The 68256-nt window shown below is 50.6% G+C and overlaps 4 protein-coding genes, 1 long non-coding RNA gene and 1 other non-coding gene across 11 annotated transcripts; 3 read left to right on the top strand and 3 right to left on the bottom strand.

Moving 5' to 3' along the window:
• The first annotated feature begins 3480 nt into the window (after positions 1 to 3480).
• Abhd11 (abhydrolase domain containing 11) lies at positions 3481 to 6254 on the top strand. The gene is made up of 6 exons (XM_075977112.1): positions 3481 to 3949; positions 4108 to 4243; positions 4997 to 5170; positions 5301 to 5471; positions 5568 to 5749; positions 5965 to 6254. The coding sequence occupies exons 1-6, from the start codon at positions 3825 to 3827 to the stop codon at positions 6095 to 6097; spliced, it is 921 nt and encodes a 306-aa protein (XP_075833227.1). The 5' UTR covers positions 3481 to 3824; the 3' UTR covers positions 6098 to 6254.
• Positions 6209 to 7280, bottom strand: LOC142852385 (uncharacterized). Its single transcript, XR_012910960.1, has 4 exons — positions 7197 to 7280; positions 6752 to 6846; positions 6507 to 6627; positions 6209 to 6417 (listed from the first exon to the last, which is right to left on the bottom strand). It is a non-coding gene; the product is annotated as an uncharacterized LOC142852385 (long non-coding RNA).
• A 14237-nt stretch (positions 7281 to 21517) lies between these two features.
• Positions 21518 to 50054, top strand: Stx1a (syntaxin 1A). Of its 3 annotated transcripts, none has more exons than XR_012910953.1 (10): positions 21518 to 21661; positions 36764 to 36841; positions 37127 to 37226; positions 40059 to 40133; positions 40865 to 40938; positions 41031 to 41139; positions 41553 to 41626; positions 44391 to 44528; positions 48174 to 48367; positions 48765 to 50054. XR_012910953.1 is itself a non-coding variant. In XM_075977068.1 (10 exons), exons 1-10 carry the CDS (start codon positions 21632 to 21634, stop codon positions 48840 to 48842), a joined length of 867 nt encoding a protein of 288 aa, XP_075833183.1. In that variant the 5' UTR covers positions 21518 to 21631; the 3' UTR covers positions 48843 to 50054. The 3 variants fall into 3 exon arrangements, 1 of the variants encoding a protein (XP_075833183.1); XR_012910954.1 differs by having other exon boundaries at positions 44391 to 44646; XM_075977068.1 differs by having other exon boundaries at positions 48257 to 48367.
• A 1437-nt stretch (positions 50055 to 51491) lies between these two features.
• Bud23 (BUD23 rRNA methyltransferase and ribosome maturation factor) lies at positions 51492 to 61507 on the bottom strand. Of its 3 annotated transcripts, XM_075977094.1 has the most exons (13): positions 61392 to 61507; positions 61263 to 61300; positions 58789 to 58884; positions 58614 to 58696; positions 58303 to 58399; positions 56828 to 56924; positions 55999 to 56049; positions 55221 to 55306; positions 54769 to 54814; positions 54478 to 54536; positions 52241 to 52330; positions 52036 to 52119; positions 51492 to 51997 (listed from the first exon to the last, which is right to left on the bottom strand). In XM_075977094.1, exons 1-12 carry the CDS (start codon positions 61437 to 61439, stop codon positions 52065 to 52067), a joined length of 846 nt encoding a protein of 281 aa, XP_075833209.1. In that variant the 5' UTR covers positions 61440 to 61507; the 3' UTR covers positions 51492 to 51997; positions 52036 to 52064. The 3 variants fall into 3 exon arrangements, with proteins under 3 accessions (XP_075833209.1, XP_075833202.1, XP_075833218.1); XM_075977087.1 differs by having other exon boundaries at positions 51492 to 52119; XM_075977103.1 differs by having other exon boundaries at positions 51492 to 52119; positions 61125 to 61300; positions 61392 to 61485.
• On the bottom strand, positions 52732 to 52863 carry LOC142842848 (small Cajal body-specific RNA 20). The gene has a single exon (XR_012909505.1).
• A 119-nt stretch (positions 61508 to 61626) lies between the features above and the next one.
• Dnajc30 (DnaJ heat shock protein family (Hsp40) member C30) lies at positions 61627 to 66224 on the top strand. Of its 2 annotated transcripts, none has more exons than XM_075977056.1 (2): positions 61627 to 62543; positions 65891 to 66224. In XM_075977056.1, exon 1 carries the CDS (start codon positions 61649 to 61651, stop codon positions 62309 to 62311), a length of 663 nt encoding a protein of 220 aa, XP_075833171.1. In that variant the 5' UTR covers positions 61627 to 61648; the 3' UTR covers positions 62312 to 62543; positions 65891 to 66224. The 2 variants fall into 2 exon arrangements, with proteins under 2 accessions (XP_075833171.1, XP_075833164.1); XM_075977049.1 differs by having other exon boundaries at positions 64391 to 66224.
• The last annotated feature ends 2032 nt before the right edge of the window (positions 66225 to 68256 follow it).

The following is a 68256-nucleotide window of genomic DNA, read 5'->3' as shown; positions in this document are numbered from 1 at the left end:
TGATGAGTATTTGGGACGGTTGGAGACAGAGACAGTAGTTAACCTTGAGTCCTAAAAGATGTGTAAGACAGGGCATAGGTTTGTTGACACAGATCTATAATTCCAGCTACTGATGGAGCTGGGTGAGAGGACACATGTTCAATGCCAGTATGGGCTGCTGAGTAAGAATCCATCCCAGTAGGGCAGTGGTGGCGCACGCCTTTAATCCCAGCACTTGAGGGGCAGAGGCAGGTGAATCTCTGTGAGTTTGAAGCCAGCCTGGTTTACAGAGCGAGCTCTCCAGGACATCCAGGGTTACACAGAGAACCCCCTCCCTCTCCGCTGTCAAAAAAAGATCTTGTTTCAAAATAAAAAGTAAAAAAAGGGCTATGAGGCCCTAAATTCAATCCCCAGTACCACTCAGAATAAGAAGCAAGGGCTTGTTTGAGAGCAGTGGCTGCTCTTGTAGAGGACCCAGGTTTGAATCCCAGCACCCGCATGGTGGCTCACAATCATAATTCCAGTCCCATTTTGGTACAAATGCCCTATTTTGGTACATTCAGGTAAACACATATAACATAAAACAAAGCAAAAAGAGATTAAAGGTCATACAATCTCAAGGGAAAAAGTCACATGTTCTCTATCCATGATATATGTACATATGCAGACACATGTACATGTGTGAGCAGGATAACACAAAAGAACAAGAAAGGCTCAACATAAGAGCATGAGAAAGGACTGAATACCGATAAAAGACTCGGGTTTTGAAAGAAGATATAAAAATAATCGTTTTTCTAGTACTGAGTCTGTCATGGATTTTTTTTGTTTTGGTGGTGAAGAAATGCATAAAATACATTTGATCCTGAAAGTATAAAATTGAATGTGAGGCTCCACAGCTCCTGTTTCAAATGCCTATTCTAGCCTAGAGACATTCGAGTTGCATAGACTTTGGGTCTTGCTAATTTTGGTATGTGATGCTTTTATTTATTTGCAAGATTTTTTTAATAATAAAGTTTATAAACAATTTAAAAATTGGGGCTAGAGAGATGATTCAGTGGTTAAGAGCACCGACTGCTTTTCCAAAGGACCCAAGGTTCAGTTCCCAGCATCCACATGGGAGCTCACAACTGTCTGTAATTCCAAGATCTGACATCCTCACACAGACACATACATGCAGGCAAAGCATCAATGTACATAAAATAAATAAATTTAAAAATAATAATTTAAAAATTTGAAATAGCTGGGCGGTGGTGGATTATGTCTTTAATCCCAGCATTTGGGAGGCAGAGGCAGACAGCTCTCTTTGAGTTTGAGGTCAGGCTGATCTGCAGAGTGAGTTCCAGGACAAGCTCCAAATACAGAGAAACCCTGTCTCAAAAAACAAAACCAAACAAACGAAAGTTTGAGGCTAGCCTGGGCTTTAAAAAAAAATGAACAAAACTAAAAACCAGTTGTTAGGTATAGTGGCACACACCTTTAATCCCAGCACCGAGGGGACAGAAGCAGGTAGATCTCTGTGAGTTTGAGGCCAGCTTGGTCGACATAGCAAGTTCCAGGGCAGTCAGATTATATATATATATATGAGACCCTGTCTCAAAAACAAACAAAAGGGCTGGAGAGCTGTTGCAGCAGCTAAGAGCATGTGCTGCTCTTGCAGAGGACTGGAGGATGGCTCCCAACACCCACATAGCGACTCACAACCATCTCTCACCCCAGCTCCAGGGGAGCTTATGCCCTCTTCTGAACTCTGAGGATACAAGGTACAAACGCGCTACATAGAACATAACGGCAAGCAAGAACACTCATACACATAAAGTAAAATAAATAAATAAATAAATAAATAAATCTCAGTGTGTGTGTGTGTGTGTGTGTGTGTGTGTGTGTCTGTGTGTGTGTGTGTGTGTGTGTGTGTGTAAACGACTAGGCAACCAGCAGGGCGGAAGGCAGACAGCACCAAAGAAGAACAAAAGAAAATTAAAATCCAACCGCTTGGTGTTTGGCTGGGAACTCTGGGAAGGAATCGATTGGAGCGCTTGAAGCGCTCTGGGAAATTTAACTTGAATAACAAGGAGTCTCGAGATTCTCCAGCAGATGTGTTTGCTATGACGAAAAGAGCTCCGAACTGCTAAAACGGTGTAGCAGAAGGGTCTGAAATTTAAAAACTCACTTTCCCTAGACGACAAGGGGCAAAAGACAGGGACCCTGTTGGAAGTGATTTCAGCGCGGAATAGGGTGCGCTCTGGGGGTGGGAGGATTGCCACTCTCTGCTGGTAAATGGTAAATTGATAGTCCCGGCCCTTTCTTGCTTTCTGTTTTTTTTTGGGGGGGGGGGTGTTTGTTTGTTTGTTTTAAACAGAGTTTCTCTGTGTAGTTATGGCTGCCCTGGCTGTTTCTATATACACCAGGCTGGCTTTGGACTCTCACAGAAAAACGCTTGCCTGTTTCTCAGGGCTGAGTTTAAAGGTGTGAGCTACCTCAACCAGTCCTGAGCCATTTCTATTCAGTGCATCAACTACAGTACAAATCCCTGGCCAAGGGTTTGATCCTGGTCTTCCAAATTGACCTGCATCAGAAACGGAAGCCCGGACCAAGACTCTGGTTCTGCCTACTGGACCAATATTTTGTCCTTTCTGTACTTCTACCAATTCAAGAAAAAGTGATCTCGAGAGCTTCTTCTAGCTTTTTCTTGAGGGGACTTCGGAAAACAAAGCATTCACGGTCTGGGGAGCCTGGCAGGAGTTGTGGAGCACGGCGCCACCAAGCTGGCGGGAGCTGGGACAAGAGCCACTCCTGGCGCCTACTGCTATTGCCGGAGGCATAGAGGGCATGGCATCTGCCCAGGGCGGTGCCTGAGGACGGAGGAGCATGCTTGGTGGGGTCTGCTCGAGAGCCGAGAAAGGAGGCCCTCAGTTTGCATGGGACACGACCTACACTTGTTCCCTGAACCTCTGGTTAAAATGAGAGAACGCTAGCTGACTACGCCCCATTTAAAGGTTGAGGCGTGGTCTACGACGTAGCCTATGAGCTCCGGGAGGTGCGCACAGACCAGCCAGAATTACGTAATGGTGTAAGGTTCCGCCGCCCAGGGCGGGGTCCAGGAGCCAAGTTACTGGAAGCATTTTAAGGGTTTGAAAGAAAAAAAAAATCAAGCAAGGGACAGCCCAGGTTTTCTTGTGACTCCGCCCACAGTGGGGCGTGACCAAGGAAACAGCTCACGGAGGTAGGGAAGGTGGAAATTACGTAATGATGCAAGGGGTGAGTCCAGAGTCTCCGGTGGCTCCGCCCCGAGCGTGGTCAAGGAGCGTCTCTCCAGACGCCGGACTGTGTCTACGACGATCGAGTACAAAGAAGAGGCCAATGGGATGATCGCTCCAGGGCGTGGCAGGGGCTCACAGGTTTTAAGAGTAATGCCCAAGAGGCGGGCCAATCCCATGTGACACCGCCCTGGTCCTGGCAAGGATCTCGTCTCTAAGCGCCTCATAGTGTCTGCAGGAATTGAGTAATTGTACAAGCGGGGCGGGCTTAGTGTTGGATGGCGACGCCCAGCACGTAACCAAGGCAGCTAGTCCTCCAGACCAGATTTAGAGAGAATTGCGTAACACGCAAGGGCCAGCTCTTCTTGAGGCTCCTCCCAGGGCGTGGCCAGGAAACGCCTGCTTCTGGCAGTTATGCTTCGAGAGGGCTGAACTGAACTGCAGGGTTAAGTCACGTGATCTAGAGTGGCGCTTTGACTGGGGCTGGAAGATAGGCCGAGCCGTAGTTGGAAAAGGGCAGGGTTTTCTGGGAGGAGGAGCGTGCGCAGGACAATCCCTAGGCAGCACACGCTATAGGCCGTAAGTGTGGGCATGCTCCGCTGGGCGCGAGCGTGGAGGGTCCCCCGTGGGAAGCTTGGTGCCTCTTCTCCCAGATGCTCGGCGGTGCCTGTCGCCTTCAGTAGCAGCCGCGGTAGTGGACTAGGAGCCGAACCGAGGTCAGTCAAGGACACCCGGAGGGTGGGACTCCGCTGGTCCTCTTCACACGCGGCCCGGCTGGCCCCGCCCCTCCCTTGGCCTCGCCCGCCCCTCCCCTGGCCTCGCCCCTTCTCTCCTTTACCCTCCCCCTTTCTCCATGGTGGCCTCCACTTTCCAGGCCGCTGCCGCTCTCCTATAACCTTCTTGATGGAGAGGCGACACTTCCAGCCATCGTCTTTTTGCATGGACTCTTCGGCAGCAAAACCAACTTCAACTCCATCGCCAAGGCGATGGTCCAAAGAACCGGCAGGAGGGTGAGCTTCCGGATGGGGTGGGGCATGGGTGGGCGGGGCCTAAGGGGGAAGTCTGAAGATTGTGGCTCTAGCTTCAATCTCCCGAGTCTGGGCTCCTTCTGATAAGTGGAAAGTTTCAGTGCACAGTCACCCGGAAAACACCTTCGAAGAGGCCGGGTCTGCAAGGTGCCTTCTAGTTCGTCCATTTATGTTACAGAGCTCCACCTGTCCCTGTGTCAGGTCCCAAAGAAACTCAGGTCACGTGGCTATTTGTGGTGCCTATTACCGTACCAAAGAGCATGCTGGCTGCCAAGCTCACTCAGTACCAGTGACTCCTCCACCCCAACCTCTACCATAAATTTGCCCAGCCCAGGGGTTTCCCTTCCCCCAGCTTCTCTTTTCTATATAACCCAGTAATTTCACGTGCTCTCTTGGTTCTCCTGGTCTGAGGCTCTTCTCTTTCCCTGAATACCCACTCCCCTCCATACCTAAAATTGGGATTTGACCAATACATGCACACCATGGCATACGCGCATGCACACACTTTATATGTATATAGTAAAAATCAAGGAATAAGTCGGATAACAACTAAAGAAGCCATTCAAGAGTGACTTCTGGCCTCTGCGTGCACATGAAAATGTACACACATGCTCATACACAAACAATTGTGTCCCCAGGCTCATCTCCCTGACTGCTTCATCGTTTCCCAGGCTTTTCACTGTCTATAATCAGCGTACCACCATTCCTGTATTCCTATTTCACCCCACACTCCAGGTGTTGACAGTGGATGCTCGGAACCATGGTGACAGTCCCCACAATCGAGATGCAAGCTACGAGGCCATGAGTCAGGACCTTCAGGGCCTCCTGCCACAGCTGGGCCTGGTGCCCTGCGTCCTTGTTGGCCACAGCATGGGAGGAAAGACAGCCATGCTGTTGGCGCTGCAGAGGGTGAGCTGCGTCCGTCTGCGTCCTCTTCATGTACCGGAAGTGCCCAATGGATGATCTGGGACACGTCCGTGCTTTGGGTGGCCAGGCTCCAGCGACCCAGCTGGAGACTCAGTGAGATTCTATCTCATAGCCAGATGTTGTGGAGCGATTGGTTGCTGTAGACATAAGCCCAGTAGGAACCACACCTGGATCATATCTAGGAAGCTACATAGCAGCCATGAAGGCCGCTGATATCCCGGAGAAGGTGCCGCACTCCCAGGCCCGAAAACTGGTAGATGCACAACTTAGCGCCACTGTCAAGGTGATACACGCTAACCCCTTCTCCTCACCCCCATGGTGTAGACTAAGACATGTGGGTCTCACAGAGAGCCCCTTACAACTGCTTGACCCACCGCAGGACCCAGCCATTCGGAGGTTCCTGCTCACTAACCTGGTGGAGGTAGACGGGCGCTTCTCTTGGAGAGTGAACTTGGAGACTTTAGCTCAGCACTTGGACAAGATTCTGACCTTCCCACAGCAGCTTGAATCCTACTCAGGGCCAACTCTCTTTCTGATTGGTGGAAATTCTAGATATGTACAGTAAGTCGTTGTAGGGCCAGAGGAAGGGGTGTGCCTTACCACCAGCTGTGGGAGTCCGCTTGGGTCAGGGAGGGCTTGGATGTGGGCATGGGGTGTCTGGGAACCTGGCAATACCACTGGGCACGGAGGCTCCTGCAACTCTCATTCTCTCCTGTTCTCTCTCTCCCCCACCCTCCCCCTCTCTCGTCCTGGTTTGACCTCACTATGGTGGCCAGACCCAGTCACCACTCAGAGATTAGGCGTCTCTTTCCTCAAGCCCAGATTCAGACCGTGCCTAATGCTGGCCACTGGGTCCACAGTGACAAACCCCAAGACTTCATGGATGCCATCAGCAGCTTCTTGGCCTAAGAAATGGCTCCTTGAAAGAGCAGACAGGAAACTCTGGGCTGGCATCTTTGCAACCGGCCGCCTGCTTCTGCATAGACCAATTCAGGTGGGCACTGAGAGGGCCCAGAGGTACAGAGGTCGTCCAACTCTTTAATAAATAAAGGCAGTTCTCTTAAAAGTTCTGGGATCCATTTTCACCACCATCGTCCCCACTGGCTCCGTGAGAGGTGCATCCGGGAGTTCCTGCCGGCGCTTGTGTTCGCTTGGGTCCCCAGCGTGCCCCTGGACTCGCCCTGCAACTGACTCTGTACTCTCTCTCGAACCACCTGCTGCATGTCTTCCTGGGGACAGGAGAGAGAGCTGGTTCAAGGCAGTCCCTGCGGACTAAGGGGCGGCTTCCAAACCTCCCAAGTCAGAGGCTCCACCCTACCTCCCAGGCCTCCACTTCCTGCTTCAGCCTCAGTTTCTCCTGCAGGGCTTCCAGCAGCTGAGCCTCCACAGTGCGCAGTCTCTCTTTGCAGGAATCCAGCTCAGCTTCCACTGCGCGTTTCCTGCAGGCGGCAGGGACAGCAGCAGGGGATTTCTAGTGGCTTTCTTTCGGGGATGTCTGGAGTCCCTTTCCTCTCCTGTAGCAGGAGTGAGTCCCCCCACAACCCCATCTGCGGTTTCTCTCACTTAGCAATGGCTTCATCCCGCTCCAACAGGGCTTGCTCCAGGGAAGGCTCTGCCCGGGTGTCCCCCAGTGCTCCAGCCGCTCGGGATTCTGGGTTCTGTTGGTGGGTAATAGGTGTGGAGGCAGTGATCTGGGGCTGGTCTGAAAGAGAAGCCCCACAGCCTTGACCCTGGCCCTAACCTACCTACCCTGTTACGTCAACCTAGTTTTACCACCCATTGCCTCCAGGGGGCGCTTCATCCTCATCTTGTAAAGCCCTAGAAGAACCTTTGGCTGGCTAGCCGGGAAGTAGGCCAGGGAACTTTGGGCTTTACTCAGGAGCGGCAAGCGAGATAGATCACTTCCCTGGGTTTAGCAAAATGGACAGTGTTTGAAACTCCCAGAAAGAAAGGGTTTCTTACACTGGCCACGAGAAATAATAATAATGAGTAGGCTGGGACCACTTACCTTTCAGTGTCCCTACAGACGTGGCCTGGTGACTGAGACTCTTGTCAGCTGGTCGTGACTAAGAGAAGACAGAGCCCTTTGCCCTTCCAGGCAAGGCACTCCCTAGCAGACTCCACCTACTGAAGGACAGTCTGGGTCAAGGAGCAAGTGCACACCTCCCTCTCACACCTTGGAACGCCCCAGGCCTTTCCCAAGTCTTGCCTTCCTTCGCCCCTAGGGGGCGCTCTACCCTGTCTTGCTATAGCCAAGGAGGGGCAACCTTGGCTTGGTCCAAGACCAGACTCTGCAAGGCTGAGCATGAGGCTTGATTCTTTGCTAGCCCTTCAGGCATGATCTGTTCCCAGAATTCTAAACCTACCTCAGAAGGAAGAAAAAATCCCAAGGCATCCTTACCAATATCTTTAATAACCACCTTCCACTATGCTATTTCTAGTATACTCCAAACATGCAGGACCAGATGAGGGAATTTTGCTTGTTTGTTTGATTTGAGACAGGGCTTCTCTGTGTAGCCCTGGCTGCCCTGGAACTCTTTCTGTAGATCAAGCCTGTCTCAAGATTAGAGATCTCCCTGCCTCTGCCTCCCAAGTGCTGAGATGGTGCCCATCCTCAGTATTCGGGAGGCAGAGGCAGGCGGATCTCTGTGAGTTCGAGGCCAGCCTGGTCTACAAGAGCTAGTTCCAGGACAGGAACCAAAAAGCTACGGAGAAACCCTGTCTCGAAAATTTAAAAAAGAAAGAAAGAAAGAAAGAAAAGCCAAAAAGGAACAGATAATATGCTATCAAACATCATACCCAGTTGCCTTAGCTCTCTGCTCTCAACTTGAAATAATTTGTAGCCTGTGACTTTTCATGGCCTTGGCAGGTACACTGTCCTTTCCTTTGGGTTAGTCCGGCTTTCCTCTTGATTATACCATCCCTTTGCACTTCCCCCGTAACAGCCCAGAGATGAGGCTGTTTGCTGGTGCTGCCCAGTGTAATTGAATCAGTGGCATAAGTGTCGGTCACCTGACAGAGGTGTTCGGTCCATTTTGGGGGAGGGAAGAATTTTTGAGATGTTGAGCATCTTTTTCTTTCTTTCTTTTTAAAATCTCATTGTGCAGTGCTAGGTAAGGAATGAGCATAGGCACTTGCACATGCTAGGCAAGTGTTCTGCTGCCCAGCCATGTTCCATATCCTCACTGGGGGATTCTACGTAGGGGCTCTACCACTGAGCCACACCCCAGCTCCTCACTGGGGGATTCTAGGCAGGGGCTCTACCACTGAGCCACACCCCAGCCCCTCACTGGGGGATTCTAGACAGGGGCTCTACCACTGAGCCATACCCCAGTCCCTCACTGGGGGATTCTAGACAGGGGCACTACCACTGAGCCACACCCCCGAGCCCATAGAATACCCTTTTGTACAAGGGGTTGAACATCCTAGTATCCTCTGATTGGATAGTGCTAGAGATTCTTGAGCCAGTATCTCCAAGGACAACTGTACCTAGAGACCATGATGAGGTGGCTGTTAGATGGGCTTGGTGCTGTTTGCTCTGTGTATTTCCACAGCCAAATGTCCACTTTCACATCTGTACAGTTGTTTGTCTTCATAGATTACACATTTGTTTGCATCTTTCAGTGGTGTCCAGAGTGACATGTCACCCTAACCTTTCCCCGTTCTGTTTCTTTTGTTTTCTTTCCGTTTCTGTTTTTTTTTGTTTGTTTTTTGTTGTTGTTGTTGTTTGGGTTTATTTTTTTGTTTTTCAAGAAACAGTTTCTCTGTGTAACTTTGGAGCCTGTGCTGGCACTTGCTCTGTAGTCCAGGCTGGCCTCCAACTCACAGAGATCCACCTGCCTCTGCCTCCCAAGTGCTGGGATTAAAGACATGTGCCACCAGACCTGGCTCCTTTTCTGTATTTTTATTTTCCTTCTTCAAAAAGCAAGAAACAGAGCCAGCAAGGGGGCTGAGTAGGTAAGTGTACCCTCTGCCAGTCCTAAAGACCTGAGTCTCATCCCCGGGATCCACAGGCACTAGGGGATGACACACGATTATGACAGTGACTATGCAGAGCAGAAATGCCAGTGCAGGGTCTGAAGAAACTTTCACAAGCCAGGGAAATGGAGCGGCACAGTCCTTTAGTGTCCACACGGTGTGGCTCATGTGTGATGGTGCACGCGCACAAACACTGCACACACACACACACAATAAAATTAAAAGTTACCAAAAATGAAAAACAAACTAGCTTTGCCAGGCAGTGGTGGCGCACACCTTTAATCCCAACACTCGGGAGGCAGAGACAGGAGGATCTCTGTGAGTTCAAAACCAGCCTGGTCTACAAGAGCTAGTTCCAGGACAGGCTCCAAAACCACAGAGAAACCCTGTCTCGAAAATAAAAAGAGAAGGCAAGCTAGCTTTCCTGGTCATCGGTATCTCATAATTTGCTCATTTTGTCTAGTATGTTCTGATCTTTCCATGGGACTCCCCTCAGCTTTTATTTGTTTATTTATTTTTAAGTCAGGTTGATCTTGAACTCACAGAGATCTGCCTGCCTTTGGATGCTGGGATTAAAAGTGTGAGCCACCAAACCCAGACCAACTTTTATTTGTTGACTTCATTTTTAGATTTTTATTTTATTTTTAATTTTGTCTCCATAGTAAGTTCTAGGATAGCCAGGACTATGTAGACAAAACAAGTAATAAATCAATTTTTTTGTTGCATTCATTTATGTATTCTGTATGTGTATGATCATGCATGTGTGTAGGTCAGTTCCTCAGGCTTTGTGGCTTTACTCTGAGCTGTTTCACCTGTTCTTGTTATGTAGCCAAACATGCAGGGACACTACTGCTGAGCCATGTGCCCGGCCCTCACTGGCAGATGTTAAACAAGCCCACTCCACCAGGTTACAGGCCTGGGCCACCATGGTTAGCTTCTTTTCAGGCAGGGTGTTAAGTAGGCCAGGCTAGCTTGGACTTTTTTTTTTGTTAAAGTATTTATTTAATAATGCTCTTAACCTCTGAGCCATCTCTCCAACCTTTTTTTTTCTTTTTGGTTTTTCTTTTTCTTTTCTTTTTTTTTTTTTTTTTTTTTTTTTTTTTTTGGTTTTTCGAGACAGGGTTTCTCTGTGGTTTTGGAGCCTGTCCTGGAACTAGCTCTTGTAGACCAGGCTGGCCTTGAACTCACAGAGATCCCCCTGCCTCTGCCTCCCAAGTGCTGGAATTAAAGGTGTGTGCCACCACCACCCAGCCAGCTTGGACTTTTCTGTGTCACAGAGGGTGACCTGATTCTCTTGCCTCTACCTCCCAAGTGGTGGGATGACAAGCATCGTCATTCATTCTGCAAATATTTGGGGTGTATGTGTGGTGTGTGTGCACTAACACCTGTGTATGTGCTTATTTTAAATTACTTATTTTTTTAAAAAAAAGATTTATTTTATGTATATGAGTGCTCTAGCTGCAAGTATGCCTTCATCCCAGAAGAAGGCATCAGATCCCACTAGAAAATGGTTGTGAGCCACCCTGTGGTTGCTGGGAATTGAACCCAGGACCTCTGGAAGAGCAGCCAGTGCTCTTAACTACCAGCTCTTTTTTTAATTTATTTATTTATTTATTATGTATACAATATTCTGTCTGTGTGTATGTCTGCAGGCCAGAAGAGGGCACCAGACCTCATTCCAGATGGTTGTGAGCCACCATGTGGTTGCCGGGAATTGAACTCAGGACCTTTGGAAGAGCAGGCAATGCTCTTAATCACTGAGCCATCTCTCCAGCCCCCTTAACTACCAGCTCTTACTATGGTTTTTTGAGATAGGGTTTCTCTGTGTAGCCCTGGCTGTCCTGGAACTCTCTGTGTAAACCAGGCTGCCTCAGAAATCTGTCTGTCTCTGTTTCCTGAGTGCTGAGATTAAAGATATTCACCGCCGCCACCGTGTGTGTGTGTGTGTGTGTGTGTGTGTGTGTGTGTGTGTGTGTGTGTGTGTATTCGTGTCTCCTACAAATTTGCTCTGATCAAGCCATGTATCCTGGTGATGGGAGGAAAAATAGGGACACTCGCATTCTAGAGAATGGAGATAGTCATTAAAGTCATAAATAGCCAGATGCTGTCAGGCATGCCTGTCATCCCGGCACTCAGGAGGCTGAGTCACAAAGTTTAGGAGCCAGAGATGCAGCTCAGCAATTAAGAGCACACACTGCTCTTGCGGAGGATCCGAGTTCAGGTCCCAGTACCTAAGACAGACAGCTCACAACTGCCTGTAGCTCCAGCTCCAAGGAATCTGACACCCTCTCTGGCCTCCACGGGTGGGGTCGAGGGGTGGCGCTAAGGGTTCTGACCATCACTATGCAAACTGAAATGCTAGCAAAGGGTGAGGATAAACTCACAAGCTAAACGCCAGTCCAACATTCAACATAAGGTTCTCCTTGAGGGGCTGAGAGCTATCTCAGTGGTTAAACTGGGGGTCTCTGCAAACACTCGGGCCGAGAGAAATGGTTTGAACAAAGCACAGGGAGATCCAATGCAAGCGGACTCGGTAGCCAGTGGAGGTTCAAATTTCCTACTGTTGTGACCCCTTAATGTAGGTCCTCACGGGGTGATGCCCTCCAGCCATAAAGTTATCTTTGCTATTACATCATAACTAACTTTGCTACCGTTGTGATTTATAATGTAAATCTCTAATATGTTGATATCTTAGGGGCCCCCTGTGAAAAGGTCATCCGAACCCCAAAGGGGCTGCAACCCCCATGCTGAGGACCACTGCTCTAGAGTCCAACATCAGGCAGTTTATTTTAGGCAAATTTAAGTACAGCACAATTTGGAGAAAAAAAAAATCCCGGTGACAATCCCATGTCCATAAGGAGGCATAATCACATCACAACTTTTCTCAAAATACATGTCACTTCTTCCATGACGGTGGGTGCTAGGCTGGGTGTGTTATCTTAAGGGCCTAGGGAGGATCGGGTGTGGTCCCCCTCATTTGGATAGTGTAGAGGTCATACGGGCTATTACCCACCTCTGGTCCTGGTTGTGGGGAAGCCCCTGGCCCTACAGGTAGCACAAGGGTCACCTAGACTCCTAAGTATCTCGAGTCCTGTTTTTGGAATCTGAGGTAATCCCTAGCCACACAGATAGTGCAGGGGTTACCTAGGCTGTTAACCTTCTCCATCCCCAGCCTTCTGAACAGAAAACAGGCTCTATACCTTTTCTCTTGAAAAGACAACCCTTGCTGGGTTGGTGGTGCCCACCTTTAATCTCAGCACTCAGGAGGCAGAAGCAGGTGTATCTCTGAGTTCGAGGCCAGTCTGATCTACAGCAATAGTTCCAGGACAGCTAGGGCCATTAAACAGAAACCCTAACTTGAAAGATAAAAGAAAAGACAGCCCTTTGTGTTTAACATTTCTAGTTTCCCTAGTGCAATCGAGAGCACAAGGACCTTTGCACTCTCAACAAACAGCACTGGTTACTCTTGCAGAGGACCCCAGTTCAGTTCCCAGCACCCACATCCCACAGCTTTCAACTATTTGTAACTCCAATTCCCAGTGATCTGCCGCCCTCTTCTGGCCTCCTTGGGCATTGCACTCATCTGCACATACACAGACACAAAAGAAAATAAATCCTTAAAAATATTTTTGAAAAGATGTGGCTTTTAACTTTTTGTTTTGTTTTTGAGACAGGGTTTCCTCTGTATAGCCCTGGCTGTCCTGGAACTCACTCTAGCTGGAACTCTCAGGCTGACCTTAAACTCAGAGAACCAGCTACCTCTGCCTCCTGAGTACTGAGATGAAAGACAGGCGCCACCACTGCCCAGCTCAAGATGTGATTTTTAAATATTTAAGTTTTCAATATTTTAACTACTTCTAAGTGGAAAGTCAATTATTCATCTTCTTTTAAATGGAACTATGAGGCCAAATTTCTCTCTTTTGATCTTATCAGCAGGAAATAGGAGGAAATAAATGTATATCCAGAAATGATGGATTTCAACCAAAACACCATCTCAAAGGTCAGAGTCTAGCAGCAAGAGTCACCTCCTGGCTGCCCGTCTCTTTGTTTTCCTCTCCTACTGAACTCAGCCTTGAATTTGAGATAGTTGCCATTTAGTGATGAACTGGAAGGGAGGGAGGAGAGCAGAGGAAGAACCCTGTTTGGAGGCCTGTGGGTGGGCTTTGTGCCAGGAGAGCTGGGACTTTGGAACGGGGAGGGGGCGGTGGGGGGCTCTCAGAGTCTAAACTTTTAGACCCTGACTGAACGGTCTTTATAAGATGGAGCCAAAGGGGATCTGTCCGTCTGGATCACATAGGGGTTTGCATGAAGCACTGGAGAGAGGAGAGATGTCTTTTCTATCAAAGATGGCTAGCCCGTCAAGGGGTGTTATTCCACAAACTTCCCCCATCTTGAAACTCTTGCATGCTGGATAGTTTTATGTCAACTTGACATAAGCTGAAGTCATTTGAGAGGAGAAAATATCAATTAAGAAAATGCTTAATTGGGCTGGAGAGATGGCTCAGAGGTTAAGAGCATTACCTGCTCTTCCAAAAGGTCCTGAGTTCAATTCCCAGCAACCACATGGTGGCTCACAACCATCTGTAATGGGGTCTGATGCCCTCTTCTGGCCTGCAGGCAGACACACAGACAGAATATTGTATACATAATAAATAAATAAAATATTTTTAAAAATTGTATTTAAAAAAAAGAAAATGCTTCCATAAGATCAAGCTGTAAGAAAGACTATAGGGCATTTTCTTTCTTTCTTTCTTTCTTTCTTTCTTTCTTTCTTTCTTTCCTTCTTTCTTCCTTTCTCTTTTTGCCATTTTTAGTTAGTTAGTTTGTTTTTTCAAGACAAAATTTCTCTGTGTAGCCCTGGCTGTCCTGGAACCCACCTTGTAGACCAGGCTGGCCTCAAACTCAGAGATCCACCTGCCTCTGTCTCCTGAGTGCTGGGATTACAGGTGTGTGCCACCACCACCCAGCTGCACATTTTTCTTAACTCATGGGAGAAGGCATCACTCACTGTGGATCCTGGGTTCTGTAAGGAAGCAGTTGGTGGTAGCAGCGAAGGCTGTGGTGCACGCCTTCAAACAAAATACTCAGGAGGCAGGAGCAGGTGGATCTCTGTAAGTTCGAGGCCAGCCTGGTCTACAGAGCTAGTTCCAGGATAGCCAAGGCTACACAGAGAAACCCTGTCTCAAAAAACAAAGAAACAAAAATAAAAAAAAGCAGATTGAGCAACCCATGACAGCGAGCCAGTAAGCAACGCCCCTCCATGGCCTCTGCATCAGCTCCTGCCTCCAGAATCCTGCCCAGCTTGAGTTCCTGCCCCGACTTCCTTCAGTGATGAACAGCGATATGGAAATGTAATAAACCCTTTCCTCCCCAAGTTGCTTTTGGCCGTGGCGTTTTATCATACCAATAGCAACACTAGGACATCTTGTGTCTGTGCCTTTTTGCCCCATTCCTGCGTATGGCTGAGACCTGACTCTATCATAGACTATCCCTCTGTTCTGAGGACGAATCAGCCGATCCACTCAGATCACGTGACTGAGCTGCCACCGGCAGGGTGAGGCGCAGGCATGAGAAATCAAACTAAGTTAGCATCCCTTGAAGTTTGTGCTTGCTAGGGTGGTTTGGGTCATGGTGTAGCCTCTTTTTTAAAAAAAGCAGTTAAGAGAACTTCTTCCTCTTGCAGAGGACCCTGGTTCGATCCCAAGCACCCACATGGTGGATCACAACCAGTTCCAGGGGATCTGATGCCCTCTTCTGAATCTGTAGGTACCAGGCACATACCCGATGTATTCTGGCAAAACACTCGCATACATTAGAAAGAAAAAAAAAACTGCTTCAATGAGTTGTTTTCTCTTCATTATGTTTTCGTATATCATATTGAGAATATTCTTTTCTAGCACAAAGATGGCTCAGTGATTAAGAGCGCTTGTTGCTCTTGCAGAGGATCTGAGATCAATTCTCAGCACCATGTCAGGTGGCTCTCAGTCATTTGTAATTCCAGCTCCAAAGGATCCAACGCCCCCATCTGGCCTCCAAAGGCGTCCGTGTACACATAAACTAAAAACAAAAGCAAAAACAAAACGAAACAAAAAAAAACAGCAACAACGCAAACTATACAATAAATACTTCGGGGTTGTAGCTCAGAGGTAGAGCATCTTCCTTAGAATTCCGCCAGCGAGGGGCTACTGGCGTGGCTCAGTAAGTGGAGTGCGTGTGTGAGGATCTGGGTTTTATCCCCAACGCTAAAAAAAAAAAATACGTTAGGTGGAGAAAGCTTCCTCTTCCTCCTCCAGGTGCGCAAACCCCCTCTCATCACACTGTCAGGGTGACGCTGCCACCAGCTGGAGGACTTCTGTCACTGGTGATTTCATCCCAGACTGAGCACACAGGTGCACGGGAAAGCACCTGGACAAACGAGGCAGTAACGCCCTTGACCTGTAGGTGGCAGCAGCTCCCAGCCGCAGAGATCCAATGAACGGACCCTAATCCCCGAGTGCGTGAGATGGAACCAGCGGTGCCCAAGACGCTTGGCAACTCCCAGGGTTCCTTTGCAAAAATTCTGCTCATCTGCTCCGGCACGATTCCTACTCAGTCTGTCGACACATCGGGAATCGAAGGACACGATCCAGTGGTGGTGGCGGTGGCACAGGCGTGTAATCCCAGCATTGGGGAGGTGAAGGCGGAAAGAAAACAAATTCCCGGTCATCCTTGGCTACATATCAAGGTAGAGGCCAGCCTGGAGTAAATGAGACTCCGTTGTACATAAAAAGAAACCGACTCTGTTGATGTCTTCCAGCCTGGCTCTCCCCTGAATTCCAGGGCACACCTGTCTGTTAGCTTTCCCACTGGGCTGTGATGAGGAGTTCATATTTAAGAGTCTCAACCTCAGTTCAATTATCCCTTACTCAGCTGAGCGGTGGTGGCGCATGCCTTTAATTCCAGTACTCGGGAGGCATAGGCAGGCGGATCTCTGTGAATTCGAGGCCAGCCTGGTCTACAAGAGCTAGTTCTAGGACAGGCTCCAAAACCACAGAGAAACCCTGTCTCGAAAAAAAAAATCCCTTACTCTGGCACGTCGTACTCCCTCTCCAGCCCATCTCCCTTCCCAATGAGATAGGCACCCTCACCCTAAGTAGCCTCGGCTGTTCTGGAACTCATTATGTAAACAAAACTGGCCTTGAACTTATTGCTATCCTGCCTTTGTCTTCCCAGTGTTGGGGGGTTACCTGTGCGACTCACACACAGCTTAGTGTTTTTTTTTTCTTCTTAATGTATAGGCATTTTACCTGATGCCCAGGGAAGTCAGAAGAGGGTGTCAGAACCTCTGAGCTGCCCATGTGGGAGCTGAGAAGCAACCCAGGTCTTCTGGTAGAGCAGCTCTTAACTGATGACTTATCTCTCCAGCCACCCCACTTCTACCCCTCACCCCAGTCACACACCACCTTTTGCCCCAAATGCTTTTCCTGGCACGCCTTAACCCTCACCTAGAATTTCTTCAAAACCTGCCTTCTCAGCAGAGACTGGCACTGGGAGGCAGAGGCATGGGTTCTCTGTGAGTTTGAGGCCAGCCTACTCTACAGAGCAAGTTCTAGGCCAACCAAGGCTACATAGTGAGACCCTTGGAGACTGCAAATCTAGATTTGGGGAAGTAGAAATGGGGACCAGGAGGTCCCTCGGTTTTATACACAGTGAGTTCAAGGCTCCTTTGGGCTGCATGAGATCTTGATTGGTTTTTCGAGGCAAGGTTTGTTTCCTGGCTGTTCCGGAACCTGCTCTGTAGACCAGGCTGGCCTCAGTGATCCATTTGCCTCTCCTTCCCAAGTGCTGGGATTAAAGCTTCGCAGGCCACCACAGCAGCAGCACCACGGACTGCAGTTGAGACTCTGATTTAAGGAAAACAAACATTGAAAGGAGCCCAGGGGTCAGCTCAGTCAGCAAGTGCTTGCTTTGCAAGCATGAGGACCTTAGTTGGTTCCCCAAAACCCGTGTGAGAAAACTAGGTATGGTGGCCTGCGCTTGTGGGAGCAATGCTGGGGAGACGGAAGCGGGAAGATTTCAGGCCAGCCAGTATGGCCTGTTTGGCTCTAGACCCATGAGAGACTGTCTCTAAAGTGTATCTGTGCCTATGTGTGTGTGTTGGCAGGGTAGCAGGCTCAGCAGTTAAGAGCACTGGCTGCTCTTGCAGAGGAACAGGGTTCCATTCCCATCACGCACATGGCAGCTCACAGCTGTCATTAATTTCAGTCCCAGGGTATCTGCTGCCCTCTTCTGTTCTCCTTAGGCCCCAGGCATACATGCGATCCCCATGTACACCTGCAGACAAAATACTTATATGCATAATTTTTTTTTTGTTGAGACAGGGTTTCTGTCCTGGAACTTGCTCTGTAGATGAGGCTAGCCTTAAACTCAGAAATTCGTCTGCCTCTGCCTCCAGAGTGCTGGGATTAAAGGTGTGCGCTACCACTGCCCGGCTCATAAATAAATATTTTTTTTAAAAAGAATGTTGGTTGCCGGGCGGTAATGGTGCACGCCTTTAATCCCAGTACTCGGGAGGCAGAGGCAGGCAGATCTCTGTGAGTTCGAGGCCAGCCTGGCCTACAAGAGCTAGTTCCAGGACAGGCTCCAAAACTATAGAGAAACCCCTGTCTTGGAAAAAAAAAAAAGAATGTTGGCACAGAGATAGAAATTACATAAATAAATTATGTTTAAAAAAAAACACCTGAAGAACAATAGCAGAGGTTGATCTTAGGCCTTCACACAAACCACTCTCTACAAACACAGAGGAGGGGAGGGTTAAATTGCAATTCTTAAGCCAGGAGTGATGACTAGTGCCTGTAATCCCTGTCCCTTGGGAAACTGAGACAGGATGATTGCATCAAGTTTGAGGCAGTCTGAGTGGACTACATAGTGAGTTCTAGACCAGCCTCCAATGTTAGAGGTTAGGATTATAACTCCATGGTAAAATTCCTGTTTAGGATCCCCTCTGAGGGGCTGGGGTGTGGCTCAGTGGTAGAGCCCCTGCCTAGAATTCCCCAGTGAGGGGCTGGGGTGTGATTCAGTGGTAGAGCCCCTGCCTAGAATCCCCTAGTGAGGGACTGGGTGTGGCTCAGTGGTAGAGCACCTGCCTAGAATCCCCCAGTGAGGGGCTGGGGTGTGATTCAGTGGTAGAGCCCCTACCTAGAATCCCCTAGTGAGGGGCTGGGTGTGGCTCAGTGGTAGAGCACCTGCCTAGAATTCCCCAGTGAGGGGCTGGGTGTGGCTCAGTGGTAGAGCCCCTGCGTAGAATCCCCCAGTGAGGGGCTGGGTGGGCTCAGTGGTAGAGCCCCTGCCTAGAATCCCCCAGAGAATAAACAGGGCCATTGCTTTGTAGTAGATCATTCACCAATCCAAAAAAAAAAAGTTTAGAGCAAAGTGCACACTTTCATTTCTTCATTCATTTTTCATGCTAACATTTAACCTGTCTGCATGAGTGATGTTGGCAGGACACTGTGGCTTTCTCTGGAATCAGCTGTCTCATTTTCCTGAAGTCTCTCCATTCAGCCAGATACTGAGTTCTGAGGGCATAGCTGTGACCCACTGCACTGGCTCTCTCTAAACGCAGGAAGCCCACCAGATGAGGGGCCAGGGAGCCTCCCCTCTCAGTCAAATGGGCCCTGTGGAGCACACAGTGAGTCTAGTTGCTCACTGTGCCTGCACTCCCAGCACTCAGGAGGTGGAGTGAGAAACAGCACTAACCTCTGAGCCAAACTGTCACCATCTTCAGGAACTGGGCTGGGCCTGTTCAAAACACCATCCCAGATGGGCTTGCTGACGACTGAACTTTCTCATAGAAGGATGGAGCAGAGAGACTCATGGGACCTTTGCCTGAGTTCCCAGGCAGAGAGGCTCATGGGATCCCCACCTGAGTACCCAGGCACTCCTCCCAACCAGTTGTGTATTTTATTTTAGGGGGTATTAACGTGGGGAGACCTAGGGGAAGGGGCTCCATCCATGCAACCATGGGGAAACCATCATCCCTCCTAAGGAGACTTTCCAGTGGGGCCTTTTGGGGTGTAGCATTGTATACCTGTGAAAGCCCCCTCACCCACGCTCTCTAAGTAAGGCCAATAGACTCACTGATGTTCCAGGGTTAACTTTGGTGGCATCATACTTTGTGCCTTATAGTTTTGGTGACCTTATAGTAAGGGGAAAGAATTTTAGCAACAATGGACCAGGAAGATGAAGGTTTCAGCATCTTCAGCTACAGAGCAAGTTTGAGGCCAACCTGAGACACAAGAGACCCTTTAAACACACCTACACACACACACACGCAGAGGAACACACATATATGATAAGATTGCTCACTGAGTACAGGCCAAGCCTGATGACCTGGGTTTGACCCCTGTGACCCACACGGTGAAGGTAGAAAACTAACTCCTGCAAGTTGTCCTCTGACCTCTCTATGCATGCTGTGCCATTACCATGCACACAAAAAATGATATTAAAAATAAAATATAGCATAATGTTGATGTCTGGACAACGGGGGAGGATGTGGTTGTCTCCCACGCCAGGCCACATTTATCTCCTGTCAGATTTTCTAGGGATAAAGGAAAGGCTGAAACAGTGTCGCAGCTTGCCAGCCTGCCAGCCTGCCAGCCATCTAACCTTCGCTCAAAGTCTGGGAGAGGCGCCAGGGCCAGACACGCTGGGCAGCAGGCGGCTGGATCGCATCCAGAACCATGCCTTGGTAACCCTATGGTACAAAGAGACCTGAATGCGCTTGGCTTGGGGTCAGGAAGGCCTGAGACCACTTAAACAGAAGGTAGGTGGCAGTGGGGTGGGCAGATGAGGATGTAGAGGTGTGTGTGTGTGTCTATTCGGCAACAAGATGCCGGCAGGGAGCTAAAAGGTACATGTCTGCCAGCTGACACACCGTTCACGTCACTGTACAGGTACTGTCCCGCTGGGTCTGGGTCTGAGCAGCCTGCAGCTTCTGCACAGGAGATAAAACACGGGCCTGCCATTTGAACTCTGGGTTTGAGGCGTGAGAAAAGGGGTGTGGGTGGGTGGCAAAACTTTTATTTATTTATTTATTTGGCTTTTCAAGACAGGGTTTCTCTGTGTAGCCCCAGCTGTCCTGGAACTCACTCTGTAAAACAAGAATTCATGGAGATCCACCTGTCTCTGCCTCCCAAGTGCTGGGATTAAAGGCGTGCACCACCACTGCCTGGCTAAACGTTTGCATATGAGTACTCTGCCTGCAGGTATGCCTGCGTTCCAGGGTATCAGATCCCATCATAGATGGTTGTGAGCCACCATGCGGTTGCTGGGAGTTGAACTCAGGACCTCTGGAAGGGCAGCCGGTCCCTTTAACCACTGCCGACTAAACATTTTTATCTTTATTATTGTGCATAAGGAGAAAGTCAGTGGTTCTGAATCCAACAGATGAGCCGAGAAACCCTGGGAAAGGGGACAAAGTCTCATTCTGGACAGGAAGATGCTCAGAGAGGTGGGATCACTGAGGACTGACCGCTCTAGAGAGGGATTTTATTTTATTTATTTTGGTTTTTTGAGACAGGGTTTCTAGTGTGTGTTTGGAGCCTGTCCTGTGTAGACCAGGCTGGCCTCAAACTCACAGAGATCCTCCTGCCTCTGCCTCCACAATGCTGGGATTAAAAGCGCGCAACAGCACCGCCCGCTTTATTTCCTTTTAAATTCACTCATTCATCCCCCTGCCTCCTTCATGTAGTTGTACAGACGCATGTTGTAGAGCTCGTGTAGAGATAAAAGGACAACTTAAAAGAGTGGGTTCTCTCCTTCCATCACGTGGGTTCCAGGAATAGAACTGAGATCTTTAGGCTTGGTGGCAAGCACCATAACCAGTTCAGCCATCTCAGGACATGGTGAAGGGGGATTTTGACTTTGGGTAGTGAGGGGGTGGAGGAGGTCTGAGGCAGTCAATTCAAGACGGGACTTTCAAACTCGGCAGGAAGGTTCATGCCTGCAAACCCTGTATTCCTGAGGCTGAGGCAGAAGCAGGACCGAGCTCAAGGCTAGCCTGGGCTACTCAGTGAGACTCTACCTTTAAAACAAAGGTGTGTGTGTGTTGTGGGGAAGTCCACTCCAGCCACTCTTTGAGGGTCAGGATCCTGGATCTAGATTAGGGACACTGGGTGGTTGAACAGAGGTGGGGGCTGAGTTGGAGCCACATCGAGGAAGAGATCACTCGCGGATGCCTGGAGGTAGGTACCAGAATCTGAAGGCTGGATTTGTACCCACTTTGGACTCCCCGGGGGCGGAGCCCTGGGCGGGATCTATCCCAGCGCGGAAGGATGATGGGCGTGGTCATCTGGGGTTGGGCTGGGGGGGGGGGGGGTCCCAGGGACTGGGGCGGGGCGCGGGCTGGCGCTGCGCAGCCGCGGGGAGGCATCCGCGCATGCGGGGCTCACTCGGCTGCAGCCGGCGCCTACTGCCACTCCCGGGAGCATGAAGGACCGAACCCAGGAGCTCCGCACGGTGAGTCCGATCCCCGCGCGCTTCTCGCCCCGCGCACCACAATTTTCCACTCGGCTCCCGCCGACCACCGGTGCGTCCACAAGGGGTCAGAGGTAGCTTTGCAAGCCTGAGGGACCTCCAAACCCCCCTGGGAGTCCCACCCCTCCGATCCACTTCTGGTCACGGACTCGAGCTCTTCAGCACTGGGACTGATGGCTGGAACCTTGGGTCTTGAGGAACTTTTCTGGGCTCTCCTGTTTGGGGGCGATTGGGGAGCTGTTATGGGGTTTCAGTGGCGGGATGCAAAATCGTGACCTGTTCCCCGCCCGCTTGAAGCCGTCCTTGTACTGTCCCCTGGAGGCTGAGCCTCTCGTCTCCCCCACCCCCTGCCCAGAGTTCCCCTCCCAACTCCATCCTTGGGCGCGCTGCGGAAATGAGGCCGCCGGGTGGGGGTGGCCTCTGCGGGAGCTGTCTCTTGGGGCGCCCCATCACCTGTGGCTCCCATCACCTGTGGCTCCCGATCCACCCTGGTCGTCTTAGGGATCCCCGGCTTGCTCTGAATTAAGCACTCAACCATACCTACCCTTGGCCCACCTTTGGGCTTCTAGGCCACCCAAGCTGGCGTTGCCCAGACCCTTCCCGGATTTCCAGGTCTGACTGCGACCTGGATCTATTTTCCTACCTGTGTGACGGAGGCCTCTGGGGTGTGGCTCTTGGGGCGGGGTTTGGAGAGGAGTGGAAGGCTGTAGAACGGCTCTAAGTTAGACCCATCATCTCTAAATCCTGAGACCCCGGTCGCCTACTCTCATTACCCAGGGGAATAGCCTTCCTCGGGCCTCAGACCGAGGGATAGAAGTTAAGCTAGCCCGAGGGAGGGTTGAATAAGGGTGCTTTATCGGGCTGTCTTATCTGATTACTGGGCTGACCATCCCCAGCGAGCTCCACCCACTGATTTCTGGGAGCCCCCTCCCCCCAGCTGGGTGGCTCCCTAGATCTCTCTTCTTGTGCCCCACTTACAGCGTTTCATGGAAAGTTTTGTCTTTGGGCTTTTGCCTAATGGCTTTGATTTCTGCTTAGCTTCCCCGTTTGTGCCTGGATGCCCCCCCCCACCACCACCGTAATGCCAGCCATATATCTGTGCTCTCTCCTCTTGTCTTCCTCTTGGTCTACCTGCAACCGACCCCCACATGCCTTCAGACCCCTATTATTCCTGGCTGGCTGCCCAGTGCCTCATCTATTTCAAAGGAAATAGACAGTCTCATGTCATATATAGTCTTTAAACACTTCCCCCTCCGGTCCCTTGTCACCGCCCTCAAGTTTCCTGTGCTATGTTTTTTGTGTTTTATGTGGTGTCTTTTTTTTTTTTTTAATAAAATCTTTCTTGTAGCCCAAGGTAGCTTGGAACCATGTAGCCCAGTTGGGTCTTAAACTCAAAGCAATCCTCCTGCCTCAACTTCGTGAGTGCTGAAATAGCAGCATGCACCACCGCGTCGGACTGGTGCCAGACTGATTCAGATAGCATGTCCAGGTGATGGACAGCCGTGGACATGGCCGAGTCTGGCTGGGGTACCTAGTGCATCTGTTGTGGGTGGGTGAGGGAAATCGTGCCCAGGAACACAGCAGGCCTTTCCACATGATTGTACTCTCTGGCTCTCAGCCGTCAGCCTCTCTGCCGAAGGTAAAACTGAGGCACAGAAAAAGTGACCCGCTTGTTTGTCGAACAGGCGGTAGATCAAGGTCAGACAGTTGGGTTGTAAAAAACTTGAACCTAGGGCCGGAAAGGTGGCTCAGTGGTTAAGAGCACTAGTTGCTCTTCCGGAGGTCCTGAGTTCAATTCCCAGCAACCACATAATGGCTCAGAACCGTCTGTAATGGGAAATGTTGCCTCTCTTCTGTCATGCAGACCTTCAAGAAGGCAGAGTACTCATATACATAAAATCTTTAAAAATCTTTTAAAAATCTTAAAATTTATCTTAAAATCTTAAGGAAAAAAAAAGCTTGAACCTAGCTATATGTTCCCAACACTAACCTGGGGATGACTAACTGACTAACAAATTAACCCTACATGCATTCTACTCCATCCAGGCATCAAAGCCCCTGGAGATGGTCCCTGCTGGCCATGTCCGTGGAGGACATAGCTGATCCAAGCATGGCTGGACTGAAATAGTCATGGGGGCTGCTGCCATTTTTAGAAATCCCTTACTCTCGCTAGGCAGTGATGGTGCATGCTTCTCATCCCAGCACCCGAAGGCAGAGGCAGGTGGATCTCTGTGAGCTCGAGGCCAGCCTGGTCTACAGGTCGAGTTTCAGGACAGCCAGGGCTACACAGAGAAACCCTGTCTTGAAAAAGACATCCGGCCGGGCGGTGGTGGCGCATGCCTTTAATCCCAGCACTCGGGAGGCAGAGGAAGGCGGATCTCTGGGAGTTCGAGGCCAGCCAGGTCTACAAGAGCTAGTTCCAGGACAGGCACCAAAAGCTACAGAGAAACCCTGCCTCGAAAAACCAAAAGAAAAAAAGAAAAGAAAAATCAAAAAAACATCCGTTGCTCTCCTGTCCCAGAGTTCCTGTTTATGAGATGCAAAGAGGGGATGCTTGGCACGTAGCTCAGCTGGTAGAGTGCTTGCCTAGCATAAACCCAGAGTGTTGGGGCACACCTGTCAGTCATCTCAGCACTTTGGAGGTGGAGGCAGAAGGATCCAGAATTCACCATCATTCTTAGCCCTATGGGAATTTTGATGCTAGATAGCATGGGGTATGTGAGAAAATAAAAAGGGGAAACTCAGAGCCCAGCTTCTTGGGGCTTGGGAGGAGAGCCCAGGTCTTCCAGTTGTGGCTGCATTTGCAGGAGCCCCTGAAGTGCAGGAGTCACCAGGGATGGGGACGCTGGTGCTGATGCTGCAGGACGCCTTCATGGCATCTATGTGCCTGCTCCAGCCTTCCCTCCCTTTTCCTCGTCCTCTGCCTCCTCCTCCTCCTCCCTTTTCTCCCCCACCCAGCACCAACACATTTGGAAGGAAGGAGAAGAGAGCTTATTTATAAAAGTCACACTTGGGGAAGGAGCTGGCGTGCTTCCTCGCTGCTGCGCCGTGGGCTGGGCCCAGCCCTCTAGCCTTCCTCAGCCCCACCTCTCCCAGATCTGCAGATGCACAGTGAAATCGATCATGACGGGGCTAGCAGGTTCCCCTGTCCCTTGCCTTGTAGCTAGGCCCCCAGATCAGAAGCCTAACCCGGCAGAGGTCAAGATCAGTCTAGGATCACACAGCTGGGGAGAGAGTTGGGGAGTAAGCTGTTCCCCTGACATGTGACATGCAGAGGCCTCATGCCTGGAATTCAGAGGTCTCCCTCGCTTTCTTCCTTCTTCCTGCCTTCATTTGTTGGAGAAGGGCTCATCTTAAACTTGTTATGTTGCCTGGAACTCCTGATCTTGCAGGCTCAGCTCCCTACTGCTAGGGTGGCAGGTGCGTACCACCAAATTGATTCTTTTCCTTTTTTTTTTCTTTTCTTTTTCATGTTCCCCCCTGACACAGGTTTTCCCTGCATCCCAGGCTGGCCTGGAATTCATTATGTAGCCAAGGGTGGCCTCAGACTTTAAGCATTTTACTTCAGCTTCCTAAGTGTTGAGTAAGCCACCACACCCAGCTTTTATTTATTATCATTATTATTATTTTAATATATTTACATGTATTCATTTATTTATTATGGGACGGCTGCGTGTGCATGGAGGTCAGAGGACAACTTTAAGGAGCCCTCTCCTTTCATCATGTGGGTTCCAAGGATGGAACTTACGGTGTCATGGTTGGTGGCAGGCACCCTTACCTGCTGAGCCATCTTGTCGGCCCTTAATTTTTCTTGGGACAGGGTCTTTCCTACATTGGCCATGTGAGTCTACTCTTTTGGCCTCTCTAGCATTGGTATTTTGGACACACGTGAACAGGTCTGTACCCTGATTTTCTGTGGGGTTTTGTTTGTTTTTAAGTTAAGGTCTCCTATAGCTGAGGATGACTTTGGACTTCTGATTTTCCTGCCTTCGCTTTCCTAGTATTGGGATTTCAGGTGTGCCCCATCGCTAACTCAGTCTCTGCTGCGATGGGGATGGAACTCGGGGCTTCCTGCCTGCTGCTCAGGCAGCTCTACCAGCTGAGCTATAGTTCTAGACCCCGTTCTTCATTTTCTTCTGGAGAATTTCTGGAACGGACACACACATACACCAATAACCCAGAGTATCCCCAGATTGTTGGTCACCTCTGTGCAAGGCCAGCATGGCACTGGAGACCCTGTGATAAGAAGTAGAGAGTGCCCAGGGACAGTCAGGGCAGAGGAGAAATTAGAATTTCTGTGGCCCAGAGGGAGCTGGACGTCCTAAGATAAAGACCGTGATCGGAAAGGAGGGGTCAGCTGACAAGAGAGTAGAATTTAGGCCTTCCCCCAGATGAAAGGTTTCCGAGCCAGGCCTGTCTTGTGGTGCACGTCTGTCTTCTCGGCTACTCAGGAGGCTGAGGCTGGAAAACTCTCGAATCCAAGGTCCGTTTGAACTGCATGGTGATTTCAGCATTAGCCTCAACAACTTGGTGAGACCTTGTCTCAAATAAATATAAAAATATAGCAGGGAGCTGGAGTTAGGGCTTCGTGGTTAAGAACACTTGTGGCCTGGTGGTGGTGGCACATGCCTTTAATTCTAGCACTCGGGAAGCAGAAGCAAGTGGATCTCTGTGAGTTTGAAACCAGGCTGGTCTACAGAGCGAGTTCCAGGACAGCCAGAGCTACACAGAGAAATCCTGTCTTGACAACCCCAAAATAAATAAATAAATAAATGTATAAAAAGAGGGGGGTGATATCAAGGCCCCTGACACCTTGCTCTCAGTGCTCTATGAGACTGAGGACAAGCAGAACTTTCTGGAAGAGGTAGCCCAGGGTTCTCTTTGTCCGTGCCCACTAGTCCCCTGCTCCTCAAGGTACCATCTCTGACTCCTGCTTAACCTATTTTCTCTGCTCCTTTGTCAGATGGAGCTGGTATTAGCTAGGTTTAGTGGCATAGGCCTGTATTCCCAGACTGTAGGAGACGGAGACAAAAGAATCTGGAGTTCAAGGCCATCTTCAGCTACTTAGCAGTTAAAGCCAACTTGGGCTACAGGATACCCTGTGTCAAAACAAACAAGCAACAACAACAATAAACCCAGAATGAAAAACAAATAATAAAATGGATATGACATTATCTGTTGCCCAGAGGAGGTGACCTAGTGTGTGGTTTCCTAATTCCTCCTCAGCTCCCCGGGAGAGGGTTTAGAATAAACTCTATACTTGGGCATGTGTACGGCTGGGATGCAGATGGAACCGGCTTACAGGACCATCTAGTCAAACCACCTGTCTTCCATAGCACAAACATAAGGTTGAGAGAAGACCAGGGGTTTATTTAAGGATACACGACCCAGTACTACCCCTTTCTGGGTTGTATGGAGGGCGCTGAGCCGGGGCAGAGACTTTAAGTAAGTAGGAAGTAGAATTGCAGGGATCATCCGGCTCTGGGGTGGAGATAGGAGACTAGGCGGGATTTGGGAGCTTGCTTTTCTCGAGACCCAGCCTGCTTCTCTCTGTATATCCCTGTCTGGAGCTCAGGGCCTCTCTGCACTAGCGATATTGACTTTGATTAGTCACTAAAGAGGAAGGGGAAAAAAAGCCTTGGAGGCAGCCAGACAGCAATGCTGGCTGGGCCAGCAGATGAATCAAACCCTGCTGGCTGGCCTGCTGCCATCCCCCGGCCTCTGCACCTCCCAGAACAATCACACTGGCTTCTGGAGGAAAAGTGTCCTGGAATACGGGAGTCTGTGCCAGGAAGATCACATAGATTGTCATCAACACCGCTAGGTGCAGCTCCGAGCTCTCTGCCCACAGTGGCTCAGGGGAGCTCCTGTGTTCCTCAGTTATCTTTGCTGGGGACAACACTTGCTTCCAGCCCTGCAATTTCCTGGCAGTCATGAGGTCAGAGGGTCAAAGGGCAGCTCTGGGAAGTCCATTCTCTCCTTCCTCCTCTCTGTGGGTCCCAGGGATCAAACTCAGGTTGCCAGGCTTGAGTGGAAAGGGCTTTTGCCTGGCTGAGCTATCTCACGGGCGTTTGGAAGGGGCACCCATGAACCACAGTGCACCCATGGGAGTCAGAGGAGACCTTATAGGAATCAGTTCTTTTTATCTGCTATGTGGGTTGAACTTAGGTCATCAAGCTTGGTGGCAAGCCACTGAGACACTTCACTTGTCCAAGGAGAGAGAGAGAGAGAGAGAGAGAGAGAGAGAGAGAGAGAGAGAGAGAGAGAGTGTGTGTGTGTGTGTGTGTGTGTGTGTGTGTGTGTGGTGTGTGTTTTAATTGATGGCTTTTTTGTTGTTTTGGGGCAAGATTTTGATGTGTAGCCCAGGCTATCCTCAAACTTGTATTGCTCTTTCTGCCTTTGCCTCTTGTGTGCTGGGATTGCTGTTAGGTACCGTGGTGCCATAGTTAGGGTTTCTGTTGCTGTGAAGAGACACCATGACCACGGTCACTCTTTTTTTTTTTTTTTTTTTTGGTTTTTCGAGACAGGGTTTCTCTGTGGTTTTGGAGTCTGTCCTGGAACTAGCTCTTGTAGACCAGGCTGGTCTCGAACTCACAGAGATCCACCTGCCTCTGCCTCCCGAGTGCTGGGATTAAAGGCGTGCGCCACCACCGCCCGGCACTCTTTTTTTTTTTTTTTAATTATTTATTTACTATGTACACAGGGTTCAGCCTCCATGTATGCCTGCAGGCCAGAAGAGGGCACCAGATGTCAGTACAGCAGTACAGATGGTTGGGAGCCACCATGTGGGTTGCTGGGAATTGAACTCAGGACCTATGGAAGAACAGTTAGTGCTCTTAACCTCTGAGCCATCTCTCCAGACCCCGACCACGGTCACTCTTATAAAGGAAAACTTTTAATTGAGGTGGCAGCTTACAGTTCAGAAGTTCAGTCCATGGCATGGCAGCGTGCAGGCAGACATGCTTCTGAGACGTAGCTCAGCGTTCTACATCTTGCAGGCAACAGGAAGTGAACTGTCTCACTTGGGCGTGGCTTGAGCATATATCAAATCTCAAAGCCTGCATCCACAGTGACACACTTCCTCCAACTAGGTCACACCTCCGAATAGTGCCACTCCCTCTGGGGGCCGTTTTCTTTCAAACCACCACACATGACTTCTGTGGAGTTTGTCTTACTTGTTTGCAGTGTTAGAAGTCAAACTCAAGGCATTATATAGTCTAGGCAGGTTCTCTACCACTGAACTTTGTCCCCAGCCCCTCACTGGGGGATTCTAGGCAGGTGCTCTACCACTGAGCCATATTGCCAGCCCCTCATTGGGGGATTTTAATTGTCTATATGTGTATGTCTGTATGTGGGCATGTGCACATGTGTCAGGTGCCTTAGGGTTCTAGAAGAGGGTGTCAGATCCCCTGGAACTGGAGTTGCAGGCCCTTGAGAGCTCCCAAGTGTGGGTGCTGAGTCCTGAAAGTCAGTCATCTGAAAGAGCAATGTGAGCCATTTAACTGCTGAGCCATTTCTCCAGCTCCCTGGAAATGGATATTTAACCCCTCCCCTAGATGGTCCTGGATATGAATCAGGGTTCAAAACCGGGGATAAGCAACAAAACCCACCAGGAAAAATCAAATCACTAGGCTCTATGAAAGAGAGGAAGAGCATTGAGGGTGGGGTTGTCAAAGAGCTGCACAGCTGGAATGCCAGATTGGAGAGGTGGAAGCCGGAGGATTTCTGTGCACTCAAGGTTAGCCTGGGACCCCGTCTCATAGAGCAGAGCAGAAAGGGAGGGAGGGAGGGAGGGAGGGAGGGGATAATTCATGTTTCTGATTTGGGGGCTCTTGGACACAGAAGGGTTCCAATCTGGGGGTTTGAGGAGATGGCTCTGAAGAGGGCCAGAGACACTCTGGCCTGACTGGCAGCAAGACTGGTTTCTGTGCATGTCTGTCCATGGGATGATTGGGCCTTGGTCTATCCTTACCTCTAGCTGTCGCCTTCATGCTAACGTTCACCAAGTCCTTACTTACCCTGTACCTTCTGTGTAGCTTCCACTACCCCCCACCTGGATCCTTAATCATCAGATAAATAAATAAATACCTGGCTGCTCATTTGGGTTTGTCTGTCAGTGACAGGGTCTGTGTAGCCCAGGCTGGCCTCAAACTTGGTATGTAGTTGAGGATAATCCTAAACTTCTCACCTTCCTGTCCCCACCACCCCAAGTGCTCAGATTACAGACATGCACTACCATGTTGATTCGGTGGTGGAGAGCAAACCCAGGACTTCATTCATGACAGGCAAGCACTCTTCCAGCCGAGCCACATTCCACGCTGTGCTCATGGACCGTGCCCACCCTGGTCAGGACACCAGGAGGAAGGCCTGCCAGGATAGCCAGGTTAGCCTCATTACCGGGTTTGCTTTGGTCAGGAATATGTCTGGGAGGAACATCATAGCCTACGCCTGTGACCCCAGCCCTGGGGAGATGGAGACAGACAGATGGCTGTTGCATCGACTCAGGACAAACCAAGCGTGAGAGGGGAAGCAAACGAAGTGAAACAGGATAGGTCTTTTTCGTGCCCCATTCCAGCCACGTGGACTGTGGGCAGGAGACAGTTTGGGCTTTTCCTGGAAAGAACGTATTATGTGATTATAATTTTTTAAAATTGTTTGTTTTCTCTATTTCTCTGTATGCATCATGTATCATACATGATGTATGACGAGGACTGGCTTGACACTAGGGCTTGTGTGTGTGATGTATTGTGAGGGTACATCCTTGTGTATGTGTGATGTATTGTGAGGGTATATCCTTGTGTGTGTGTGCCTGTGTGTGTGTGTGTGATGTATCGTGAGGGTATATCCTTGTGTGTGTGTGTGTGTGTGTTGTATTGTGAGGGTACATCCCTGTGTGTGTGTGTGTGTGTGATGTATTGTGAGGGTACATCCTTGTGTGTGTGTGTGTGTGTGTGTGTGTGTGATGTATTGTGAGGGTACATCCCTGTGTGTGTGTGCCTGTGTGTGTGTGTGTGATGTATCGTGAGGGTACATCCTTGTGTGTGTGTGTGATGTATTGTGAGGGTACATCCTTGTGTGTGTGTGTGTGTGTGATGTATTGTGAGGGTACATCCTTGTGTGTGTGTGTGTGTGTGTGTGTTGTATTGTGAGGGTACATCCCTGTGTGTGTGTGTGTGTGATGTATTGTGAGGGTACATCCCTGTGTGTGTGTGTGTGTGTGATGTATTGTGAGGGTACATCCTTGTGTGTGTGTGTGTGTGTGTGTGTTGTATTGTGAGGGTACATCCTTGTGTGTGTGTGTTGTATTGTGAGGGTACATCCTTGTGTGTGTGTGTCTGTGATGTATTGTGAGGGTACATCCCTGTGTGTGTGTGTGTGTGTGATGTATTGTGAGGGTACATCCTTGTGTATGTGTGATGTATTGTGAGGGTATATCCTTGTGTGTGTGTGCCTGTGTGTGTGTGTGTGATGTATCGTGAGGGTACATCCTTGTGTGTGTGTGTGTGTGTGTTGTATTGTGAGGGTACATCCCTGTGTGTGTGTGTGTGTGTGTGATGTATTGTGAGGGTACATCCCTGTGTGTGTGTGTGTGTGATGTATTGTGAGGGTACATCCTTGTGTGTGTGTGTGTGTGTGTGTGTTGTATTGTGAGGGTACATCCCTGTGTGTGTGTGTGTGTGTGATGTATTGTGAGGGTACATCCTTGTGTGTGTGTGTTGTATTGTGAGGGTACATCCGTGTGTGTGTGTGCCTGTGTGTGTGTGATGTATTGTGAGGGTACATCCTTGTGTGTGTGTGTTGTATTGTGAGGGTACATCCGTGTGTGTGTGTGCCTGTGTGTGTGTGTGTGTGCCTGTGTGTGTGTGTGTGATGTATCGTGAGGGTACATCCTTGTGTGTGTATGTGTGTGATGTATTGTGAGGGTACATCCTTGTGTGTGTGTGTTGTATTGTGAGGGTACATCCGTGTGTGTGTGTGCCTGTGTGTGTGTGTGTGTGCCTGTGTGTGTGTGTGTGATGTATCGTGAGGGTACATCCTTGTGTGTGTGTGTGATGTATTGTGAGGGTACATCCTTGTGTGTGTGTGTGTCTGTGATGTATCGTGAGGGTACATCCTTGTGTGTGTGTGTCTGTGATGTATTGTGAGGGTACATCCTTGTGTGTGTGTGTCTGTGATGTATTGTGAGGGTACATCCTTGTGTGTGTGTGTCTGTGATGTATTGTGAGGGTACATCCTTGTGTGTGTGTGATGTATTGTGAGGGTACATCCTTGTGTGTGTGTGTGTGTGTGTGTGTGTGTGTGTGTGTGTGATGTATTGTGAGGGTACATCCTTGTGTGTGTGTGTGTGTGTGTGTTGTATTGTGAGGGTACATCCTTGTGTGTGTGTGTTGTATTGTGAGGGTACATCCTTGTGTGTGTGTGTTGTATTGTGAGGGTACATCCTTGTGTGTGTGTGTGTGATGTATCGTGAGGGTACATCCTTGTGTGTGTGTGTGTGTTGTATTGTGAGGGTATATCCTTGTGTGTGTGTGTCTGTGATGTATTGTGAGGGTACATCCTTGTGTGTGTGTGTCTGTGATGTATTGTGAGGGTACATCCTTGTGTGTGTGTGTCTGTGATGTATTGTGAGGGTACATCCGTGTGTGTGTGTGATGTATCGTGAGGGTACATCCTTGCCATTGCTTCTGTCTGTGCATCTTTCTGTGGGTCCTAGGGATTCCAGCTCAGGTCGGCAGGCTTTGTGGCAGGTGCTCTTACCTGCTGACTCCCCCTTAGTTTCCTCCCACCTTGATTTTGAGACAGGTTCTCTCCTCTCATTCCGGCATCTGCGGCATCTGCACCGCTTATGGATGCTTCCAGTGGGTTCTGGCTCTGCCTCCCTTCTCCCTGTAGGTGCGCTGAGAGCTCACATAGCAGCCACCGCATCCAGCTTTTTTTTTTTTTTTTTTAATAAATATGAATTCCAGGAATTTAACCCAGGCCACTGAACTTGGGTCATCAGGATTGCAAGGCAAGCTCTTTGACCTGCCGAACCATTTTGCCAGACAGCCCTGTATTGATTATCTGGCTATATTAAGAGAGTTAGACATCTTGATCAGCCTCTGCCTCCCAAGTGCTGGGATTAAAGGTGTGTGTCACCACCGCTCAGTTTTTGACACTGCTCAAACTACACTAGGTTCGGTTTGCCTACTGCACAACACAGGCAGGGCCGAGGCTGAGCAGAGCGCTTCTCGGGCCTCTGGAGAAAGGAATGCCTACTGGAGCTGAGAGGAGCAGAGCAGGGAGGACGCTGGTGACACCGTTAGCTCCGGTAGGGCCACCCTAGGGAGGAGGCAGGAACAGACTCTTCAGAGCAGAGAGCCAAACCACAGGAAAGAGAGGAGACTGCCAACAGCGGTGCCTTTCAGAAATGGGCAGTGCTGTCTGGAAAAGGTAGTAAGGGAGCATTCCGAGGTGAAGGGGCAGGGCTCCTCAGGTCGCCCAGGGCATGAAAGTATGGCCATGACTCCCATCTGGATCTGAAAGGTGTGTGGGAAACCAGAGGAATGGGGGCCATTAGAGGACAGGGCCCCCTAATAGAGGCAGCACCTGAGGGTGAAGGGATGGTAGACTTCCTGGAATTGGAAGTCCAGGGGAAGCAGCGTGATTTGCAGGGGCGGGAAGATGTTCACAGGGGCAGTCGGTAGACTCTGGGATGTGGGGAGGAGAAGGAACTGGTCCTAGTGAGGCGGAGACAGTGATGGCCTCTAGCCAGCTTTGACTGTTGGCTTTATACAACCTGGGAAGAGACTCAATACTTCAGCTAGTCTGTACTGCCTTGGCCCATGGGCATATCTGCATGGGACATGTCTGTGTTGTTCATGTGGGAAAACCCCGCTCACTGTGGGTGGTACCGTTCCTTGGGTCCTGCGCTGAGTAAGAGTGAACAGCTGTGAGCCAACATGTGGGTGCTGGGAACCGAACTCAGGTCCTCTGCAAGAGTAGCAAGTACTCTTAACCACTGAGCCAGCTCTCCAGCCCTCCTCTCTGCTCTTTACTGGCTGTGATGTGGCTGGCTGGTCCTCTCAAGGTCCAGCTACTGTGACTTCTCCACAGTAATAGGCTGTAACCTGGGGCTGTGAGCTAAGAAACTTCCCGCCAAGAGACCTTGAGAAAGGTGATTCCTACGGGCTTCTCCCTCAGGGTACCTAAGAGCCATGCCAGGTTTGATGACCACAGCTGGGAGGTCAGACCCAAACCTTCCGACTGGCTTTGGGGCCACTCTGAATGGCCCCTTCAGAATCTCTCCAGGCCCTTCCTTCCCAACTTTGCCCTCACAGACAAGGTCTGGCCGTATCCCTGCCAGTCTCCACTCTAGCTCCAGCCCTTAGGCAGTGGTGGGGATGGTAGGATGAGCTCTAGAGAGATCGGATGCCTGTGGGATGGATGGCAAAGTGAAGTGGTACGGAGAAATACCAGCCCAGCCCCAGGAGTCCCAAGGGTGGAGCAGGGGGCTCGGCAAGGCTGGCACCCAAGTTCTGAGGGACTGGGGATAGAGCCAGGGTTATGTGTGTTCTAGGCTCTCTACTAACTACTAACTGACCTTTTTTTTTTAGTGTTATTTTTATTGTTTTAAAACTTTTTAGTATATGTATGTCCTTGAGTGGATATGTGCACTTGAGTCCAGGTACCGCAGAGGGCAGAAGAGGGCACCAGATCCATTTGAGCTGGAGTTACAGGTGCTTGTGATCTGCCTGTTGTGGGTGCTGGGAACCAAAACTCGGATCCTCTGTAAGAGCAATGTGAGCTCTCAACTGAAGAACCATTTGAGTGGTTTTGAGACCCGGTCACTGTAGCCCAAGCTAGCCTGGATTTCCCCACACAGCCTGGCATGACCTTGACTCCTTATCCTCTTGAGGAGTGCTGTTGGGATTACAGGCTCCAGCCTCTCTTCTGCTATTCCCAGATAAGGAAGCTGGAAACTGGGCAATTCTAGCACCTAGGAGGTGGAGCTGGAAGGGTCAGGAGTTCAAGGCCATCCTCAGCCACACAAACTTGCTCAAGCTGGCCAGTTGAGTTGGTGGTTAGTTTGGGCTGTTAGATAAAGGAGCAGACAAGATGGTTCCGGGGTAAAGGTGCTTTCTGCTGGGTCCAATCCCCAGGATCCACATGGTGGAAGGTGAGGTCCAACTCCTACAATTTGTTCTTTGACCTACGGAGTGCAGGCACGTACCTACCCATGCACGGTGTACACATGCATACCCATATGTATCACAACTATATGTATTTTTTGTAATTAAAATTTTTTTATGCGAATAAGCAAAAAGCAAAGGAGATGGAACAATTCTCACTCCACCTTTCCAAGTACCCCAGAGACCGAATGGCATAAACCCCAATTCCAGTGCTCAGGACCTGGCTAGCTGCAGAGTGAAGGGGACAGAGCTCTTGCAGGCTATGCCATGCCTCAGTTTCCCTAAGGAATACCTTGTGTGACTCAACTCCACAGCCAGGAATGGCTCCTAAGTGTGACAATAGCTCCCAGTGTCTTCTTGTCTATGGATGGGGGAGGGATGGCCACCTGGTGAAGTCCACAGGCACTCTGAGGAGAAGGAGTAGAGCGGGGGGTTTATTTTAGCTGCCCGGGGGAGGAGGTGTGATCTCTAGATGGGAGGGGGCCCCTCAGTGCTGCCTCCAGAGAAGCTTCTAGCCACCCCCTTGCATTGGGTGGGTCCTGCTTTGACGAGGTAATGGAGCCCAAGAAAATGCCCGCGTCTCATTCTTCTAAGCCCTGTGCCCCTACAGTCAGCTCTCGCTATCCCCAGTTCACAGAAGAGTATGTTTCACAGGGATGGGACCTCCTTGAGCCAGGCCTTCTCATCCCCTCAACCTGAATCGTGTTGAGAGAGCGGACAGTGCCCTCTGCCATCAGGTACTGAGCAGTCAGCCTTGGCAGAGCCCTGACTCCTGACCCAAAGGTGATAGTTCTTGTCCTAGGTCACATTGGTGGACCTTGGCTGTGGGGAAGGACACTGGACTAACCAGCTCATGGCCTTGGTTGACTCCAGGTGTTGTTGGCTAGGATGACCATGAGCAGGGGCTGGGGAGATTGCACATCAGTTACAATGCTTGCCTCACAGGCAAGAGAGCCTGAGTTCAGATCTCTGGAACCCATGCCATGTGAGTGTGGCCGCCTGCCTGTAATTCCAGCCTCAGAAGGAAGAGACGGGGCATCCCTGGAGCCAGCTGGCTAGCAAGACTATCCATATCTGATCGGCAAGCTCTGGGCTTGATTGAGAGACCCTGCCTCAATAAATAAGGGGGATGAGCAACCGAGGACATCAACTTCAGGCCTCCACATGCGTGTGCGCATGCACACAGACAAACATACATGCACATCACATACATACACACATGTGCGCACACACAAATGGAAAAGGGGAAAACAATGACCACGGCCAGAAGACAAGCCTAGTCTAATTATTCCCTGGCTGGTAATTGTGGCTTTTATATGGCTGCTTTTGGGACGCTGGGACCTACAGGTCTTGGAAACGCTGAGCTCCATTTTAATTGAGAAGCAGGCATGGTGGCACTCACCCGTAATCCCAGCGCTTGAAAGGCTGAGGGAAGGTCAGAAGTTTAACCGTAGCCTGGCCTAGAAAGTGGGACACCATCTAAAAACAGAACAAAACAAAGACCATTGTGTCTGGAGAGTAGGAAGCCCTGGCTTGCAAGAAGTCTGTCCGGCAAATTTTGGAGACTCGAGTGGAGCTCGGTTAACTCAGACAGCAACCTATTGGTTGGCTTCAGTTTTAGGGACCACTGGTATGGTAACCAAGTTCCATAGCTGCTGGAAGGGGACATGATTCTGTCACCCACTTGACAGGCAGATCTTCTCTACTGTGCCGGGGGCCTGGGGATCCTCCAGGTGGCACTGTGGTGGGAAGCTGGGACACAGCTTATCTGTCCTTGCTCCTGCCCAGAGACTCGCATGAGGGAGATAAATGGCCAAAGAGCCTCCTGTGCCTGTGTATAAAGAAGGTTCACAGTTTAGGATCCCAGGGGACCCACTCATGTCCACTCACATGTATGTTTGACCCTGTCTAGGCCAAGGACAGCGATGACGATGATGATGTCACTGTCACCGTGGACCGAGACCGCTTCATGGATGAGTTCTTCGAACAGGTGGGAACCAGCCTGCTCTATGTCCCCTCTTGCCCCTGCCATTCCTTACCCAAGAGCTGGTGCAAGATTCTCCTGCACCTAAGTCTTGCTCTCCCCCGACCCTCCACCCCTCAGGACGGGGCTCCAGTCTGAGCCAATTTGAGGGTGGATAAGTTGATGCTTACTTAGCAAAGCAGAGTCATGCTTGGGACTTTCCAGGAGCGGTTGCCCGGCTCCCAGTGCTGGCCCATCTTCCCTCTGAGTCCCTACTGTTTTCCTCTTAACCCCCCTGACCTGGGTCCCCAGGTGGAAGAGATCCGGGGCTTTATTGACAAGATTGCTGAAAATGTGGAGGAGGTGAAGCGGAAACACAGCGCCATCCTGGCCTCCCCCAACCCGGACGAGAGTGAGTGAGAATGGGGGCAGCTGCAAAACAGGGCTCCTGAGCCCCAGCCCCCCTGGACTGGGGTGTGAGGGGCAGTGGGGTTCCATCTGCACATGTAGAAGGCAGGGCTCCTTGCCCTGATCCAAACCTGGAGTTGAACAAGTCATTGCCCGCATCACCAATAGACCTGGGCCTGCTGTGAAGATTGTGGTGGCCAGGGATGGTGGTACACACCTGTGATCCCAGGAGGTGGGGGTTGGAAGATCAGGAGTTCAAGGTTATCCTCTGTTACCAAGAGAGTTCCAGGCCAGCCCCCACTTCCCCAGCTACCTGGCTTTTTCCTAAGGGCACAGGGATGTCAGGCAGCTCTCTTAGGGTGCTGGGAATAAGAATCTGTGGATGGATGGATGGATGGATGGATGGATGGATGGATGGACGGACGGACGGACAGGGAGAAGGAGAGAGTCACCTGATGAATTGGAGGTTGCCCAGTCCAACCCTTCCCTCCTTGACGCCCCTGGGAGCAGATGGCAACTCTGAGGTGGCTCTCTGACAGAGCAGGCAAGCTTCCTGTGAGATCTGGCACCCTGCCCCTTAGTAGCCCAGAGTCCTGCATTCTTGTAACTCCAGGAAGTTAATCACCTGTCTCCCTTCACACAGGGAGCCTGCGTGTATCTAAATCCCACTTGGTCCTAAACAGGGTCTGGCCTGGTCTTCACATTCCTGTTGAGGGGTGTGAGAGAGAGTGTGTGTGTGTGTGTGTGTGTGTGTGTGTGTGTGTGTGTGTGTGTGTGTGTGTGCACGCGCGCGCGTTATAGATAGGCCCAGCTGAGACCCTCTGCCCTGGAGGGTTTTAACTTCAGGCTCCCGGAGGCACTAGCCGGCCACTCCTCTGCTCAGGGACCCAGGCGGACCGCGCATCCTCCGTGGTCACTAGTTCCTGGAAGCTTGCTATCCTGTAATTTCCTGTCCTCTGGGAATGCCAGCCCCCTGTGGTTCACAAAAGATAAGGGAAGGCTTTTGTGTCTAGCATGTGTCCCCCTCATCCAGGGTCCCTCACCCTCTGGGCCAGGATAAGGTTCCCTCTGGCCCTTTGGTTCAATATGTCCAGATAGCAGCTGCTCTGTGCATGGCCTACCCCCCATCCCCCAGGCAGAATGAAGCGCCTGGGACCTAAGGAGATGTCCTAGGAGGGGAGGGGAGGGAGAAACCACCGGGCCGTGGGAAGGCTGCACAGCCATCTCACTTTATCCCTTCCTGAAGCTTTGTCCACGATGGCTGCAGTGATGTATGTGTCACTGTCTGTGGTTATCTAGGTCACCCTGTGGCCTCGTGTGGGATGCATAATCTGGTCCTTTTGTGGTGAGAAGAAAGCAGTGAGTTCCAGATGTAACTCAGTGGATGGAGTACTTGACTAGCTTGTGCAAAGTTCTGGGTTCAATCCCCGGCTCCCTGTAATTGGGACATGGTAGCCATTCTAGCACTCAGGAAGGTAGGGGTGGGAGATTAGAAGTTCAAGGTCATCTGTGGCTACGCAGTAAGTTTCAGGATAGCCTGGGGTATATCTGAAGGAAGGGGAGAAGCTGGCCAGGGGACCCCTCAGCTGCTGGAGGTGGGGCGGGCACACCATCCCGGCCCGGCTTCCTCTCTCAGCTTCCAGTGCTACCGCTGTCCACACTTATCCCTGTGTGGCCCACAGAGTGGGTATGGTTCCCACGAACTGGGTAGCAGAGCCACATGAAGATGCAGCTGCTCATCAAGGGGAGAGGGCATCCCGTGGGCCTGGGCGGCAGGGCAGAGCTAAGGAGGAATATGGTCATTGGCAGCGGGTCGGGGGCTTTCCTGGATCAACGCTGCTTCTCGCTCTTTGGGGGCCGCCATCCGGCTGGGCTATTTTAGGTCTGAGCAAAAAAGGCTGAGACGGCAGAGCAGCTGGTGACCAAGTTTCCTTTTGTTCGTGGGAGGAAGGCTCCCTCCTCCACTCCGCAGAGCCCCCCCCCCCCCCGACATCCGTCAGGATCGGTGACCCTCCTATCCTGATAGTGCTATCACCCCTAAGCCCTCTGTCCCCAGTGTGTATGGGAGGAAAGGTGAGAGCCAAGAACCTGACCCCAGTCTCTCCTGAAGAGAGGGTGGTACTGGTGGCTGGGGGTGGGGGGCAGCAAGCTGAGCCCCCTGAGGCCTCTGCCAGCTTAAAGTTATAGCTGTGGCTAAGACAAGGCTTTCCCTCACCTTTAGTCACCTCTCATGACCCCCAGTGACCTGTCACCTCCAGGGCTACAACCCCCTGGGGGAAGTGCTTGCTCCCTTTGAAACTGCTACCTCCCACCAAGACCACGGTGGCCCCTCTCAGCCACGCAGGGGAGCTAAGCACCTAGAAAGGACAGCTTTGTGAGAAGTTCAGGGTCAGCTATTGCTTCGACTAAGTAGGCAAGGTGGGCACCCTGCTGACCTGGTAAGTTTCCACTTACCCTCCTGAGCCACCAGGTGAAGCCAGGTGAACCCGGCCCCATCCCACCCCCAGCACCCAACAAGCAAACAGTCCTCAGCACCGACTGCAGCCCGACCAGCCTTAAATTTAGCCCCATCTGTTATCTGCAAGGGATGGGGGAAGCAGCGAAACCGGAGGGCGGCTTCTTGGAAGGCAGCGGGAGGGAGGGGGGAGACTGTAGCTGAGGTGGCTTCGGCCTAGAATTGCGACTGTAGACAAAGAGGTAGCCGAGGGAAGAGAGGACGCCATAATGCTGGGGTTTGCCCAGAGCCCCCTGTTCACTCCTGGTGCCAGAGGCCAGGTCTGAAAGAGGAGGAAAACATGTATGTATCCTATACCATATGTCCCCCCTCCCCCTGTAGAGACCAAGGAGGAGCTGGAAGAGCTCATGTCGGATATCAAGAAGACAGCAAACAAAGTTCGCTCCAAGTTAAAGAGTGAGTCACTCCGGGTTAGGTGGCTGGGGATGTGGCCCAGTTGGTACAGCCCAGCCTATGTGAAGCCCCCTGAACTGATCCACGAACCCTACAAGAGGGTGTGGAGACTCACCTGTAATCTCCAAACACAGAGATGGAAGAATCAAGAGTTCAAGGACAGTCTAGGCTACATAGTTTAAGGACAGCCTGGGCTATATGAGAATTATGTAGAAATAATAAATTTTAAAACCCACCCAAGGAGGTGGTTGGCATCCTGGAGTCATGCAGAGACCATCTGTTGTGTTGTCTGCGTCCACAAATAAACATACATGTCCCATGGCCGTTGCAGTTAAAGGAGCATGTCCTGCAGGTGGCACACACCCGGTCCTCACTTTCCTGAACAAAAGAGGAATTATCAGGTCACAAAGTGGCCCGAACTGCCAGTCCTAGCATAAGCAAGTGCATCCAGGTGCACTCACACACACCCCTACCTTAGGTATCCACAGGTGGGTGTGTGCTTGCACACAGCTGCACACACTAGCCAGCGAGAAGAACCGTTGTTGGTCCTCCCCCCTCCATTATTGTTTACAGTTTGCTTTCTGTATGGCCCCACCCCCCCATACCTTTTGACACGGGCAGAGGCTTCGTTCCCGGGGTGTGGGGTGGGAAGCTGAAGCCTCCACTTGTGGCTGGAGCCGATGCACGGAGGCCGTGCACTGCTCAACCGTCCCCTATCATCACCCTCCACCCAGGCATCGAGCAGAGCATAGAGCAGGAGGAAGGTCTGAACCGCTCATCCGCCGACCTGAGGATCCGGAAGACGCAGGTGCAGAAGGACGGCGGGGGTGGGCGGGTCTCTGGGTCCCCGTGGAGCCTAATACCTACCAGTTCTCCCGTCCCTCCACCCCCGACTCCCAGCACTCCACTCTGTCACGAAAGTTTGTGGAGGTTATGTCCGAGTACAATGCCACACAGTCCGACTACCGAGAACGCTGTAAAGGACGCATCCAGAGGCAGCTGGAGATCAGTGAGCTGGGGACTGGGTCCGGGCTGGGAAGGAGGGGCCTGTGGCTGAAGGAGTGGTAGATGGGGCTTGTGGCTAGTAATGTAGTTTGGACTGGAGTGTTGGAGCCACAAGCCCTGGCGGGTGGCCACGGTTCGAGTTTAAGTGGTGGTAGGTGTGGCCTGTGGCTAGGGGTGTGGTTTGTGCTGCATGGGTGGTGCCATGGGTGGAGCCTGGGTATGGGCCTTGGACTAAGGTGAGGTGGGTAGGGCCTTGTGGTGCCTGTATGGCCTGGGTCGGAAGAATGGGGCCCTTCCCTTAGGGGTGGGACTTGTAGCGGGAGGTGTGGTTGAGGGTGGGGCTTCGGCTGGAGGGCTAGGACTAGAAGCTACTGAGTTCCCTGGAGAAGGCAGGATTTAATGTAATTCCATCCACAGCTGGCCGGACTACGACCAGTGAGGAGTTGGAAGACATGCTGGAGAGCGGGAACCCTGCCATCTTTGCCTCTGGGGTGAGTGGGAAGCCTTCCCTGTTATCGGGACCCATGGACCACATGTCTCCACACTAGGCCCAGTGTGAATGCCAAACCCATGGTCAGGACAGTGTTTGGATTTTAGAGAAAGCCTGAGTCTCAATCAAGAAAAGGGAGGAGACCAAGTTGAGGGTCCCATAAATATCAGGGGCAAAGGTGAAAATCAAAACTTGTGTCCGGGTTAGGATGCCTCATCAGATAAAGGAGCTTGCTGCTAGGCCTAGCTGATGACCTCAGTTGGATCCCTGGGACAGATGGTGAAAGCAGAGAACTCCTGCAAGTTGTATACACACACGCACACACACTCCACACACATACCACATAGATACATACATATACCCCACATACATACACAGCACGCGCCCGCAAATAAAACGTAGTAAGAAAAATTAAGACCGGTATCTAAGCCGGGCATGATGCCTCACACCTGTAAACCCAGCACTTGAGAGGCTGAAGAGCGCACAGTGCTGCTGGTTCAAGGCCAACCAGGGTATGTCTGCAGACCAAGCAGGTGCGATGTTGCACACCTGTCGTCCTGGCACCAGGCAGGTGGAGGGAGGAGGGTGGAGGGTGGAGTCGCTGTCGTCCTTGGCTACACAGCACGTTGGCAGACAGGCTGAGCTCATGAGACCCTGCCTCAGAACAGACTCGGAGTACCTGTAACTGCAGCAGTGAGCAGGCAGATCCAGGCCAAAGCTAAGAGCTGCCGGCCGGCCAGCCTAACCAAAAAGGTGAATTTCTGGTTCAGTGAGAGACTGTGTCTCACAGAGGCAGGGCCAGACAAGATGGCTAAGAGGGGAAAGGAACTTGCTGCTGAGGCTTAAGACCTGAGTTCAATCCCCAAGAAGTACTCAGAGGAAGGAGAGAACCGGCTTCACCAAGTTGTCCTCTGAGTACGAGCAAGCTGCAGCGTGCACACACTCCCATACACGCAAATAAAAACTGTTTTACATCTATTTTTGTTTAAGAAATGGTGAAGAAGAGTGATAGGGGAGAATACTTTGTTCTGGCCTCTGCGTGTGTGCAAGTTGGTACACAGACCTGTTCATGCATGCTCACACACACACACACACACACACACACACACATAAATGTTTAGAAAACCCCCGAAACAGGACTGGCCTGTAGCTCGGTGGTTAAAGTATTTGCCTGCTACTCATGAAACCCTGGATTTAGTTCTCAGCACTTACTAAAACCCAGCGAGGTGGCAGGTCAGGCATGGTGGCGCAGGCCTTTAATCCTCACATGTAGGAGGCAGAGGCAGGCGGATCTCTGTGAGTTCGAGACCTGACCGCTCTGCCAATCGAGTTCCAGAACAGCCAGGACTGTTATACAGAAAAACCCTGTCTCGGAAAACCAAAAAAATAAAGAGAGTCAGGAGGGTCAGGAGTTTAAGGTTATCTTTGTCTGTGTCACCAGTTTCGGGGCAGCCTAGGATACATGAGATCCTGTTTCAAATGTTGATGGCTCAACAGCTACCTAGGTTTGATGCCGGGACTATTTCTGAAAGGAGAAAATGACGCCTTGTCTGGCTTCCACCTATGTGCTGTTGAGCATGGTTGCACACACACTCACAATAAATAAGGACATGTGTGCATTTCATATTATTTATTTGTTTGTTTATTTTTGGTGGCAGGGTCTTCACTATGTGGCCCTGGCTGTCCTAGAACTCTCTGTGCAGACCTGACTGGTTTGGAACTCACAGAGATTTGTCTGCTGATGCCTCTCAAGTGCTGGGATTAAAGGGGTTCACGCTCATGCCTGCCTTAATAAAGCAGTCATTTGTTGAGCACTAACTCTGTGTGTGTGTGTGGGGGGGGTGTCATCAGCTCCTCATTTCAGGCAGGAATTGAGTCACACAGAAACTAATTAGCAGTGGAGCCAAACAGGAGGCGGGACGGGCTGTGGCGGCGACTGCTTCTGCGTAACCTCTGCTCATCCTAGACACCTTTCTCCTTGGCCCCTGTTCTCGTTTCATTTCCATGGCTGTGATAATGGCTGTCCATGCCTGGACAGAAAGCAACTCAGGGGAAAGGGGTCATGATCTAGCTCACAGGAGCTTGAAGTAGCTAGTCACATCACAGTCAAAGCAGAGAGAAAATGAATGTTCGCATGCTTAGTGCTTGGCGAGCTTCCTCTTAACATAGTCCAGGATCTTCTGGGTAGGGAATGGTGCCACTCCCAGTGGGCTATCTCAGTTAACATTGATAATTAGACAATCCTTCATTTATAATTGAGACACTCCTTCATAGATATGTCCATAACTAAGCTGATTTGAATAGTCTCCATTGAGATGAGACTCTTCCTGGTGATTTCAGGTTTTGTCAGATTGACAAAATTAATGTTGTTAATGCGGTGTTGGTGCATGCCTTTAATCCCAGCACTCGGTGGCAGAGACAGGCGGATCTCTGAGTTTGAGGCCAGCCTGGTCTACAGAACAAGTTCAGAACAGGCACCAAAGCTATAGAGAAACCCTGTCTCAAACAACAACAACAACAACAATAAATTGACAAAACTAATCACTGAGCCTGGAGAAATGACTGTGGTTAAGATCCCTTGCTGCTCTTCCGGGGAGCATGAGCTTCGTTCCCAGTACCCGTGTCTGACGGCTCCTAACCACCTGTCACTCCAGCTCTAGGGGGTCCAGCATCCTCTTCTGGCCCTCAGTCACTACACTCACATCTAAACAAACACATACACATAAATTGAAAAATGAAAAATGACAGGCTCCCCGTTCTCCTAGATCATCATGGACTCCAGCATCTCGAAGCAGGCGCTGAGCGAGATCGAGACCAGGCACAGTGAGATCATCAAGCTGGAGACCAGCATCCGGGAGCTGCACGATATGTTCATGGATATGGCCATGCTGGTGGAGAGCCAGGTGAGTGCCCGCATCCGCGATGCTAGGACCTCTGGCTCCCAGCAGCATCCAGGACCACACTAACCCCTTCCCTTTCCACCCAACACGCTGCCCTGCCCGGGAGGGACAGTGTCTTCAGGTAACCATAGTCTGTTGTAAGGGCCTCCAGGAATCCTGCTGCATGGCTCTGCTTGGTCCCCCTGGCCCTGCCTGGTCCCACCCCTCACCCCAGCCCCGTCCTGGCTTCACAAACTCTGTCATGGGTCACGAGGAGCAGAAGGCATAGCAATGGGCAAGACAACTGAGCATCCCTTGCAGGAGCGAATGGCTGTTGGGTGGGAAAGGACAGCACAGCGTTTCTATAGAACAAATGGAATATTCTCCGGTGATGCTGGGGGCTCAGAGTCCTAGGTAGGCATATTCAGCCTGTAGCTTGGGAGCCACAGGAGACCTGAGATAGTTATGAATGAGGCCTAACACAAAGTCATAAACTAAAACTTGAGATCGCGTGTGTGTATGTGTGTGTGTGTGTGTATACACATGCATATGTGCCTTATTTCTTTGAGACACCTTCTCTCACTGAATCTGGCGCTCACCAAATCAGCTAGACTGACTTACCAGTGAGCCTCAAATCTCCATTTCTGGCTCACAGAACTGGGGTTAGAGGCACGGGTCTCTGTGGCTGACTTTATACGTGGGTGCTTTTTCCAGGGGATCCAAACTGAGGTACTTGACAACCGAGCCATCTCACCCCAATTACCTGACTTCCGCATGCCACTACAAGTTTGTTATTTCTTTCTTGTTCTGTTTTTGCTTTGATTTTTTTTTTTTAGTTTTTCGAGACAGGGTTTCTCTGTAGCTTTGGAGCCTGTCCTGGCACTAGCTCTTGTAGACCAGGCTGGCCTAGAACTCATAGAGATCCGCTTGCCTCTGCCTCCCGAGTGTCTTGATTAAAGGCGTGCGCCACCACTGCCCGGCTCTGTTTTTGGCTCTGTTTTTGCTTTGAGACAGCGTAGACCAGGTTGGCCTTGAACTCAGACATAGAGATCCAACTGCTTCTGCCTCCTGAGCGCTGAAGTGAAGGCTGCGCCCGTGTCCTAACACACATTCGGGGCTCCATCCACTCAGGGCTTCCTTTGCCCTTCACAAAGGGACCAACCAAGAAGGGCTCCCAGGAGAAATGAGAAGCAGCCTCCGGCTGAGGGACCTGCAATGCCAAGGGCTCAGCAGGAGGCTGAGCTTGAGGAGAAAGGAGGTCTCTGGGATGCAGGGAGTGGTCAAGGCCAAGCCAAAGTTGGAGACAGATGAGGTGGGAAGACTGGTGGTACTGAGTACCATACCAAGAAGCTATTCCTTTATTTCTTTAGCTCTTATTGAGTGGGTTTTTTTATTTTATTTTTTTAATATTTATTTATTATGTATACAATATTCTGTCTGTGTGTATGCCTGCAGGCCAGAAGAGGGCACCAGACTTCATTACAGATGGTTGTGAGCCACCATGTGGTTGCTGGGAATTGAACTCATGACCTTTGGAAGAGTAGGCAATGCTCTTAACCTCTGAACCATCTCTCCAGCCCCCTTGAGTGGGTTTTGTTTTGGAGACGGTCTCAGATGTGCCGTGCTAGCCTCAAACTTGATTTGTAGCTTAAGATGACCTTGAACTAATAGATATACACATATATATTATTTATATATATTTATATATTGTATTACATATATATATATATATATATATATATTTTTTTTTTTTTTTGGTTTTTCGAGACAGAGTTTCTCTGTGGTTTTGGAGCCTGTCCTGGAACTAGCTCTGTAGACCAGGCTGGTCTCGAACTCACAGAGATCCACCTGCCTCTGCCTCCCAAGTGCTGGGATTAAAGGCGTGCGCCACCACCGCCCGGCTATATAATATATATTATATATTTTTAATGTGTATGGGTGTTTTGTCTGCATACATGTCCGTGCACTATGTGCCTGGGGCTCATGGAGGCCAGGAGAGGGGGTCCAATCCCCTGGAATTGGGGTTTGGGGCTTATAACCACTGAGCCATCTCAGTCTAACCTTGGATTTTTTTTATTTAAAAAAGAAAAACAACATTTTACATCTGTGTGTGTGCTTGCGTGTGCGTGTGTGTGTGTGTGTGTGTGTGCGCACGCGCGCACGCACGCACACAACCCTATGTATCTGTGTTCATTTGTGCTTTTGGAAGTAAGTTTTCTCCTTCAGTTATGTGGGCCAACTGAACTCAGGCTTGGCCAGAACCAGCCTTATCTCCTGAGCCACCTCACGTCTTGGACCTTGAACTGCCCATCCGATCCCCTTGCCTCCACTTCCTCCCAGCGTGTGCCACTGAACTCAGTGCTGAGGATCCGAATGTGAGAGAGACATCCTGCATTCCAGGCATTTCCGGCAACTGCCATAGCAACTGAGCCTCAGCTCCAGCCCTTTGTTCTGAGGCGGGGTCTTCCTTGGCTGGCCTCAGGTCTATGGTGATCCCCTCCTCCAGCTCCTGAGTGCTGGGAGTACAGGGCTAAGTCTCCAGGTCTGGCTTTGTTGATGTTGATTTTGTTGTTGACTTTTAGTGTCGATTTAGTTTTGTTCTTTTGCTTGCTGTTTATAGCACAAGCCAGGCTTTGAACTCCTTATGCTGGCTCAGCCTCCTCGGTGCTAGAATTTTAGCTGTGTCACCACACCTGGTTTTCTTGGGGTTTGGTGCTGTTTGTTTGTTTTTGGTTTTCTTATTATTATTATCATCATCTGTTTGGGTCTTTTTGTGGGTGTGGGGGGATTGTGATTTCTTTTACCTTTGTAAGGAAGGGTCTTGCTTTGTATACCAGGCTAGCCTTGAACTCCTGGTCCTCTTGCTTAGCCTCTCAAGTGCTAGGCTCCTAAGTCATGCCTGGGTATACTAGGGGTTCTGTGGGTAGACGTAACATAACCTTATGTCCTGGTGTCCTGGTGAGAAGCTCCCAGGAGGAAGTGTCAGACTCAGACTAAGACACACCATTGCTGTGAGTCTTGTGGGGCGGAGTCATGGGCAGATGAAGAACACAGGACCCAGAGAGGACTGTGGGCTGGCTAAAGGGTCTCAAAATTTGAAGACAGCAGATATTAAGAGCTTCATGGAGGGCTGGAAAGATGTCTTTGAGATTAAGAGCACTGACTGTTCTTCCAGAGGGTCTTGAGTTCAATTCCCAGCAACCACATAGTGATTCATAACCATCTATGATAGGATCTGGTGCCCTCTTCTGGCATGCAGGTGTACATGCAGACAGAACACTGTATACATAATAAATAAATAAAATCTTTAAAAGAATTGGAACTGGCCCGTAAGGAGAGAGTAAGAGGCTTGCCCATGGTCACCTGCTACACCTTGGCCAGGCCCAGCTCAGGATGCAGCCCACCCACTCCCGCCCTGCCTTTCTGTGCCTGGCATTATGCACTTCATACGGTCACAGCTGACTACCCTCTGCATGATCTTCACCCTTGCCTGAGACTGCATGGCCAATTTCACCCCCAGGATGGCTGCTATTTGGGAAAGATGGGAGCTGTTCCTGGCATGCCTTGTACTCAAGATGCCCTGGCCAGGTGCCTGGCCTGGTGGCACAGGTGAGAAGCTCCCTGCCCTCCTCACCACTCTCTTCTCTCTCTCTCTCTCTCTGACTTCAGGGTACTTTCTTGAATCCCTCCTCTGAGCTCCCTTCTGGTTCTGAGGAGGGAGGCCTGGACCTTGGGTACCCCTGGTCCTGCAGGGGGAGATGATTGACAGGATCGAGTACAACGTGGAGCACGCTGTGGACTACGTGGAGAGGGCAGTGTCTGACACCAAGAAAGCCGTCAAGTACCAGAGCAAGGCGCGCAGGGTCAGTGGCCAGCTCTGTCCAAGCCCGTGCCCCAGAGAGCCCCCAGGCTGTGAGACACTCCTCCCCACCTGCCTCTGTCCCGTTTTCAGAAACCCAACCATAGCCTTCACCGCTCCATCAACAGCCCATTCTAGGCCATCCCCTACCCCTTGTCCTGACCCTTCAGATCTCAGCCCTCATTTTCCTGATTTTTGGGTGTTTTTGTCCATATAGGAGATGGAACCCAGGATATAGCACATGCTAGACAAAAGCTCTACTACTGAGATATATCCCCAGCCCCTCACTGGGGGATTCTAGGCTGGCATTCTGTTATTCAGCCCCAGTCTGAGCCCTCATTCTGGCTCCCCCTTTCTGGTACCCCCATGCTCTTCTGAGGCCTGCCTTTGTCTCCCTGCAGAAGAAGATCATGATCATCATTTGCTGTGTGATTCTGGGCATCGTCATCGCCTCTACCATCGGGGGCATCTTTGGATAGACACCAGCTCCACCCACCTCTCCACTCTGGACGGGTCTCCCCGAAGAGGCCTCTGGCTGCTGCGCCTAGCTGGGTTGCCCTCCCCATCCCTGCCTTCTGGCTGGGAACTCTTTTCCTCCCCATCCCATACTGCTCCCTCTCTGCCATGAGGCTCCCGTTCCTACCACCCTGCCCCAAGCCGTGTCGTGTGCATGATCTTGTGACAGTGTGTATCTGTACAGGAGGCAGAGGGGAGCAGGATCGGGAACAGCCAGAGGGGCTGGGGACAGGTCAGTGTGGGCAAGACTCGGGCCCTGACCAGGTCCGTCTTTCTTCAGGCCTGAGGTCCACCCTCCCCTGGGACTCGGGCTCCTTTCTGGACCCCAACCTTGCCCTCCCCTGCCCTGCCCTCTGGCTTCTCCAGCTCTCCCCACCATGCCATGGCACCTGGAGGGTGGGGACCAGCTGGTTACATGGTGCTGCTTTTCAGGTTAGGGGAGAGGTGTCCTAAGGGATAGCCCAACACTGAAGTCTTTGTTAGCTTACCACTGCCAGGAGGCTCAGGGTGTCATGGCTGCTGGTGTGTTAGGAGTACCCAGCATCCCCACTTTGGGCAAAGCTGACAATGTCTCTGTCCTCGGCTGCCCTTATCACAGCCTCGGGAGTCGTGTCCCTGGGCTGGGCCTGAGCCTAGTAAACTTCTGCAAGAAGCGTGGTGGTGTCCTCTCCAGCCTGGCTTGGAGCTGAGAGGTGGATCAGACCTCAGGCCTCTGCCCACAGTCTCTAACAGGCATGTTGAGTCGCGGCCAGGGTTGCATGTTGGGGACAGTGGTCCCCTGCTCTCTGTATGTTCTGAAAAGCCAGGTGTCTCCCACTGATGTGCCACGTGATGTCAGGTGTACTGGATGCAGTATTCAGTAGCCAGCTGGGGAGGGGGCTCCCCACTCCCCTCCCCTGCTATCTTGGGGCTTCTCAGAGTCAAAAATGTATCCCGTGCCCCAGGAACCTTTTCTTGTCCACAGGCAAGGAGTATGCATGCGAGCGCATGCAGCGGGAGTTGGGGCCGTGTCTGTGTGCCCCCTCCCCTCAGCTTTGCTCCTGCCCAGTGACTGTGACCACTGTCCGTGCTGCCTTCTCTCACGGCCACTCCCTCCACCCCTTCACCAAAGGTCTTGGTACAACCAGCTACCCATTTTGTGAGATTTTTATGTAGAATAAACATTTGTATCTGTAGTGAGCCTCTGCTTGGAACTTTTTTTCCCCATTTGCAGTGTAGGGGGTACGAGATCAACCATGTGGGTACTGAAAGGGAAGGGGCTCAGAGATGGAGGATTCCCAACTTTTCCACAATACGCAGGCCTTCAGCTGCTTCTGGATGGACAGTGGGTAACATCTGGGCTTTTCTGAGACCACCCCAGAACCCCACCCTTACCTAGGGGAGAGCTACCTTCACCTATCAGAGGTATGAATGTTTTGCCAGCATGTGTGCCTGGAGCCAACAGAGCTCAGAAGAATGGGTTGGATCCCTGCAACTGGACATATGGATGGTTGTTAGCTGCCACATGGGTGCTGAGAACCAATTCCAGTTTCTCTGCCCAGACAACCAATGCTCTTAACTGCCAAGCCATCTCTCCAACTCCCAGATATTTATTTATTTATTAAGTTTTGTTTAAGACAGGGTCTCACTATGTAGCTCTTACTGTTCTGGAACTTACTAGGTAGATCAGGCTGACTTCAAATTCCGAAGTCAGAAGTCAGCTTCCCAAGTGCTGGGATTGAAAGGGAGCACCACCATGCCTGACTGTTTATGTGTGTCGTGTGAGGTGCCTGTGGAGGCCAGAAGAGGGCCTTGGATCCCCTGGTGCTGGGATTATAGCTGGTTATGTGGGTGGTAGAAACCAAACTCAGGACCTCTGGAAGAGAAGTACATGCTTTTAACCACTGGGCCATCTCTCTAGCCCCTAAAAAGAAAAGTACGCATGGTGCCTGGGTGTGCGTGCATGTGTGAGGAGATCAAAGGATAACTTTGGGCTTTGGTCCTCACCTTCTGCCTGTGCAAAGCAGGATCTTTTCTTCACTGTGTATAACTGACCCACAAGTTTCACCGACTTCTGCCTAACTAGCAGCATTACTACATCCGGCTTTAGCTGGGTTCCTGAATCTGAACTCCTCATTCACATGGCAAGAACTGTACCCACAGGGCCTAAGTCCTGGATCTGGTCCCTGGGAGATGCAACTCTAGGGGTTAAGGCCCTTAGGCTCCTCTCCTTCCCTGTTCAATGCATTCCTGCTGTGCCATATCTAGGTGTAGTCGCCTCCTCCGAGGGAGATAAAACATATGTATCAAATGTCCTTAGCCTGGCAGACACCACACCTAGAGCAGGACCTGTGCTTCTGACCACTTGCGACTGTCCCAACAGCCTGAGGTCACCTCCCATGTGAGACAAGGGACTTGGCAGAGACTCGAGGCAGTGGATACCTCAAGTACCCAAACCCCATTCCTAACCTCGCATGGCATTGACATGAGAAATGAGTCCTGATTCAATGAACCCATCTGTGCCCCTCCCAAGGTGGAAGAAAGCTTCTGTCCATTCCAGGTTTTTAAATCCAGCTCCTGGCTAGGAGCCATGCAGTGGTCCCTAACAGAGGAACCCGAGACACAGGTTAATATAGAGCCACCAGTTACTTAGAAACTAAATTAATGTATTTAGGACAAAATAAAACATTCTTAGAAAATTTTTTTCACTTTGTTTTTTTAAAACAGGTTTTTGCTGTGTAGCCCAGACTGGCCTGGAACTTTCCATCTTGATGCCTCTGCCTCCAAGGAGGGTGTTGGAATTACATGATCTGGGCTGCCAAACCCAAATCCCTGGAACACTTTTAGTGAAAAAATATTTTGAGAAATTCGCAACTTTTCTAAAATACTATGTTGCTAGCTGCTGAGGTAAACAGTTCAATCTAGAAAATTCCTCAGAGGCAGGTCTTGGATTGGACAGCTCCCAACCTCTGAGCAGAGTGGGTGGCCAGGGCCATCTGCAGGACTGGATGCAGGTGTGGGTGGCCAGGGCCACCTGCAGGACTGGATGAAGGTGTGGGTGGCCAGGGCCATCTGCAGGATTGGATGCAGGTGTGGGTGGCCAGGGCCACCTGCAGGACTGGATGCAGGTGTGGGTGGCCTGGGTCGCCTGTAGGACTGGATGCAGGTGTGGGTGGCCAGACTCCCCTTGATTAGATGAAGCGCCCTCAGAAACGGGGCTTGCGCTTGCGGCCTGTGTACTGGGTGTCAGGTCTGACCTCCCTGCAGACAGACAGAACAGACTCAGGAGAAGGAAGAGCTCTGTGACCACAAAGGCAGGTTACGTCTTGGTGGGCACGGTCTCCTCCTCCCTGCCTGCCGCCCACCCCCAGCTGGTACTCACTTGCCCTGGCGCCTGCGCCGCTCCTTCTTCTCTAGGACCCACTCGCGGCTCTTCTTCACCAAATCCCGCCGTGCCTTCTTGTATGGAGCTCTAGGCAGAGACAAAAGTGAGAGGGTGCCTAAGCTGTCACAGGGAGGGGGAGTGTTAGCTCTGAAGCCCCCTCTTCCCATCTATCACCTCCACTCTGGACACCTCCATAACAGGACCAGAACCTCTGGTTTAGCAGAGCTGTGGGGCAAAGTTCCTGTCCCTACAAAGTATCATTAGGCAGATGGCCTTGTGTCTGGAACACACCTTATCTATAAGGTGACTCCAGAAAGGAGGAACTCAAAAAAAAAAAAAAAAAAGTAACCTGGTTGTGTCCAAGGAAAGCCATGGAACCTGCACAGTCCAATGCTGCCACTTAAGGTCCCTGTCTGGGTTGGGGCTCAGTGTGCCTAGCAGAAGCCAGTGTCATTCAACCTCACCCCCCACCCCACCCTAGCTTCTGTCAATGTCTGAGGCCGGAAAACAAGGCTGCCCGCTCATGGCAGTCCTGACAACAAAGCCTCTCACAGATCATCTTGGCCTCCAGCCCTGGCTGAGGAGGAATGTATTCCCCACAGCCCAATGGACAAAAGGCCCACGGAAGAAAGGGAGTCTGCGCACCCACCCATAACCACAATCCCATTGGCTGCCGGGATGAAGTGATTCAGCCTAGCTTGAGGGAGAGCTGCCGGCTGCTTCAGTATGGTCTGTGGCCCCTGGGTGCAGACAGGAGCCATGTCAAACCTTCCTCTAGCAGAGGCAGAGCAGAGCTCCAAGAGCTACTTAGCATTTGTAGCAGGGGCTGGGCTATGTGCAGCGACCCACGCCACCAGGAAAGGGGCTGGCCACATGAGGCCAAAAGGGAGCCACGGAAGGAAAGGAGGAGCATCCATGTTGCTCCTGGAAGTCGGGCCAGGTGCAGTCAGAGGTTACTACAAATGCAGGGGATCCAAAGGTCATACGGAACACACGGAACACACAGAACACTGCGAGGGCAGTGCAGACGGGAGCATGCTGGGGAATAGAATATTGTTTTCAGTAAGGATGTGTTATATTTGTTTGTGTTATATTTGTTGCATAATATTTGTTTTACTAAGATGTGTTACATCTGTTCCTGCTGCATTTGTTTAACTATGTAAAGACGTGTTGCTGTTTCACTTTGCCTGCCTAAGGTACCTGATTGGTCTAATAAAAAGCTGACTGGCTAATAGCTAGGCAAAGAAGGGCTAGGCAGGGCTGGCAAGCAGAGAGAAAAGGGGCCTGGTCAGCCAGGGGTCAGCCAGGGGTCAGCCAGCCACAGAGGAAGCAGGAAAGCAGATGGACAGTGTGTAGATGAGGTAAGCAAGCTTTGGGGCAGCACACAGATCAACAGAAACGGGCTAAGTTAAAGAAGCTACCTAGAAACAAGCCTAAGGGAAGGCCATGCACTCAGAACCAATAAGCCTCCGCGTCATGATTTGAGGGCTGCTCCAAGGGAGCCTGCTACAGGAACAAGATGCGAGCCACTAAAGAAAGGCAAGAGAAAGCCATTGAGGTAGGTGAAAGGAAAGGGCAAGTGAGCATGGGGGCCAGCAGTGATGGGCAGGGAAGTGACGCCATGTGGAAACCTGCTTCTTCTCATAGTGACAGAAACAAACGGCAGGTGAGCTGGCTGAGAGCAGGAACTTGCGCATAAGCCTGGCCCCTGATCCTTGCCCACTCCTCTTAGCTTCCCTGCTCGTTCCCCATTGAGACTCTTCTAGATGTTTCTACTTGGCTTTGCTGAGGAAGTACCAGGCATCCAACTCCTCCAGCACCTAGGGTCCCTCGCCCTCACGCTGGTGTTGGATGGTGACATGTGTGTGTGCTCTATGTTAGCTGGGCCGTGTTGAACAGCCTGGGCATCTGTTCCCAACTGTGAGCTGTGTGTGGATAGGAAGACTCTAGAGGGTAGAGCCGAGGATGCAGGAGCCAGGGAAGCCTGGGGTCCAGGCTGTAGCTAAAGTGGCTGGGGGAGGCCGAAAAGCGAGGGAACGTCACAGGAACGCCCTGCCAAGTGTGTGAGGGAGCTAAGGCACTGTGGCTGCCCCAGTACCCAGCCTGAGGAGGAAGCACATCTGGTTGTGACATCACTTTGGCACTGTAGCTGGGTCTAACCTGACTCAGGTGAAAGCAGAGGAAAATGCCCGAGCCCTTGCCTGGGTCCCGCACCTAGGCCCCTCACACCTTACCTTTCACTGGTGAAGGCAGACTCGGTGGCCTGGTCTGCATCCTGACTTTCAGTCAGCCCCTGTAGGAGACAAAGCTTCTGAATCGCCCTGGCGCTCTCTGCCGCAACACAAGACACGTGTAACCCCAGCAGGCCTAAAAGTCAGGCTACAGGGGTTGGTGGTCAGTCCCAGGACCTGCAGAGGTCTCAGTTGAGCTCTGTGCAAGGGATTGGGGAATCCTGACCACCGAAGCCCTCCCAGCATGCTCTTGCGCTGGGAGTAGAAGGCAGCCTGGGAGCCCAAGACCCTTACCTTTGGCAGGGAGGTGGAAGGCCCAGAAAACAGACAGAGGTAGAACCTGAAACAAGGCAGAGCAACGTGAAGCCTGGCTCACAAGGCCGAGCAGAAGAGACAAGCCCTGCATCTTCTGTGCCCTCTCCTCCTACCCAGCATCCCTTTGTTTCCTCAGTAGCCTGCAAGGGCCCCAGCTGTGTAGACAGCGCTCGGCCCAGCACTCACTGTGTATGTGTATACCGAGGTCAAGCTCAGCTGTCACTCCCCAAGACACTCTCCACAGCGTCTCTCACAGTACTAGAGCTCACCATCCAGGAATCTGCCTGTCTCTGTCTCCCCAGTGCCTGGCTGGAATTACGAGCAAGCACACCACGCCCAGCCTTTTACACAGGTGCTGGAAATGGGAGCTCAGGCCCTCATGCTTGCATAGCAAGCACTTCACCAGCTATGCCGCCGCCCCTGCCACTTACTTCTTTGCTTTGGCACTGTTGGGGAAGTCCACCACCACGCCGCCGGTGAAGCCTGCCCTCGTGGCCTGGGTTGTGATCAGCTCCAGCTGAGGAGAGAGGGGCCAGGGAGCAGATGGAGGGGTGGGAGGGACAGACAGCGGTCCCCAGCCCTCATTGGTCAGAATCTAAAGCACGGTCTAGCTAGGCCTTTCTGACTCAGAGGCCTCCAAAGCCACCAAGGCATAAAGTGGGGGCTGTAACCAGTCTCTGTAGCCCCACCCTGAGGAGAGTGTCAGCACAAAGCGGTTCTGCTCGTTCCCATGTTCTGGTCCAGGGACCCATCTCCCTACTCTCAGGAAACCAGACTCGGTTCTGTTACATGTCAAGGACCTACAGCTCACTGTCATTCTAAGCCCTAACTCCTGCCACAGAAGGCAGAACTGCTGAGGTCCTCTAGCTGTGGGTTATGGAGATGCATTGTATCACAGCACATTCTGGGACACCGCCTTATCTGTTTCCATTTTTCTCTCTCTGTGCTGGGGATGGAGGCCAGGTCCTCATGGATGCTAGATGAGTGCTCACTACTAAGCCACATCCCCAGCCTCCCACCATCTCATCTATCAACAACGCACCAGCCTCCCCTACGGCCACACCCCCTCTCAGGGAGCCATCACTAGGGTGCTCCTTCCCTCTTTTCCACCAGGCCGCCAGAGTTCCTTGTTCTACCATGGCAAGAAGGCAGTTGAATGGAGAAGGCTGGTCCACACCCCGCTCCCGGCAGATCTAGATAGCGGCTCACCTGCTCCGAGTTCTCAGGGTACAGCTGCAGAACAGCTCGGGCCCCACGGACCTGTGAGCAGCAGAAATGTCATGACCATGTAAGCGCTTGTGGGATGATGGCCACGGTGCACTTCACTTACTAAACATTTACAGAGCACCCGTCACAAGGCTCAGAACACCATCATGAACACGACTCCTAAACGGGGCACTCACTGGTAAGGCAGGCACTTAACTTACAGCTGTGGCAAGTGACAAAGGAAAACATAGCGCGTGCCTTTGGGAGGCAGAGGCAGGAGGATCACTACTTGCTCACGCCCAGCATAGTTTACACAGTAAGTCCCTGTCTCAAAAGAAAAAGGACAAGAGACAAGAATTAAGCAGTAAGTGTTGGGATTGAAGGTGGCACCACAACACCTGCCATGAATTTTTTTTTTAATTAAAAAAGAAGGTGACAGTGCAGGGAAGGGCAGAGGACATGGGCACTCTGTGTGCTGGACATGACATCACTGCCCTCGCTCAACTGCCTCAGATGTTGACTGCGATGCTCCTGGGTTTAGTCAGATGTCTGCCCTTTGCACTGGGACCCTTTTTCCTTTTGCATTTTTGAGACATCTCTGGCTGACTTTGAATTTCCTATGTAGCCAAGGCTGGTCTTGAGCTCCCAACTCTCCAGTCTCTGCCTCCAAGTGTTAGGATTCCAGGTCTATACCACCACGCCCAACTGAGTCTTGACAGGCTACGTGTCCTTTCTCAACAGCTTTCCCATCATGACCTCAACTTCATCCTTGAACTTCAGAGGCAGGAGAATGACAGACAGACAGAACCAATAGGAGGGGAGCTATACTCACGAGGGCAGAGTACAGAGAAGAGAAGAAGCGGTAGAGTCGCCTGGCAGGGACGTCTGACTTCTTGTTTGCATTGCAGAGCCACTGAACAGCTGAGATGCTGAAAAGGAAGGGACCCAGTCAGGAGGGCCAATGCCCTCGCCAGTGACTCCTGAGGAATCTGCCATTATCCACCATACTCTGCTGCACACAGCTCCTGTCCTGCAGGCCAGTCCACTCTTGGTCACTTCCTTGCAACACAGAACCAACTGGGGGCAGCACTCACTTCCTTTAGTTATTCCAGGAAAATGCTCTCTCTATGTGTACGTCCAGGAGCCCAGGCCGTTACTGCCCACCTACCCCTCCACTCTCCGCCGACCGACAGAGGAAACCCACTGGACAGCAAGCACTTACACCCAGCCATTCATCTGCCTTTCCGTGTTCTGCTGCAGCTCTCAAGGCTCGTACCCTCCCCCACCTGTCCCCTGATCTCGATCTCACTCTGGCCCACACCTCCTCACTGCTGGGGTGACAACCATGGGCAGCGACATTTCATATTTTTAACAGCAATTTTAATGCTCCAAAGCTTGTTATTGAAGTCCAGGGGCTGGAGAGATGTCTCAGCAGTTAGGAGCACTGACTGCTTGTCAGTTCCCAGCACCCACACAGCAGCTCACAGCCATCTCCAGTTCCAGGGAACTGAACACTGTCCTCTAGCCAGCACAGGGACAAGGCACGCATGTGAAACACACACAAACACACACACACACACACATCAACATGCTCAAAAAATAAATTTTTAAAAACTTTAGTTTTTCAAGACAGGGTCTCTCTCTCTATGTAGTCCTGGACACCCTGGAACTCACTCTGTAGACCAGGTTGGCCTTAACTCAGAGATCCACCTGCCTCTGCCTCCAAAGTGCTGGGATTAAAGGGGTGCGCCACCACCGCCTGGGAAAATAATTAATTATAGGTCAGTGTGTCTATAATCCCAGAAATGGGGAAATCAGAAGCAGAGCCAGGCAGATGCCGGAAGCTCACTGGGAAGCTAATCTGGTCTGTGTGACAATGGTCCACAAAGAGAGCTTGTCTGAAACAAAAGAAAGAGTCTGAGGATTGGTACCTAAGGATGCTCCCTTGCCTCCACCTGCTTGTTCCCACATACACAAGATGTGCATACACACAACAATTTTTTAGCAGCCTTTGTCTTTATAAATCTCAAAATCTTAGAAGATGTACTTTGTTTAATTACATTTACTGTACATGCATCCTGGCTGATGCACAGAAGAGAGACAATAATCTTCAAGAACCTTTATTCTCTCCACCATGTGTTTTCTGTACCAAACAGGTTTGTCAGGCCTGGTAACAAGTACCTGTAATCAGAGCCAGTTCACAGGCCCAGAACGTGTAAAATTTTAAATATCACGTATGCCCGCTATACAGCTGCGTTTAGGAAACACTGGTGTACGAAATTACAAGTAGGAAGTGAAGACCCTCACCTGATGCAGCCATCAAAAGAACCTGGTCGGAAAGGGACTCCCTGCCCCATGTCCCCTAGCAGCAGGTCTCCCTCTGTGTCTCGGTCCAAGGCAGCATCTACATGGGAGGAAGGGAAAGTATGGGTCCTGCTGCTGCAGACAGGTGTGGTGGCCGGGCCTGTGATCTCAGCAACAGGGAGGCTGAGGCAGGAGCATCCCACGTTGGGGACTGGTCTGGGCTATATGGCAAGACCTGATCTCAACCAGAAATCCAATTTAGCTGTTCCATACTCAAGAGGATAGTCACATTGGTACAGACAGAGCTAACTTACCCAACATGGCAGAGCTGATGTCAATGCCCACCCAATAGTGCCCCTCCTCTGAGATATAGTCTCCACTCAGTCCAGTACCGCAGCTGTAGGAAACAACCGGCAGGGGTCACAGAGCTGAATAGTAAAGACCCTCCATCCCACCCAGGCAATGAGACCTGGGGCCCCAGGACCTCACCCAATGTCCAACAGATAAGAGGGCTGACCCTCTGGCAGACAGAGGAGCTCCAATGCCCTCTCAGTCATCTTGGTCTGGATGTCAATCATCCGTGAGCTGGGAAGCAGAAAAACATAGGAGTAGTTAGAGTTTCTCTTAGATCAAAAGAGTTAGGAGAATTTAAAAAAACAATCAACTAGAGGTACTTTCTCCTAACTTTAAAATTTTTTATTTTGCCTGGCAGTGGTGGCGCACACCTTTAATACCAGGACTCGGGAGGGAGAGGCAAGCAGATCTCTTGAGTTCAAGGCCAGCCTGGTCTATAAGAGCTAGTTCCAGGACAGTCAGGGCTACACAGAGAAACCCTGTCTTGAGTAACAAAAAAAAAAAAAAAAAAAAAAATTATTTCATTTAGTGTGTGTGTGTCTGGATGCATGTGGAGGTCAGAAGCCAACTTGCTCAATTTGGTTCTCTTCTTCCAACATGGAGGTTCTAGGGATCAAACTGAGTCATGAAGCTTGGTTAGTAACCCCTGAGCTATCTCACCAGCCCTTGCCCAACATTTTAAACCTACAATTCTCACCAGAAATCAACAACTCAAATGCAGTTATTGAACGTAGCCCCATGATGGGCATGGATGTTCCCATAAAATCCCACCACTCAAAAGGCCGGCATGAGACTAAGAGTTCAAGTTCAATCTGGGCAAGACTTGCCTCAAAACAGCATCAACAAAGTAAGCCCAAAAGTCCATTTGATACAGTAGTGTGTCATTCTATCGTGTACAGATTGTTAAGTGCACCAGCTGCCAGGCTGACAGGAGTAGAGCAAGTCACTCAGCAGATGAGCAGTCAATGACTCCCTACACCTGTGCTGGTTTGGATGCTCATTCCCTAGGGATGCGTTCTCTCCGAGAGTCATCTGCCTATCTACTCCCGTCTACACGGACCAACAATGCACAAGTGTTAGGCATGTGTGACATGTGTCTTGGGGGTGGAGCACTTGTCAACTCACAAGAGGCCCTAAATTCAAAGCCCTGTACCTCCAAAAAAACCAAAATGATTCGCCTCGGTAGTAAAAAGTGTGTGCCAGACCACACATCCTACCCCCACTACCTGAAAACAAAAACCAGGTGTGGTGATGCACACCTCCACTGAACCAGAACCTGAGCAAGCATACCTCTGTGAGTTCAAGGGCAGTCAGGGCTACTTAGTGAGACTCTGTCTCAAAAGGAAGGTGGGGGAGGGAGAGAAACAGTAAACAGAAGAACAGGACATGATTGTACATGCCTATAATCTCAGCATGCAGAAGGCTGAAGCAGGAGGGTCACTTCAAGTGAGGCCAATCTGGGTCACCTGATGTGAACATATCTCAAAAAAAAAAAAACAACTAACAAAAATAGAACAAATAACCTATTGTAATTATGTTATATATGTTTTATATACTCAAAGAGTTATTTCAATATGGAATCAGCAAAAAAATGTGAGTTGTGTCTTTTTTTTTCACTTCTCCACATTGTCATTCAGAGTTAAAGAATTTTACTAGCTAGCTACTGGCTGCCATATTGAACAGAATAGTTCTACATCTGGTCTGTCCAAAATCAAAGTAAATAATCACACACAATAGTTCCCATAGAGCCACACATGCTGGACCATGTCTGCAATTTCCGCACTTGGAAGGTGGAGACAGTAGGGTCAGGAATTCAGTCACCTCTGATACACAGGAAGTTCAAGAATACCCTGGGCTAGGGGAGACCATGTTTCAAACAAACAAAACCAAATAAACTATCCTGTAGAGTATTCAGACGATGTTTCTGTCAATGGCTGCCATGACAATTTAGTGCAATCATGCATTTAAATAAGAATCACAAGAAACCCATAATGAGTATGTCCTCCCTCCTAGTAGTATTCATTCCTTTCTGGGGGTGTGGCTCAATGGTAAAACTTCTGCCTAGAATCCCCAAGTGAGGGGCTGAGGGTGTGGCTCAATGACAGAGCACACAGACAATATGACAGTATCCTACAGATATCCTCTAACTATGCCTACTTTACCACATGTTTAAAACACATTGTCTGCCGGGCGGTGGTGGCTCACGCCTTTAATCACAGCACTCGGGAGGCAGAGACGGGAGGCAGAGACGGGTGAATCTCTGTGAGTTCAAGGCCAGCCTGATCTACAAGAGCTAGCTCCAGGGCAGGCTCCAAAGCTAGAGAAACCCTGTCTCGAAAAAGTCAAAAACAAACAAATAAATAACCACACATTGTCAAACGACCTAGTGTAAACTAGAGACGAAAACATCCACACTGGAACCAAGGTATCAAGATCCCTCCAAGAGTTCGACGGTTTAAAATTCACTTTACCGGTGGCAGAACTGCATTTACTCAGGTCCCTCATCTCCCCCACTCCCAAATTCTAGATGTTTTCCAAGCGACACCCATAATGAGGGCGACTAGCCGATCCCGACCCCCGATGCCATTCAACAGCCATGTTCTCCTCACTTGCGAACGTATTTCCGGGCTTCATTTTGGTCATAAAACTGTTGGGAAGAGAAAGACACATGGGATATGAGGGGAAGAACCTAAAAACAGGCATGCTAGAAGAAGACCAAGTCCTGACAACGTTCTCACCAGCTCTGGCGGTCCGCTGTGCTCGGGTCTCCGGCTACGAGACGCCATCTCTAGGGTACCGCAGCACGCCGGTGCCGGCAAACCTCGGCGCAGTATTTGACGTCATCAACCCTGCGACTACCCCCACCACCACGTAGAGCTCACGCTCTATACGTTCCCCGCCTATCTTTTTACTTGATTGGCTATTAGCCGGAGGCGCCGCTCACCATTCGCGGCTCCCATTGGCCGGCTGGGCGCCGCCCAGTCCCCGCCACAACATGGCGGCCGCGCGCTGCCTAGGCTGGCCGCTGTCACCGCTGTGGAGGCTGTGGCAGGCTCGGGGGTTGCCACAAAATTCGGCCGCGGGCTGGTGCTCGCGAGGGAGGCCTTACTCCCGCACTGCCCTCTACGAGATGCTGGGCGTCCCCTCCTCGGCCACGCAGGCGCAGATCAAAGCGGCGTACTACCGGCAGAGCTTCCTCTACCATCCTGATCGCAATCCCGGGAGCCCTGAGGCCGCCGAGCGCTTCACGCGCATCGCCGAAGCTTATCGAGTCCTGGGCAGCACCATCCTCCGTCGCAAGTATGACCGAGGTCTGCTCAGCGACCAGGACCTGCGCGGACCCGGTGTCAGGCCCTCTAGGGCACCCCCGGACGATCCCCCTCCTCCTCCTAACCCTCCTCCCCATGCCCCTCGGGCTCACTATGGCTCTCGGGCCTTTCCTGGCGACCGTCGCACTATGTTCGACTTTGACGCCTTCTACCAGGCGCACTATGGAGAACAGCTAGAAAGAGAGCGGCGTCTGCGTGCCCGGAGGGAGGCCCTTCGCAAAAAGCAGGAGGACCAGGCCAATAAGGGGCTACGCTGGGATGATACCCGAGATGCCACTTTCATTGTCCTCCTTTTCCTCATCTTCGTCTTCATCGGCTTTCGTATTTAATCGGAGAAACGGAGGGAAGGGGAACCAGCCCAAGAAACTTGCCTTTCTTGACCTTTGAACTATTGGTCTTGGAATGAATTGACTACCTCTGGTGGCTTTCCCTTGACTCTCCTAGCACCTTCCCAGCCTGGCTGGTGATCAACACAGCCTTCTCCTATGGTCCAGAAAAAAAAAAAGCTCTTCCATGGCCAAGAAAGAGGTCCCAGGAGAAAGATAACCAAAAACCATGAATGTACGTGCTTTCCAGAGCCGCCCCTGGGTGCCTGCTTGTTTCTAGAAGTTGCCTTCCACATGTCAACTCCCAGAACAAGTGCTCTGGTTTTATCCGGAAGCCCCTAGCAAGCCTTGTCTGGTCCCTTACCTCATGTTTATACCATGGGGCAGCACTTCCTCTGTAACCCTTGAACCGTGCCAATCTTTTTGTCCTCTGTCAAAAAGATTAATTCTTGGGGCTTGCCTGAAACTTGTCTTTCTGTGTTACCCCAAGCCACAGGTGAGACTTGATCAACCATCCCGCAGATGCTGGGGATGTAGCTCAGTGAGAGAATATGCTAGCATGCAGCAGGCACTGGGTTTGGTTCCCAGCATTGCTGTTGTCCTGTGACCCCTTTCCCTCCAAGAAAAAAGTTAGTGAAAGATTGCCATTTTCTTAGGTCTGTTCCACACCGCCTCTCTTACGGGGAAACAAGGAAGTCAAGCCCTTGAGTAAGAGGAATGTGTTCCTGTGTTCACACTTGTGTAGGGTGTGACCTTGGGGAAGGTGCCCTGTGGGTGTGATAGCAGAAGAGTAAATAATTTGCTCTCCCGAGGTCTGTCACTAGTTCGTATTCTACTCAACCTAGTGAAGTAGGATGATACTACTTAGGCCAAGTTCTTGGGACAGTGTTCCTGTCCTTGGTCTGCCTTTTCCTAGCCACTTGCATTGCCAACTGAGCAGTCTGCTGACTGTGACAAGACTTAGCGCTTGAGTGTGGCCCATGCATCTGCAGTGCTGATCAGAGGTGCCATGAGTCAAATCTTTCTAACAGGCTCTTGGATTATGTGAGTAATTTTGGGTCCTGGAGTAGAAGCAGCAAGAAGCTCACTAATTAAGATGGAGTTGAAGTCCAGATTGTAGTACAGGCCTCTAATCCACAGAGGAAGCTGAGGCTGGAGGATTGTGACCAGTTACATAGCAAGGCTTGTCTTTAATAAAGATAAGACAGGCATGCTGACTCACATTTTTGATCAGAGCTACATAGTGAGACTGAGACTCTTAATCTGAGGGTTGTGGGTTTGAGTCCCATGTTGGGTGCCATTTGTAGACAGAAATTTCTGTCCCACCTGTTTCTGCAGTTATTCAGTCCCAAAGAAACACACGGAGACTTATATTAATTATAAACCATTTGGCCTATTGCTCAGGCTTATCACTAACTGGCTTTTACAACTTAAATTAACCCATAATTCTTATCTATGTTTAGCCACGTGGCTTGGTACCTTTTCTCAGTAAGGCATTCTCATCTTGCTTCCTCTGCATCTGGCTGGTGACTGACTCTCTGCCTTTCCTCTTCCCAGAATTCTCTTAGTCTGTTCACCCCACCTATACTTCCTGCCTAACTACTGACCAATAAGTGTTTTATTAAACTAATACAAGTGACAAATCTTTACAGTGTACAAGAGCATTGTCCCACAGCATAAGGCCCTGTCTCAAGAAAGAAAAAAGATAAAAAAAAAGTTGAAAAATAGGTTCCTTATATGCTGCTGACCAAGAATTGTAATGAGTTTTTTTAAAAGATTTATTAATTTATTATATATGCAGTATTCTGCCTGCATGTGTACCTGCACCCCAGAAGAGGGCACTAGATCTCATGTGGTTGCTGGGAATTGAACTCAGGACCTCTGGAAGAAGAAAGAGTCAGTGCTCTTAACTGCTGAGCCATCTCTCCAGCCCTGTAATGAGTTTTTTGGGGGGAGACTTGTCATTTAGATTTGGGAAAATGTTTGTTGTTTTGTTTTGTTTTAACCCAGGCTGATCATGAACTCTCTTTGTGCCTGATCATGAACTCTTGACCCTTTGTTTTTGTTTTGTTTTTGATACAGGGTTTTCCTATGTAAGCCTAGCTGTCATGGAACTCGCTTTGCTCTGCGGACCAGGCTGGCCTCAAACTCAGAGACAGCTGCTTGCTTCTGCCTCCTTGAGTGCTGGGATAAAGGCATGCACCACCACACCCAGCTTTCTGTCTTCACCTTCTGAGTGCTGGCACACTCAGAAGTATAGAAGTGCACAGGTGTGTACCATCGTGACCCCGTTAGTTTTCTGGGTTTTGGCTTTCTTATACCAAGCAGTTAGTAGTAACTTGTGGTCAGAGCTACAGTAGTCCTGTGGTCCCCTTATGTCTGACTCACACTGGGAATGGGCTAGGACATCCTGAGTGCAGGGGCACATTGGGGCCGTGTGCAAAGCCAAGAAAGTAGAGATCCACAGCAGAGCTCAAGATGTGGCTCAGTTGATGCACAGGTCTGTGGGTTCCACATCCAGTACCCTATAAACCAGGCTGGATGGTGCCGTAATCTCAGCATTTTTTCAAATCATGGACAGGCCTAGAACTTTCCATCCTCTGCCTCAGTCTCCTGAGTGCTAGGATTTCTGTCATGGGCCACAGACCCACAGGGGTATAGGAGGCTTTCTGAAGGACTACCGCATGGTGGCTTCCTCCTCCCAGGACTGTAGTGAGTTTTCCCTTTCCCTACTTCCCGGATGCCCTAGCAAGAGGGTAAACTTGGCAGTGGCCATTACCCCTGCCTCTGTGGCTCTTTCCCAGTCTGGCAATGGGGAGTGTAGTTTAAGGGGGCAAGTACGGCATGGGGCTGAAGCGTGTGGGCCCAGTCAAGAAGATAGGAAACAAAGGCCCATGCAGCTGATTGTCTTTTAGACAGCGAAAATGGGCAAACTGGGCCAAATGCCCTCCTAGTGACCACAGTGTTCGCACAACCGATTCCTTCCTTCTGAATTCACATGGTGCATCTTTGGCCCCCATCTTGGCTCCAGTATTAGTAAGGATAGGATGTGATAGCATGTATATATTCCCAGCATGTGGCAGGCTGAAGGGAGACAGGTCTCAGTTTAAGGCCAGTCTACGCTATGTAGTGAGACCCTGTCTCAAAAAAGGGTAGAAGCTGGATGTGGTGGTGGACACATGTATTCCCAGCGCTGGAGAAGCAGGAGGATGACCCACGAGTTCGTGGACCAGCTGGGGTGACATAATGAGTTTCAAGCCAGCTAGGGCTACATAGTGAGGTCCTGTTTCAAAAAGAGGAAAGGGAGTGGGGGTAGACCCAAGAATGGCCCAGAAGGTTAAGGAGTTTGTCTTGTTCTGTCCCGGGACCTACATGTTAGAAGGAGAGAAGGGACCCCAGAACTTCTAACTTCCACATAAGTACAGTGGCATGTGCACCCACATACCTCACACAGACTGAATAAGTACTTGTTATTAAAAGAGATGTGTAGCTTTGGGCCGGGGAGTTGTTCTCCGTCACCACTGACTCAGGAGATCCCCGCAGCACCAGGAGAATGGTCACCAACACTCGTTTTGTGAACAGGGTCCTGTATCTTGAACCTGTGTGCTTCCTGGGAGGTCACCAGACCCCACGAAGGGAGAGAAGGAACAGCTGACAAGTCACGGGGCTCTCTCGGCCATTGTCTGTGGGGAGGATGGAGGAAAGTGGGAATGTGGCTCAGCCGGCAGTGTATGCCCTGGCTTCCGCCTGCAGCACGACTGGCACCGAGCATGGTGGTGGCCCCTGTAATCACAGCACTCGGCGAAGGCAAGAGGATCCGAAGTTCAGTGTCATCCTAAGACACAGAGAATTTAAGACTAGCCTACACTACATAAGCCCTGTCTCAAAATAAATAAAGGATATTTACTTAATCTCAGACTTTGACTGCTTTCAGTTCAGCTTCCCTGTGATGAGGTCATATTCCCATCTGCTTGTAGATGACATCATAAGGAGCATGTCCCTCACCGGGTGCTAACCCCCAGGTAGGTTAGCTCTGAGATCCAACTTGCAACGTAGGTAGGGTGCTGCGAGCCCTGAGTGGGTAAGTAGTGCCCCTCTCTGTGTTAAAGCAACAGTAAGCACCGGGAATGGAGCGCACTGGAAACTCTGGGTTCCATCCCTAACATGGTCTCCATGGAAATGGTGGTGCATGTCTAGTATGCAAGAAGTGGAGGAATAAGGATCAGAAGTTCAAGGTTTTCTCCAGATGCAGTAGAATAAACCTTTAATGCCAGCATTCAGAAGGCAGGAGCAGGCCCATCTCTGAATGGCCAGCCAGGGCTACGTAATCAGACCCTGTCTCAAACCATAATAGCAAAACATGAAGACAGGATAGAGTGTAGGGCTTGGAAGTATGGGTCTGTAGTTAAGAGCATGCCCTGCTCTTGTAGAGGACCAAGTTCCATTCCCAACACCTGTATTGGATGGCTTACCTGTAGCTCCAAGGGATCCAACACCCTCTTCTGGTTTCTGTGGGTACTGCATTCACACATAGACAAAGCCACACATGTAAAAAACTATTAAACATCTGGGTGGAGGTGGCACACTCTTTAATCCCAGCAGGCACATCTCTGGAAGTTTGAGGACAGCCAGGGCTATACGCAGAATTCCTGTCTCGAGAAAAACAAACAAAAAACTCTTGTTCTGGGACTGGAGAGCTGGCTCAGTGGTTAAGAGCACTGTCTACTCTTCCAAAGGACCTGGGTTCAATTCCCAGCACACACATGGCAGGTCACAACTGAGTTCCAGGAGATCCAACACCCTCACGGAGGCAAACATTAAAAATAATAATAATAATAAAACAGAGGGAAAGAGGCAAAAGTTGGGTAGAGTCCCACAGCCTGCTGGGGCTTGTGTTTTAAAATTATATAAAATAAATCCCTAAAAAGAAAGGATGGCCAAGTAGTGGAGGCACACACCTTTAATCCCAGCACTCAGGAGGCAGAGGCAGGCGGATCTCTGTGAGTTTGAGGCCAGCCTAGTCCAGGACAGTCAGGATTATTAGACAGAGAAACCCTGTCTCAAAAAAGGAAAGAAAAAGGACGAGTTTGAGGCCAGCTTGGGCTACCCATGAGAGATAGTGTCTCAAAGCAACCTCATAAAAAAGAGAAGCTAAATGAAAGAGAGGGTGGAAGCATTTCTTACAGAAAAAGACTGCTTTGCCTCATCACCTTGCTGACCCCTGTGGGAATTTGGGTTTGATACAATAACCCATACCTGGATATAATAACCCATACCTGGGCCCATGAGATGGATCACCAACTGAAGTTACTCACCACCAAGCCCAACAACATGAATCACTCCTGATCCCCAGGATCTACAGTAAAAACCAACTCCCAGAAGTTGTCCTCTGACCGCCCTTATGTGCGCGCACACACACACACACATACACACACATGCACACACACACATACACACACATGCACACCCACACATGCACACACATACACACAAATACATGTTTTTAAATAACCTTTCTTTTATACAGATGAGTATAAATCTTCATTTTTTTTTCAGTGCTGGGATTGAACCCAGAACTTGCACATGCTAGGCAAGTACTCTACCATTCAACCATATCTCTAGCCCCTCTCTGGGGGATTCTAGGCAGGTGCTCTACCATTGAGCCACACCCCAGCCCCTCTCTGGGGGATTCTAGGCAGGTGCTCTACCACTGAGTCACACCCCAGCCCCTTACTGGGGGATTCTAGGTAAGTGTTTTACCTCTGAGCCACACCCCAGCCCCTCACTATGAAATTGTGGACAATGTCTCCACCTACTTTGGAGTTACACAGAGTCTCAGCTCCTGAGTGTACTTCACTGTAGTTAGGAGTCATGGTTGGTTTGTTACCATTGGCAGGGACAGCGTTATTTCTATGTAGCCAAGGCTGGCCGTGAGTTGTCTGAATTCT

This window comes from Microtus pennsylvanicus, chromosome 1 (genome assembly GCF_037038515.1).
Source record: "Microtus pennsylvanicus isolate mMicPen1 chromosome 1, mMicPen1.hap1, whole genome shotgun sequence".
NCBI classification, from domain to species: domain Eukaryota; kingdom Metazoa; phylum Chordata; class Mammalia; order Rodentia; family Cricetidae; genus Microtus; species Microtus pennsylvanicus.
Note: the sequence above shows the minus strand (reverse complement) of the source record. Positions and strands in the feature narration are given on the sequence as shown.

Coding starts and splice junctions, on each gene's coding strand:
- Bud23 (XM_075977087.1), bottom strand. CDS start 61,439: ATGGCGTCTCGTAGCCGGAGACCCGAGCACAGCGGACCGCCAGAGCTG. Junction 56,050..56,827: donor CTTCTCTGTACTCTGCCCTC/GTGAGTATAGCT, acceptor TGCTGCTCACAG/GTCCGTGGGGCCCGAGCTGT. Junction 52,120..52,240: donor CGGCGCAGGCGCCAGGGCAA/GTGAGTACCAGC, acceptor GTCTGTCTGCAG/GGAGGTCAGACCTGACACCC.
- Dnajc30 (XM_075977056.1), top strand. CDS start 61,649: ATGGCGGCCGCGCGCTGCCTAGGCTGGCCGCTGTCACCGCTGTGGAGG.
- Stx1a (XM_075977068.1), top strand. CDS start 21,632: ATGAAGGACCGAACCCAGGAGCTCCGCACG. Junction 41,140..41,552: donor CCAGAGGCAGCTGGAGATCA/GTGAGCTGGGGA, acceptor TTCCATCCACAG/CTGGCCGGACTACGACCAGT. Junction 48,368..48,764: donor ACCAGAGCAAGGCGCGCAGG/GTCAGTGGCCAG, acceptor GTCTCCCTGCAG/AAGAAGATCATGATCATCAT.
- Abhd11 (XM_075977112.1), top strand. CDS start 3,825: ATGCTCCGCTGGGCGCGAGCGTGGAGGGTCCCCCGTGGGAAGCTTGGT. Junction 5,472..5,567: donor AACTTAGCGCCACTGTCAAG/GTGATACACGCT, acceptor GACCCACCGCAG/GACCCAGCCATTCGGAGGTT. Junction 5,750..5,964: donor GGAAATTCTAGATATGTACA/GTAAGTCGTTGT, acceptor TATGGTGGCCAG/ACCCAGTCACCACTCAGAGA.